Source organism: Aplidium turbinatum, chromosome 9 (assembly GCF_918807975.1).
Source record: "Aplidium turbinatum chromosome 9, kaAplTurb1.1, whole genome shotgun sequence".
NCBI lineage: Eukaryota > Metazoa > Chordata > Ascidiacea > Aplousobranchia > Polyclinidae > Aplidium > Aplidium turbinatum.
Window position 1 is genome coordinate 18,774,492 of NC_137480.1, and position 72,089 is coordinate 18,846,580.

Below are 72,089 nucleotides of genomic sequence, written 5' to 3' on the forward strand. Positions count from 1 at the left end.
CCTTGACATGGTCCTACAGCACAACCTGATCACCACTGTGGTCAACTATGCAGCATTGGCATATCAACTAACCTGAAGACCAATGGCTTACAAAAGTTGGTCACGAAAATTGTTCTGACAATTTGAATTCAAAGAAAGTGAGTACGCCTAAACCACATTTGCCTGTTTTGTGTTAGGCTTTGGTTGAAGGTTAATCAATGCTTGAATCTTACCAAACTTTAAGTGGTGTTCATTAGTTTTTTTTTGTATGTTTTTTTTTGCTTAAAGCTGCGAAGAAATGCTACTACTTACATGCTGTATATTGTAACACAAAAGCAAAAACGAACATATTCTATGATAAAAAACTTAGCTGTTGTGTTCGAAGTACAAAAAACAAACAAGTTTTGGCTTGTGCAGTGCTCCATTTTTTTGTTAAGAAAATGTTGTCAATTTTAGCTTACTATAGACGAGATATTTCTTGAATAAAATTTAATATATTTTCTTTTTCAATTATGCGTTGCTGCATTGCTTAGTAAGCAGCAAAACTTCAATCAGGAGGTTATCTTTTCAGATGTGTTGATAGGATGGCTCATCACAGAACGAGCTATTCTGCCTTTGATGGATTGCGTTTCATATTTGTGGCTTGAGCTTAGTTTCCGGTATGCAGAAACACTGCATACCTGAGAGTGTTAAATATGATCAATTGATCATACTTGACAACAGTTCAAAACCGAAATGTCATGGACATATTTAGGCTAACTCACGAAATATGACGTCACGTAGCATCCCATGATGACGAAGCGCATGCGCTGTATAAAAAATATATAAAAACATCAAAGTCCTTTGCAACCGCTTCAGCAACTTAGTATTTGTTTGTGTGGAATAAAAGTAAATATAAAACTTGATTGGAGGCTACAATGTGGGCATGGTAACACAAACAGCTTTTTGTCATCAGTAAGCTCATACGTGGTGGATGATACGTTCGGATATATTAACCGGAACGCCTAGTTTGTCTGTGTGCCAACCTTCAAAACACCTCATTGAGAGACTTTCCAAGACATGCAGTTATGTGTTCGCGATGGTTGAACCGACATACTTTTAAGGCCAGATAGAATGTTATAGGCCTAAGCTTGATAAATAAATCGTTCTAACGATTATTAGAATGCAACGAAAAGGTTAAATTGAAGAAATCTGAACTTTGTAGAAGACAGAGATTGTCCAGGTCTAAGCTGCAAGGTTTAGCAAAAACATTGATAATGCAATTTTATTTAAAACTTTTTCACTTCAATTACAAGCATGAAAAAGATTGCAATCAGACTGTGTTAATAACTAAGTTTTTTTTTATTTAGCTTGCCCATTTATTTTCCTGTGCCCTTTACTGTAGTATAAAGAGTGGCCTATCGTAATCTGAAATGACCAAACAGAATCGCCTAGCTTTAAAACTGCCATATAAAATGTAATAAAATTTCCATCAAAGTCAAGTTCTATTAGAAAAGAAAATTTCTTTGTAGCATAGGCTACAGGTCTGCAGTTGTGCTTCTTTTCTTACTCGAAAAAGTTTTTAGCTTGATTCTTCTTGTGGAACTCTCTTCTAGAAATGCATGAGAGATGCTCGCGTGCGCGTGAGCTATTTCTGGTTTGTGCAAACCACCATGTTTTACTTCCGAGACGTCATGCATTTTCATTTTGTTAAATACAAACGCAACTTTTATTCCAACATACAAAGAAGCAAACGTAAATACAATCATACAAATACAGTAATACAGCAATTTTAACGAGAGTTACTTGTCAATATGAAGCGAACGAATCATTTCATAACAAGCAAGCATTTTCTATTCACTCAAGCGCGTGTCGACAGCCAACAATTGCAAAGGGAAGCTAATTGATTCCTTCGACATACTTTACAAATATTCAACGTTAATTACAAAAGATATCAAAACATTCTGTAGGCGCATAAACATACTTTGAACGTAAAAACAATACTTTGCTTGTCAATTTTAAAAATTGATAATAATGTTTGAAACTTCACGCACATATCTCGTCAAGTGAAAAGTGTAATGTCTTAAAGTAAGAGAAAAGTTTTAATGTAATTTTACTGATGACTCACAAAATGTCCTTCGCCAACAATCCTTGCTACACAATAACTACAATGAAGTTTTGAAAGCATTTTGTTCATATAACTTTGTATCAGTTTTAAATTAGCAGAGCACTCTGGAAGTAGGTGACCTGTGCACCGCAGTAGAATTAAAGTGAAGATACGATTTTTTCACTGGGTAAATTTAATAGCTTTTTTATGAAAAAAAGTTCAACTTTTCAAGGCATATTTGTGTTTCCAAATTCTGGGCAATCTCTCGCGTTGAAGTTGGTTTTATCTGCTTGTTTCAGTATTTTGTTTTTCCTCGGCCAGCTATGTAGCACCGTGACAAGCAACTTTTTGCCATATTTACGGCCCATAACTAGGTAGAATGTTTTATTTCTTTTTCCTTTCTTGTCTTTTCTTTTTTTCTTGGATTTGGATTTGCTGGAAGGCTTTGAATCTAATGGAGGACAGGTGCATTTTCTTGTTCCACGGACAATTAATTTCATGCGTTTTAAATCCCTTTTGGATAGAGGGCCTGTTTTATATATGACACGGCGTTTCCGGTTTGCCACCAATTCACGAACTCCTTTACCTTTTTTAGTTTTCACTTTTTTTGCTTTAACTTTGAGAACTGCGAAAAACAAAGGTGTAAAATACTATTTTAAGAGCACTAAGTTTAAAGCAACAAAAATCAAAAACAAATTGCTACGCTGAATTGACATATTTTCAAAAGACAACATAATAATATCTACATACAATATTCAGTCATGGTAAAATCAAAGAAAAGGGAAGGCCTTACGATCTGATTGGAGAACATTTTCTTCAAACACAAGTTACGAAATCCTATGAGCAAGATTTGCATTAAATAAAAGCAACTTTCTCAAGAGTTCTCCTTAAGTTATAGGCTCCCAACTAAAAGCAATGAGGACACTACAGTTTCTCGATTCTTCTGTAGGAAACTTTTGAATCATCAAGAACCTCAATTACTACCCAGTATGGTAAGTTGATCTTTTGGGAGAAAGTATGCAGCGAGCATTAAGACAACTACAGCAGCATTGGACAATGACGCTTCTAACTTGCTTTAAAGCAGGGGTGCACACACCACTAAGGGGTGCGAGACCTGTTCCTAGGCGGTACGGGGATGCTGAATTATTAAGATTTGTTATAATACGACGTAAGAAGCAAATTTGTTTTTACCAGCTTTCAACAAAAATTTCGAACTGTAGGCAACTATTACTTTTCAGCCATTCCTAGGAGGGGGTGCGAGAACCGATTGGTAGGTTCAAGATGGTGCCGACAAGGCAAAAGGTTACGAACCACTGCTTGGAAGTGTGTTTTGATTAAACAAGAAAGGCGTGCGGTATTCTAAAATTCTCATGTAATTTGCAGTTAATGGTATGAATGTGTGTACAACAAGCGTAGACTTTACTTGTTGAATTTGCGTAAAGCTTTATTAATTTTGCTTTATGTGTGTGACCACGCAGACTAATACAAAAACTATAAACCGAATCGTATGCAGATTGCTAGCAAATGCATACTAGACTTTAAAAGTTGATCTCGTCTTTAAAAATAAACTTTCTTGATTTAAAATCTTGATCGCGCCTAAAACCTTTGTCTCAACAATAAATAGCATCTTTCCAACCGCCCGAGGCTTATCAGCATTTAAGCACTTTTAGGTCCAATAACAGCTTAATAAGACAGTTCATTATACAAAGGAAATGTTGAAAACCTTTTTTTTCGATTAGGTTTTACAATCAACTAGTAGCTTAAAGTTTACCCAACAGTAAAAATTCACACATCGGTGCTTGATGGTATGCTTGGTATCATCACAAACATGCCAAAGGCCATTTTAAGTGTTCAAATTCGACATTTTTCTTTGTGTGTTTAAGCGTAAAAAAGGAAATTAGCTTATTAAATAATTGGTGATGTTACTCCGACACAAAGGTTTTAAGTATCATTGTATCACATTGTCATCAGAATTCAAACTTTTTCTAATGTTTTTTTTTTCTGTGAACTTTTTACCATGCACTCAAAATATGGATTTCTTTACGTTTTTTTTCGAAGCGTGCGCCGCACTTGAGCTGCGGTGGATCACGATGCGCTTCATTACCGTACAAGGTTATCTCAACAAAGTAGTGAACTGTGATTTTCTGTCACCACTTGCCATACTTAGGCGTAAGTATAAAATTTCAGATCGAGTTTTTCGCCGCGATTCATACCTGAAGTGCTCCTTTTCCGGAAAGACAAAGAAATCTCAGCTAACCCACAAAGATTGACTTTCAACAGTTTAATGGATGACAACCGTGACACACGTCGTGTCAAAATGTCAAAAGCGACTTATGACTCCTTTGTCATGCTCCGGTTATTTAGAAGCCAATTAGCTCAAAAAAAGGGAATTTTAACATAACTTTATATACAAATAAACTCACTTTAAAGTCAAACCAAGCTGCGCACTGTATTCTAAAATATTCTATTTATCTTCTTTGCAATTACAGGTGTGTTTAGGTTAAATTAAGCTAAATCAAGCAAGGTGGGATTCTTGATATTCTTTGCTCAAACTAAGGAGAAAATAAACAGGGCACTCAAAAAGTTCGTAAAGCATAAAATATCTGACATTGTACCTCTGTTGAATCGACAGATTATGGTACTGGCAGGTCAAGGTCAACATGTTAATGTTCTCTCTTGAAACAAGAAACCTACGATTGTAAAATCTACTCACGATAGGTTAAAAGTTGTTTTTGGCTGCAAATATCTGCAAAACGACCTGAACATGAAGGCTGAGATATTTTAGATTGGCTACATGATCCGACTTGATTTTATACAAAAGCAACATGAAAAGGAACACAGATTGATAAAGAAATATAAGCCAACCGCCAAGACTAAAGACATAAGAGACCGGACAGGATTTGATTATAAAACTGAAATTAAAAATCTCACAACAGACAAATTTGCTACATTACTTTTAACCTTCGACGAAAGGAAAGCAGGAGGTGATGATGCGAGTTTTCATCATGGATATGACAACAAACCATAACATTGCAATGGAAATCAAAAAAATCTTGTTCCGTTTAGTCATTTTTGAATAGCTTACAGTAAAATAAGAGGACTGTTTTAAAGGGAATTCCTTGAAGAAATATCATCTAAATGTCACAGACTTGATTAACTGCGTTTCCTTTGTTCCAGTAGACACGTTTATTATAATTGCTATGTACAAAGGTCCGTTTTCCCATATCAATCAATTCTTTGGATTTCGCACATAGACAATAAATGGCCCAATTACTTAAGCAAGATAATCCTTTTCTCGATGGCTAACTGCCAGTCATTTCAGCATTCTTCTGTGGTGACCGCTTTGAACTCCGGAGCGAGCATGTCAACAGATGATACAACAAGTCATCCAGTGTACATGTTTCCTGTATCAGGTTTTAATCACTGCGCAAATTAGCACTTTATATGAAGGAAGTTTGGTTTGCTATTGAAAGTGGTATGCCAAAATACTTCATCAATAATTCAGTCAAAAATATTTGATTTAATTCTTAAGTTGTTATTTTTCCATCGTGTCATGGCATAAGACAGTCTTGAGTGAAAATGTAATTTTAATACTAATTTATTCATTTCTTACAAATTGCAACAAATTTGTGGCTTTTTAATAGATTGAAGATACAACATTTAAAATCAATATAATATTTTCCTAATAGAGCAAGTTTGTAAAGTTAATAGACACATGCAGTATAATTCAGATAATATGAAACCAAGGAAGTTTCCAGAAATATTTAATAACACTACCATTTAACGTTTTATAGGCAGAAAAAACTTTTTCTCTCTACATTGAGAAATTCCAAGTCGAAGAAACGGTAGTCTCCATCTTCCAGCAATCTAAGTAGTCAGACTTGGAATTTCTCAATGTAGAGAGAACAATTTTCTCTGCCTGTAAAACGTTAAATGGCAGTTTTATTAAATATGCAGTATAATAGGCTACTAATCTGGGCTGTAAGTACCGCACTGTGCAGTTTACGTTGTAAGACTGCTGGTATACTTTTCTCAGGTTAAAGCCCAACTCAAGTACTACAAATTTGTTTGGTTGAAATTCTTTAGGCGAGTAAGAATTGACATAAAAATAGCCGGACCCGGACATTTTTGATAACAACCATTTTTTTTCATAAAAAGGTAGGTTACCTGTTTGAGACTCCAAATCTAAAATTCGGCAAAATTCGGACATAAGGAAAGGCCTATTTGAGGGAAGCAATTATTGAACGGCGCGCCGTCTAGCGGAAGAAAAACATAAGTATTTTCCGTCGTGCTAATTCGCAAATTTCAAGTGAAACAAAGATGATTAACATAGTGTCTAGAATTACCCTTCAGCAGAATTAGCTATTTTACGTTGATTCAACGTCTGGCAACGTTGAATCGACGTAAAATAACATATTTTGTTTACTGAGTGCCTCATGTAACAGAAACTAGGCTGCAATGATAGTGCAGTGGTTGTAAAATTATGCAAAATACTAATTAACTAAGATTGATTTCGGAAAACGTAATTTCGTTTGTTTAAACGTATTTGAAGAACATGAAAACTACGAGCACATAAAATTTGGTAATGATTTATACCTTGAACTTTTTACAAAAAAAAGATTTCAGAAAATGCTCCGAACAAATGTTCTTGCATAATTAAGGAGTTGGATAACACCTATAACATCAGACCAGCCAAGTCATTAAATCAATAACTTCATTGCCAAAGCAACACAAAAGTGGTTATCTGAAGAAATAGGTTGTTACATAGGTAGCCATTCTTACTTCGATGCAACGTCGCCAAACGTTAAGTTTAGGTAAAATGGAGCAATTTTCTCAGCAGGTTGTCAACTTGATTTTATATTGACACGTGGCCGGAGCTATGGGACAGTAAGTTACATGACCAATTCTTCTGTTCTAACTTCTAATATGCGTGCAAGCAAGTAGTTTAAAACGTTGAGTTTTTGAGCCAATATGGAAAGCAATGTAAGTAAAATCTGCGAAATTTGTCAGAAAGTGGTTGTTTGTGAAAAAAATGGCAGAACGCTGGGTTCAAAAGCAGTATCAACACTAACCCAGTGGTCTGTTAAGTATCGTGATCAAATAAATGAGAATATTGGCGACCAACGGGAAATTGCAGTACATAATATTTGCTACAGAAATTATACGAATCGAAAGCTTTCGCTCGAAACCAAGCAGATGCACACAAACCGCAATCTACAGCTTCGCGATTAAGGAGAACTACATTCGACTATAAAACCCATTGTTTGATTTGCGGTGAAGAAATAGATTTTGAAAAACTCAAACAGAATCCAAAGCAATTTTTCTCGATAGGAAATGTGGAAATTGTTGACAAAAAAAAAAAAAAGAGAAGTTTGCTACAGGATACATTAATAGCGGAATGTGAAAAGAGAACAAATGACATTTCAATTCAAATTAAATCTAGGATACTTTGTGCAGGAGATAGACGAGCTGTAGAAGCTACATATCACAGAGATTGTCTTCAGCGATTTCTCAGTAGCTGTACTATAAAATCTGATCAGGTTGGTGGAAGCATGCTCAACTTCCGCAACTCAAAGATTTGTTGAAGGAAGAAGCATTCAAAAAACTCTGTTTGTGGATGAATGATATTAATCGAGTAGGTAGGCAATATACATTGCAAGAGCTACGCGATCATATGTCGACATTTTCATCTAGCGATGTTCAAACTTACAGTAGCAAACATCTAAAATGGCGTTTGCTGGAGCACTTTGATGAGCAACTGAGCATCACTGAGTAGCAAGCTGGAAGTGTTATAAAGAAAAAAATTAAAAAATTGATAAAGCTCAAACATCTTATCCTGTTCCTGAAGACATTAATCTGGAGTATCTTGCTTCCGAAATACCGAAGTCGCTTAAAGTCTTGAATGTCTGAAATAATGCCTCGATCGCGGAGTGAATCAGAAGAAGCTTCTACAAATCGGTGTCCCATGTATTTCTGCAGTCAGCAAGCAGGCTATTTTACATTTCCCCTCTTTTATTGTCAATTGGCATTTTATACATCAGGTCACAAGATCGCGTATTCTCTTGGATGTACTATCATCCCTTGGTTTTTGTGTAAGTTATGGTCAAGTAATAGCGTTTCAACGATCAGCTAGGCTACTGTAAGCCAAGCGAATAGTGATAATACGGATGAGACAATAGACTCTACAAGTCATCCCGGTTCTTTCTGTCAGTGGGTAGCAGATAACTTCGATTTTAACAAAGATACTCTGACAGGTCATGAATCATGATACAACGCATGTGATGGGCATTATAAACTGTCAAACACCAAAAACGGCAACTCGGCCACTAGTTATTGAAAAACGACACGTCAGTGCAACTGAACTACTGGAATTAGGTAATTTTGGCAATTTAGTCAAACCGTATACTGCTGCAAAGATGGGTAGCTTACTTGGAAAGGGTACGAATCAAGCAGCTGAATGCCTCTACTGTGTTATTTACGCACTATGAATTGCTTGACACTCTGTGGCTGTGTTCAAATATATTCAATTCTAAGCCAGTAAAATGGCAAGGGTTCATGGCCAATGTAGTTAAAGGTGAGTTTCAAGTTTCGTCAGTATCATTTAATCCTATGATACCGCTTAATCCCGCAACAGATGAAGCTGTTCACAGTACAATGATATTCCTTTAAGACCAAGCGAGGAAAATGAGCATATGTTGTGCACCACTAACGTTTGACCAACCCCTCTACTTTAGAGCATTCAAAATTAAACAGGACAATTTTCGCATTTTCAAAAATGTTTGCTTACGACTTGGTGGTTTTCATCAACTGATGTTTTTTCTCGGAGCAGCTTGCTTGCAGCAGCTTGCTCTCCGAGAAAATATGTGCCGAACGTTGCTATTTTGCCACGCGTTCTCTGGCTGCGATACAACATCCTGCTTTTACAGAATAGAAAAAGTAAAAGTTTTTAAAATCTTAAAAGGTCTGAACAAAGTGCAACGTAAATGTGCCGCCTTCGAAAACAAGGAAGCTTTGGAAGAAGACATTTCCAGAATTGAAAAAGAATTTGCCAAAAATTCTGTACAAGCAAGGGTTTTCCATGGATACTTTGAGTTTATTGCGCTACAATTACGCTTTTTCCCCAAATATATATCAGTTGAAAGAATGCCTCCAACAAGTAGAGCATGCTACTTTCACAGCCTTCGTGTGCATCATCAAGTGTCAACATGGCGTCATTTAAAAACTGTGCTGAATCCTACTTTCTATGGATACAAGGAAACAACTTCTGGTCTGGTCCCAATAATGACAGATAATGAATGTGCACCCAAAACCTTTCTGAAAGAAATTAGGTGCAATCGCAGGAGCGCTAAACGTTTATGCACATCTTGTGGTTGCTCCAAGAAAGGCTTTAAGTGCAGTATTCACTGTGCTTGTGAAGCTCAGTGTGAAAAGTCATCACTTTTAGAGTGTTAGATACCCAAGAGCTGTAACTGTAGAAGTATATTTACTTTAATAAAAATAGTTGTATCTCTAGAACGGGAACTCAAATTGTTACTGTGGTAGTTTTTGCAAGTAAAAGATTTTTTGCAATGAATGATTTGTTAATGAAAGTGAACGCATATATTGTCTTTTCTCTTGAAGCATTAATCGCTCAAATTGCTGATGTTCATCGTTTTATTAGCCTATTACACGTTGATTCTACATCTGCCAACGTTGTATCACCATTTATTTCAGTTGCTAATGTTGTTGAAGTGTCATATAGCCTACATTGAATTACAATTGAACATAGGCGATTATAATTGCGTGAAAATCATTAAACTGTAATAAATGACCAAATACGTCACAAACATGGGTGTCGGCATAAAAAAATGCAGGGATGGGGGAGAGGCGGGGGTTGCAAAGACACAATTTTTAAAGCCAAATTCGTCTTGTAAGCTGCAACATAGGTAAGAAAAGTTCTCAATTTAAAGTAACATTTGAGTGTTGAGGTGCGAGAATTGTGAAAAAAACTACTGTTAACGTCTGGTGTATGTGGTTGTTGAGCCTACGGCGGAAAATTTTTTAGAGAAATCAAAAAAATAAAATAGGGTTGGTTGAAAACCTGATGGGAAAGTATTTGCCTGGAAGGCGAATCCGATTTTGGAAAATTGCATTCTTGCAAGCAAATTACTTGTAAAATCATAATCCGGGTGAGGGTTTAGTGCTCCTTTACTGCGACACCTATGATCACAACCTTTTTATATAGTTTTAATACACTTATCTTTTTGTGATTGTTAATTACGTGAATATATGCGTCATATGTTGCATTTTATTTAGAGCAGATGTTTACAACCGCTAGATGGCGCGCTATGCAAATTTAAAATGCGGTTTGGGGCAGTTCCTTAGGTCCGATTTTTGCCGAATTTTAGAATCGTCGGTTTGCCTACCAGACAAGCCTCCTGTAACTAAAAAATGGTTGTTATCAAAAATGTCTGGGTCCAATGTCACTTCTTACTCGCCCACTTGGCGCACTGACAAGTATTGTTTCATGAATGGTGTTTAATTCTCTACAAGTCTATGGTGATTCATGTAAAGCGCTGCTGTGAAAAGCAGACATAGCTGACGTCCTGCTGAGACCAAGACAAATGTGCTTGTATTTTTCATCAAGCTGCTCAGACAGCAAACCAGTCGTGTGTTTTACATTTATTCAACGTCTGCAGACGTTGAATCAACGTAAAGACGACTGATTTGCTATCTGGGTGGTATGTGAACAAATAGAGGCGGGCTTGACGTAGTTAAATATAAACGCATTGCTTGATTAATAAGAAGAATTGTTGAAGCTACGATGAATGAAAAACAGTCTTCCTCCAAAGCTTAATTTCAATTTCAGCGGCTACAAACATTTTGAGAGCAAACATATTAAAAACGAAAAAAATGTTGCTGATACTGATATTTTAGTTCAAAATTGTTCGTTGAACATCTGATTCCAACAGGCGAAACTGCGGCACACTTTTATCATCTTACAGTTAATTTATCTTTACAACAAATATTTGTCTGCAATTAAGGCCCAGCTACATAGCCCAGGAAATACGCACATAACAAGATGTAAAAATGATATGAAAAATTCAAAATGTTTCTTTAGTTTTTTCGTCGGCTATAGTCTATGATGCCTTGTAAAAAGTTTAAAATTAGCATACTCTAGCAATACAGCTTCGTCTGAATTATGCAAATATAATACGTCATATGTTAATAAACAGCCATTGTTGACGAAGTTTTATCTTAAAATTATTTTAGTTAACGTTTTTGTTTAATTCTAGTAAGACAGAATCAAAACTATATATTTCATTCCCAGTGAAATAGTGCAGCAAGTACTTTTACTTTAATTCATTTTTACGTTCCATCCCTGAACAAACACAATATCTTGAGAAGCTATGTTTCACTTTATAATGTTTCTAAAAACAATTTGTAAAATACGATTACCGATATTTATGATAACAGTTCTGATATCTGTTGGTCTGAAGCGAACAGTTGTCTAAAGCTATGATTTTTTCTTGATTTGGCAGCTACGCTTGTTAATAGTCTAAATTAAGATTGCTATCGGATATTTATTCGCTTATCACCGTTTAAGCTAGTACAAAGATACCATTATCATGTAATATTTATGTACCATGATCTTAAAAACCCTTGCATCGTTTATTGATATCTTGAGATGCCCTTCCACACGAGACTTATCAATTCTTGGTCGCATGTGCAAAGTCCGGCTTATGTTGAGATAAGACCATATGAACAAGGGGCTTAAAGCAATTTCAATTCTTTGTGTATTACTGTATTTACATCCAATTTTTTTGCAAATTGGTTGTAGGTTGATTAATTGTTTGATTGGTGATTGAGAGATTGACTGCTTGTTTGTTTGATACAGAATAATGCAAAAGATCCCCATGTAAACACAGCAGCCCACTTGTCTTTTTCACATGTCTGCCCTGATCTCTTGACCTTTTCTTTATGAAATAACCGTAAAGAAGTCAAAACGATCATAGACTTACCGAATTCACTCGCACAGTAATTGTCATGTAATGTGTCTAACTGCAATTCTGTTCCACATGGAGCGCATATATTTTTGTCTGAAAAAAGATAAATTTTGAAATAAGAATTAAGATGAATATAAAGGCAACAATCCGACAAAGCCGAAGTTATTGCAGCAGCAAGTCTTCAAATCAAAAGCTATCTTATTCAACTATTTCGCATTCATTTGATTATATTTCAGTGTTGAACATTTGCCACATTGAAATACATGAATTGCAGTTCTCGCAAAAGAAGTTCTGCTCACATATCATGCATTGGTGCGTTGTCAGCCTGTCAATCAAAATTAAGGCAAGGCAAGTGGCGTTAGAAAGTACCAGATAGTTTATGAACAATTTCACGCAGCAACTTAAAAGCAGTACAAAGTTTATTTCAAAAATAAACTTTCTGAAGACAAGGAGGGTAACACGTTTTGACAAACACGGTTTTGGTTGAAAACAAACATGGTTTCTAGTATTTAACAAATGGATACATCATGACATGTTATATTTTCACCTAAATCATTTTATACTATAACATTACTACTATAGCCTATTATTGTTTAAACTCAAGAATAATGGATTCATTGTACTTTTGAGAGAAAATTTATGATTTTTAGCTTTTCGGTGCATGAAAAATGACCGAACTAAAATATAAATTACAGTATATTCGAAGATATTTTTGCCCAGGGCAGCCTGATTTTTGAAGATTATTTTTTGATTATCCCAGCAGCATTGCAACACGATTCAACGGAAAAACAGTAAAACAAAGCAACCTAGGTGGCCAGGAGATGCCAGTCTAAGCTATGTTAATTATATTGCATTACGTCATTAATTAAAAAGGCCTTTTGCAAGATTTGCAACTTCTCCTAGAATCACAACAGGTGTATGTATTTTCGTTAATTGTCATGTTATCTTGAGTCTCTTGATCATGGACATTTTTGTTTTAAACATTCGATGACAATTGATGATAATCTTTTTTAATCAAGAAAATAAACTTGCAATAAATCAGTTGATTCGCAGAACAAACATGTTTAGACATAGAAGAGCAAACAAGCAAACAGGATCAACTTACTGGAAGAAACACAGTAAAACTAGTGCTTTTAAATAATTACTGAAAAGCCGAAATTATGAAAACAGTCAACAATTAAAAAATGCTTCTCTTCGTGTATCGATTCATGGATGCGAAAAAAAAAGTTTAAAACCACCTATTTAGTTCAAAAACCTGTTTTGAGAAAGGGATGAGGCTATTAGGTTGAGCAAAGCTCGTGGATTTGGGCTTTGTTATTTAAGCCATACTTTGGCTTGGACTCCGCAGAGCCGCAGTTATTGTTGCTCTTGAGATTAATCAACTTATTGTTGACAATTAAATTTCTTTACTTGACGCATGTAACTTTCGGGCCTATTTCGAGCATCATAATTTATTGTGATAGCGGCAAACATTGATGGCATGCTTTTAACTCTCACAAAAGAGGACAATGCTTTACATTTAGGGGAGTCCGCCCTTTTCATCTGTCACTCCGTGGTGGTGTAAAGTTTGAATAACAATTTTGTAATGGTAGTGTGTGATTTTTGTAATATGTGGTTTTTGTAATTGTAATGTGTGATTTCTTGATTGCAATGTGTAATTTCATACGTACATCTTGAAACACTTTCTCAGTATGGTTGGGTACATCTTGCCATGAAAAAAAAGCTTCGCCCAAATATATTCATCAGCTATCAATAACCTTTAACATGACTTATCAATTATTGCAGCTACCATCGTCACTTTTTTATTGTTGAAGAAACCGTGTTGTTACACATACCCTACGTGTTGGCTGTGCAATGAACAAGCAGTGGTGCAATTATTGAAATATCTTTGGTGGAGCTTATCCTAATTTCAGAGTGCTCGATTGAGAACTCAAACGTTTGTGATTTCAAAGCTTTTGGTTTGGATTCGACAGTTGCAAACCGTGTTGCGACTATGTTGGGACTTTTATTCTATTGCATATATAGCCGAGTGGTTTGTTAACTTAGTAATGTTGTAGGCTATGTTTAATGTTCAGTAGGTCATAGCCATAAAAACGTCCGTAGGCATTTCTCTCCAGAGCAGCTTACTGTTTATAATCATGAGGAAAATCAAGGGTTACAATCGAAAGGGCAACACAACGCAATCGAAGGCGTGCCTTTAAGTGTCTTGCAAGACACAGTCACATTTTCTTGCGCGTGTCGATTGTCGAACCGGTCTTACCACTCGGCTATGCAGCCGACAGTGTTTTATAATACAAGAGTAGGCTACATAAAATTGGATAATGGAACTTCGTTAAGAACACCAGAAAAATTGATCCACGTTCGCTTACAAAGCTTTGCAATTAAACAATAATTTCTGCTATTTCTCATACAAAAGCCGATGATGCATCAATTACTGACGACCTATTGCAAGTAATCTTTCTGTAATGCTTCGGGCAGCTAAACAAATAAAATCAATTTATTTACAATTGCTGTCCTCTCCAATTACGTCATCCATGTGAATGGTGTTACAATAAAAAGAAACAAGTTAAATACAATTCAAGATTTTTTATTGAAAAAAATCTTTATAGTTGGTTACCAAGCGAACTACTAATCGTCAAACAAAACGAACGCATAATGTTCTCTACATGCGTTGTTTTTTTCCACCACGGCTCGTCTAAATAGCAGACCCAAAATTGTGATGCTTCCAGCCTTTGAAATAAACCATACATATCATTGGCAATATCTTCAACAAGGATAATGACAGCATAAGGATCAGGAAAATGTGATTTGGCAAACATAATTGCTGTAACTTCGTGGAATAAACATTGACAGCACACTTATGCTTCATTGCATGCAAAGCAGCACAAAACAACACGCAGCAATATCAACATACTTGTCGTAACAGTAGGTGCCGATGTACAACTTGACTGAAGCCCTACACAATCATCTACCAGAAAAAAAATATGTTAGTAAGTAAAAGGTTAGTTCTAAGAAGGAGAGTATTTCCTTTTCGTTTGGTACCCTACTATAAAGCGGTTAATTCTGCGAGAAATTATAATAGCCCACTGTAAGACATCCAAGTCAACAACTTAACATTATTTTTAAAACACAAACTCAAAGCACTTCGACGTAAAAATAATTGCTCACTAGTCGTATTCTGTAAATAGTAGCAGCACAATGTAACTGTCAGTAATCACTCGTCGTTGTCTATTTTATGAATATTTTCGATCAGATTATGGGATCGTCAAACAAGTAAAAATAAATTGTCCATAGTTTGTTTCATGCAGCAGTAGCAGCATAAAGAAGCCATTTAACGTTATTTCTGTGAGTTAATGGTTAACGTCAGAAAAGATTTGGATTATATCTAATCCTACATTTATGTTATCGTTCCTTTGTGCATATATTTGTGAGTAATTATTATAGTACTATCGTCAGCGCTATTATCCACATGAAAACGACAGATCTCATAATCACATATAAATGTCCTCGAAAGTTTAAAAAACACATGTTGTTACCCTAGTACCAGGTAAATATGAACCAAAATGATATGTCATTAACTTAAAATATCGCTTAGTCTTTATCAAGTTATCAATGTTTCTTTGTGAAGATTTTTTTAGATATAAAGTTATGAATACATCTCAAATCGCTTCCCGCCTTCATGTTGGATGTCTAGCACCGACAAAACATTAGATTTGGAATGACATAAAATTAACATGGGAGCAAAATGGAACGCATGGTCAATCTAATCGAAAAATGAAGAGCTCAAAGTGTAGATATTAAACTCATGTTCAGCTAACGTTTTATAAACTAAACTGTTTTCATCGTTTGTGTTATTGAAAACAATATAAAAATAAAATAAATCAAATATAGTTATTACTCTCAACCCGGCCTTGACAGCCTGTTTCACCCTAAAAGGAGGATCATCAGAAGGTCCTGAAAAATATGCAAAATCTCTATTGCTTTTGCATATTTTTCAGGACCTTCTGATGATCCTCCTTTTAGGGTGAAACAGGCTGTCAAGGGTTTAGAGAGTAATAAAGTAATAACCATATTTGATTTAATTCGCTCTGTTTGGCTTTCTGCTTGGCATTGAGATTTTTGTAGTATTAATAGTATTTATTGTTTAAAAATAAAAAAGATTTTTAATAACCCTGAAGATAAAACAATTTAATTTTGAAACGTTTGCTGAACATGAGTAGCCTATAGCATCTACGTTTGGAGTTAATCAGATCAACATAATCCTTAACTTCATAGATGTTTGTTAAAAAATTTAAAATATAATATTTCACAAAATAAAACCTAATTGCTTTCAACAATCTTTCTTTTTATTTCATGAGGTTGAAAACTCAAAAGTTAAGTTTACTTGCAATAAAAAAAATATAAAAAAAATTGTCGCTAATAAACATTATAACACTCAATAGCTTTTCATTCTTCGTTGTACCGTCAATTTAGAAATCAAACAACGACATCGATGATAGTGCTAAAATTTTTAATGAACCTTTTCTTTCAAAAACAATGACAAGCTGCTGTACAAGCGGGTTTTGATTCGTCATAGTGGTATTCAGTTAAAATCTCTATTGACATTACGTGAACGTGATTGGACGTTTAATCTTCAACAAAAACGATTCCTCCTGTTAATGAGGGTTCAGCATTGGTCTGGTGACGTTAAACCAACGTAGAAAAAACATCATTTGCTGGCTGACATATCAACTTTATGAGGTTACCTTTTGGCACGTGGTGTTTATTCAAAAATTTAAGCTTGCCAGAAGCACAAGAATTATTGTCTGGTTTACGAGGGCAAAGCCTTAAGATTTGACTCCACTGTTTGTTTTTGGTTAATCACTATTATGATTCACGACATTCGCAGTCTAAGACAAGGCTATCACAGCAAACACAACAGGCGACAACAAAGTTGGAAAAGTCTGTACCGATTCGATCAGTTTTAATTATATTTGGTTTCACAAGATGCCATTTATGTAAAGTTGTCCGCCCATTTCAAGAAAGTATCGAAATTAAACTTGAAAGTGTGACAGACTCTTCGCCAGTCTTACTGGTATGTATAGCCAATCAATACACACGCAATAGCTCTGTATATCAAGATACATAAAATTCAAAATGCTCAAATTCGTTTTTATGGTTATTCTATATCGTTTCTTGCATGGGACATAATGCTACAGAGGGGGATAGCTCTCTCTTTCATTAGTATGGGAAAGATTATGATGAACATTTAAGCGTTCATGAGACGTACAAAACGCACCTAACACCTTCAAAGAATAAAAGTTCTGGACAGTGCCTAGTCAGACTGGACAATCATTCCATAAAATTACAGATAGATATAGATTTAGTGGAGTATATAGTATACTGCTATCTTATAATTAATCTGTCGAGGTGCAAAACACTTTAACTAAACCTTTTGACATGTTGAAGGCCTAAGAAACATCAACAGCCACAGCCATCATCAACAACCATAATTAGCAAAGTAAAACAGTTAGGCTACAGTTTACTTTGTAAGCTGAAAAATATTTTCGATTATTATATTAAGTTATAGGTTGGTTGTACTGTGCTTATCCAACTTCTCAAAACGTAGATTATCACGATAATTTTCCAACAGTAATTACGTAGAACTACACCCCAATATCGTAGGCCTTCAAAAGGTGACAGATTAGCGGGGCATCCATGGCATTGAATAGTCTTTGCTTGATACTAAAGTTTCACCTTCGCACGTTGAAAACAAAACTACTTCGGGTAAAAAGTGATATCTCCAAATGATTTTTAGAATTCTACTGAGCATGGCTTGTGGAATACATTTAACTTTAAGATAATTCGCGCTATCTTTTCCACATGTATATATCATAAATAACTTCATATCAAGCATTCATAACTTGAGTATTTGAAGATATCTAGCGTTTAGCTGGGAAAAGTTCATTGACGTAGTAACCTACAGTACTTCGTACTGTAGGTCAAGGATATAGGTGATACCAACTAACAAAGTGGTCTTTATTTCTTTATACGCTGGCAGGATGCTGTAAAACTATACCCTTCATATACGAGGTTGTTGTAAGATTATAAAGAACTTACTTTTCATTGAGTAAATGCAAGATTTAAAGTTAAAACGATGCATGGTTTTAACGCAAAGTATGAGAAGCAAGGACAAGGCAACTTTCTGTAAAAGCACAGAAGTGGGATAGCTTTACTAGCAAAATCAAAACGTTGAATCAAACATTGCGCAACAGACTTTTCAATAAGGAAACTTCAATCATACTAATGAAGGTAAAAACACCTTTCAAAAACCCATAACAGTTAAATAATAAACACGTTTCCTGCCTGGCTAAGTTGTCATTATTACATCTCTTCAACATTCAGCAACGTAACCGCAATGTGAAAAGGTGTGAAAAGTAATTATGCAAAATGGTTATTTTGTTTGTTAAGCGCTTGTTATGTTTAAGAAAGCTCAGATCAACACCTAAAGTGCAGGTCTACTAGAGATTCTTCAAATCTTTGAAGTTATCGTGATTAATTTTACTAGTCAGATGTTTTAGAATATACCGCCACACTTTCAGCAGCGAATCCTCCTATGTATTTCTGGGTTTGTGTTTTTCATCAGGCAGCCGTTGATGTGTCTGAAAGTTGTTTTAACCATCGATGTTTGTAAGATTACATCAATCCGCTTGTGAACTACTGGTAGGCTCATATTGCAAACAAAGAAGAGTCCTAACGAATTTTCGTGACTACTCGAAACTGGCTCTGAGAGTAAATATTATTAAGTTGGTACGTAGCCTACACACTACTAATGGTTTAGACAAGAACAATAACATAAGAATGCTTTCACTACTTTTTGAAGAAGACAAAATATATCCGTCAATTAGCATTTCACACACATTCTTTCAAGTCAGGCTCAACTAAAACAAAATAAAAAATATGTGAAAACTTACTCATTTTGCGAGGTGTTGGAGTAGGTGTTGGGGAACCCGGCGTCAAAATGTTCACACATGGGTCTCTTTCTTTGTATTTACTGCAATTGAGCATGGCAGGCCAGTCAAAGTTGTGTAATTTCATGATTGGTGTGCAGGACCTTTCCACGGACTTGCAGAGCGATTTACACGGGGGAATAGGTCCGGTTACGGCCGATCCTTCTGGTAAACAAACTGGTGCAAATAGTGAGCACAAAAATTCTTGCAAATGTGGATGACAGTGTTGACTGAGCAATGGTACAAAGCTAGACGCTTGCTGCCGTACCTCGTCCAGTGATTCATGGTTCAATAGATTAGGCAAAATCATTCTGGGGTAGCCTACATTGCGGCACAGTTTAAGGTCAAGAGGAATTTCCACACAGACTCGTGGTTGACGAGTAAACGGTCTGTCGAAAGTTGCCTTTGCGTTGTCTTTCAATATTGCTACGATTACGAGCAGCATAGTTTCAGCCACTCGCTTCATGTTTGTCGTACTCCTAGAAACAAACAGCATCATATCGCTACAAAGCCCAAAACTCAGACGGTCTTTGAGTACTCAAGCAAGTATTCTTTTTTCCTGACTCCTGCAACACTTTCAACTTTCATGTGTCAGCTAGCATTTGTATCTTGGAAAATTTCTATGCCACTCTGCAATACAACGCATTCGTCAAATTCGTTCTTTAGCACTATTTGTTTTTCAAAAAACAAGCTGTTCAAAAATTGGTAGTTGCTCATGAAATATAAATAGAATTGCAGTCTGCGTATTCTTAATTTGAATAGCCTCTCTCTTAGTTTCCCAGTTACAGTACTTCTAACTCTCGTCACAGTGAGATGAGCCATAGTGAATAAGCCAATCTACTGTAAGTAACAAGCTAAATCGCTGGAAAAGAGATTTGTAAATTTAAAATCATTGAGTTTTAGCGAAGATTACTCACGTATGTCTGCGAAGATTAAAGAACAAATTAGTTTTTTAAATTTTTCGTTCTAGACGCGTGAAAAAAGTCGTTCGCTCGTGTGGAAAACATTTTTTTTTTGTAATCTTTTAAGTTGTTTCTCTTCTTTTTGTCTGCATACGTTAAATACCGACACAAACTGGTTTAGTTTTCAACGGCGAACTCACTGCTAGATCCAATTCAGAACACCATCGCACATTGCGGTTAAATTCGGCGCGTGAAAATTGACTTCACTCAAAGGCATTTCCGTTTCCGACTGATAACATTTTGAGAACGAATTATTGTTTTCCTTTGATTCTTCGGTTCTATTTAACATAATCCAGTTATCTCCTTAGATTTCAATCTCTTGATTCAACGCAAATTTCAAGGTCAACTGTACTTTGCACTACAGTACTGTTGAATTATTGCTAAGAATGTATTTTTGTATCCACATGTATTTTTGTAAAAAGTCGATTAAAGATCTTGTTTCATAAACCAAAATAGATGCCTGTTAGTAGGCTATTCCATATAAATCTTTTTTGTCAAAACATTAAGCATACATCTAATAGTCAGAAACATAACATTAAATGTATTGTTGCCAATACAAAAGTGTTCAATTCAATTCAAATTATTTTTCTTTTTGAGATTGCAGTAGAAATGTTATTGTGGAAACGATGTACGGTAACAAAACCAACAAAAAGAAAGGTGGCAAAAACTGTTGCTGAAATTCATTGGAAAACCAGGCATGAAATTATTCATGGACTTGTGAATACACGAATTTCATTTTCGACACTCACCGAAACGTTTCGGAGCATGATTGTAGGCTAACGCATGTCCATATAATTTGAGTTTTTCAGAAGAATTGCCAAAAAAGCAGTAGGCGTTCACTGTTTTGTCCAAAAACCTACGGTTTACCGTATTGAATGCTGTAATCGTAGATGATTGACATTTCTGACGATTTCATTATTTTATGAATTGTCGATATGAAATACTGCCGAACAAAAAATTAAGCATGTTTAAGAACGGAATTTAAAAAGATATGAAATATTCTGTTGGTAATTGCTCAATTAATCGTGCTGCCGTGTTTCAAAGAACTTGAAATGCGCCGTTGGGTCTAACCTTGAAAGTGACTTAAAAGAAACGACTAAAAAACTAAGCAATCAGATAAAAGAAGTGCTTAAATTGAACTGGAAAATCCCCAAATGCTAACGTGAAACCATCTAACTTATTCTGAACCTTTATTAGCTTTTTGTAAGTGTACAAATATGAAAGAATGTGACGTCACTCATTGAAGGGGGATCAATGAAAAAGTCTCATTGACAAATTTCTTTCTAGTTGGCTATAGGTAGAAACTAACCTAACTTAAACATATGAGTTACGTTTTCTTTATATGCAACGTTAGTTTTGCTTGAGATCGTGTTAACAGCACCTCAGAATATAATGAAAACAACAAAATTAAAAGAAAAACAGCAGAGTCTGATTCTTTAGCAATAGTAATGACATTATCGCAATGCTGGTAAGAGTTTCAAAAGTCATTGATTGAACTACTGCAGTACCTTGGTACTAGATAGGCAGCAGTCTGTGGGGAAAAAATAGTCCATAGCCTAAAAAAAAGGGAAAAAATTAGTTTGTAAAATGTTTTTTAACCGAACAAATTTTTTGTCGTTGAAAATCCGCTGGCTTGTTTGTATTGAATGTTTTTCTGTCCACATAATCAAAGTAGTCAACAGCCAGCCATAACTTTTGATGAAAGAAAAGTTAGACTAAAAGAATTGCAGAAAATCAAAACTATTTAGATGACTGTAGGCTACTAAATTGTTGCATAACCGCAAATCTAGGTAACCTCTGCAGTGTAGGATCACTAGATTCACTACCGTTGGCAGGGGATACTTTCGTTTTGGGTCAGGCATCTTTTTAGGGTTAAGAAAAACTGTTGAGAAGCCCGAATGTAAAAAACTGTTGCATTCTTATTTTTCGAAGATGTAGTAGCTCAGATGTTCGTCCTTAAAACTACAACTAACATCTCCTTGTCAAGACTTTGAGGTTGTGTTTTTACAGAGGTCCAAATATTGTGCCTGACTTGATTTGTCAACGGCTTAGAGCATTGGCAATCACGCTAATTGTCATCAAATAGCAAATCCAGTATTTCGCCAAAGCAAGCAAACGAACAAGTCAATCACCTTTGATAAAACACGTCTTCAAATTACGAACAAGTTTGAGTCAAATATTTCAAATAACTTTCAACTTAGTGGCTAATTAAAGCCTTAGGCAACCTGAGACACAGGCATGTTAACGCAGAAAAATCAATGTGCGGTTAAAAAAATCACACTTAAAAGTAGCCTACTGTATAATTTGCACCTGATGGCAAAACTCAAAATTTTAATTGCTAGATTCACACTAAGTTATCTTCGCAAAAGATATGCGATCTACAAGGTTAATTAAAACTTTGAATATGATTTTTTTGACGATTTGGAACTTTAGATCTACAACTAAAAACTAGCAATAAACCATCTTGTTTGTTGTTAATTTTACTTTCAATTTCATCAGATGAACGTAGCAACTAGTGCTAGAAACGATAATTGTCCTGATGAACACCCAAACTTTTCAGTATTCAGTAAAAACTACTTACGCCATGACCTAATAATAGCTCAAATGAATGATTTACTGAAAGATAAAACAATGACATATGCTAACTCAAAACCAGGGACGGATCTAGCAAGAAGATTAGGGGCGATTTCAACATAACAAAGTGATGTGAACAGTAATCCGACCTTTTAAAATGCAGATACACCGTGAATAAAGTTACTTTTCTGTGTTGTGGGAGGAGTTGTCTCAATTGCCCTTCCTCGATCCCCCATTACAAAAAACAAACCCATGCATAGTCTTAATGTGACTTGAATCTTTTTCACCTTTTGCGTAAGTTCTATAAAATAAGATTGCTTTCAATCGTTTTCAGAATCTGGTAGAATGTATCACAACTAACTACTTCGTCTCTCCTAATCCTAATTTAAATTTAAACCTAAAATTCTATCATGGTTCTACCAAGGCCTAACTTCTTTGTGTGACTGTATACCTACAGTGGGCCTACTGATACTAAAAATCAAATTTTCGTATTGGATATTCGACGGGCTTCGTGATAATCTGTCAAAGCCAATGACAAACGCAGGACTTGCCCAAGCTTGTCGAACTAGTAAACTTGTGAATTGTGATATCAGACTTGACTTCCAGTGAGTAATATAAATAGTTTGGCCTACACCCAGATAACAAATTTCAGGGTTGTATGTTAATCAAATACGTTAAACACAGTTCGTTGATGAAAAAGATAGAAATTGTCCTTATGTGAATGAAACCTAGCAGGCTATCGTTCCCTCAGCACACCATATTTGTCAAACTCAACCAAGTTTGCTTAGATTGTAAAGAAAGAGCAATGAGAAAACTCCTCAAGTTTTTGTTAGATAAAACTGCTCAAAACTTTTATTCACTTTATGTTTTAAAGCACAGGGCAAGCCAGATTTTCTAGATTGATTGATTATTATTTTTCCAAAAAGTCAATCTTTGATATCTTATCCATCAGTAGCCCACCGGCAAAAGCATAAAATTGTTTCTATTCTATCAACCATTATGTTTAATGTTACAATTTATAGCTTTGTCGCTTGGCCTACCGCATTTAGAAACTGTTTAGAAGTTTTCAATTCTTGTCAAGCTATATCGTTATATCAATGTTTTCTTGATAAAAATAGTGTATTTTTGTTGTTTTATGCAACCAGCCTGCAGTGGATTATGATCGATGTCCTTTGCAAAGTGTAATTTTTTTACTTTGTTGCGCCTGGATCTAACCACTAGTCTACCATGCGCAGAAGCCACGGACCATTTTAACTCGGACGATATTGAACGTCATATCAGAGGAAATTATTATTAGCTACTTGAAAACATTACAGTACTGCACTACTGCAATCATAGAAAACTTTCCATGGCGAAGTCAGAGTTTAGCCTACTTATGGTTTTCGTCAGCTTAATACTAACTTTAAAAGCCCCGAGCATTAACGTTATTAACGTAGCGGTGGAATGGCGCAGTGGATAAGACTCTCGTTTTCCAATCATGCAATCCTGGTTCGACTCTTAATGCTAACTTTGAAAAACACCGCTCACCTCTACCCAGGGTGTAATAAATTGGGTGGGCGTAGTTGCTGACGGAAAGGCGGCCGAGAGAAAGGAACTGGCCACCCTACTTTCGTTTGTGTTGATGGCTTAGTATAATGAGAACCTTGTCTTCTCATACCCCGATACTTGGATCAAGTATGGGACTCACCTTTACCTTTTATTAACGTTTATTAGCAACTATTCCGCAATAGCATGTAGTTAATCTCCATTGCATTTTAGTTTAACTATCAAAAACATAAAAAGTGGAACATAGATTTATCGAATTTCCTTCAACTTCAGTATTCCTACGTCATCACTAAAGGACACAACTTACAGGGGGTATGAGGCGAAACGCCCCCTTTGTCAAGTTAAGTGTAAAAGCTGGGGCCGTTTTTTTATGTTTTTTTTTGGTCCTAACTGCACTATTGCATTGAAAATGTATCCTGGGAACCCATATGTCATCTTCTGCCCTCCTGACGTCCATTGCTGTGATTACTTTTTGTTTGCTTTGCTCTTCCTTGATTGTAGCAGTGAACAGTTGCTGTTTTTGTGTGTTTTTTTTGTTGTTGTTTTTTTGTCATAACTTACCAGTTTTGTAAGACAAAATATGTTTTAATGTTTACATAAAACCGCAAGATCTCGCTTCATTATCGCGGCTGCAAACATTTTTTACATCGGCTTATCTATAATTTAAAGGTAATTTGCTGATGCTTGACATTTGTCACATTAAGAACACGGGAGGCAGTTGACTCGATGACTGATTTACTCTTTCACTGCTTCCTGTCTGTTGTAGAACCTAGTTTATTATGGTGCTATTTTTTTCGTATTAATTATACTTGTATCGTACTATTCCCACAATAAACGAAATAAGAATTTCTTTCCTTACTTCTAACCACTCTAAACATTTATTTGTACCGGCGCTGTTGGACAGCGCGAGGTTTTTTCCTCACTTTCAGCCTACCAGTTTTCCATTTTCTCAGCAGCCGATTGTCGTAAGAATTGACAGCAACATTTCTACCTTCTGTTCCTCTCCACCTTTAGCACGCAACTATAAAAGTTCATCACGTCTCACGATAATATAACTATCGATTACCCTAAGACGCCATGAATACAAACAACTTGGAGACATAAATCAAGCTAAAATTTTGTTGAATCTGTGACGTCAGACAATAGAAATAATTCAAAACCAAGAAATCGTTCGGTTTTCTTTGACTCATTTGTTTTTTTACCCTGGGTCCTAGCTAGACAATCAAATCTCTATACTTGCAGTTTTAACGCCAAATCCAGACAGGGGTGTTTGCATTATCATACAACTAAGGGCAATAAAAAGCGTGCTGTTTGCTTTTAGCATTTGTAAACAATCCTTCACATGGGTGCAGGTTCGGAGTTAATGGTGCGTTTAAATCTCTTGTTTGTTTATTTATTTAACCTTAGATACCGTCATGGATTAGAAGGTTTCTGTGCTTTTCTCTTTCTGAGCAGTTGCTTTTTTGTGTTCGCAGTCTGTAGTCTACAAAGTGTTTGAGAACCAGTCATGCATCTCGGAAAAGCTAATCTCTGTACAGGTTGAAAGGAGAAATCTCATGGCTGGGTTAGGATAGAAAAGTTTCTACTCACTTCAAATTTACCAAAATATTCTTGACGAAACAAGCATACTTCTGTCATTATTTTCACTATGTAGTAGGGCGGTTTGAAACAAACCTTTTTTGAAAGTAGGTCCACAATAATTTGTTTCGTGTTGATGCAATTTTTAGTCTAGGTATCGTTTTGTTTTATTTAAATAAAACCAATTTTGTTTTTTTATGAATTACTATCAAAACAATTTTCTATTATCCAGGAATATGAATGAATTTAGAAAATGAGAAAATTGAAGTGAAGGAAATATTTCTTTTTTTTAAAAAAAGCAAAACGCTTCGTCTTGACTTGTATCAAATTGGCCCATAAAATTAATTGTTTAAATTTATTGCTTGAACTTTATAGAAATGAAGAAGTTCTCAATGTAATTCTCAACATATTTGTTTTTGAATCGTTTTCTGCTGCTTTTGACCGAGAATGCTTTTCAATAAACTAGGGCTTTTTAAAAAATATTTTAGTATAAATTTAAATAAGTCATATCGATAACATGTGACGAAGAAGAGCAAATAAATGTCTTGCAACGTATTACAAAAATCAAAATTAGGTTCAACGTCCAACCATGGTGAATGATTCACAACTTATACTGGTAAAAAAATCAGTCAACATTAATTTATGAAATTCAAAAAAAATGAACAAAATGGTTAGGTTTTGGCTTAACATAAAATAAAAAATCTGGCAACTCTAAATAATAACAAAAATACGATTAGGCTAAGCAAAAAAATTAACAAGCTTCATTTATAGCACAGCCAGACATGACATTATCCTATTAGAAAATAGACCTACAATAATTTAAAAAAACGATTTGAAATAGCCTACCCTTTTTTTCAAGAAAACCTTCTCGGCTGGAGGCTACTTCATTGACTCTATCTGAGATCCCAATTAAAAAAAAACTCACACACTTTGCTTATAAAAGTTACAGTTTACTGCCTTTTTTCTTTTGGGCTTTTTTTTGTTTTTGAAAATATGGATATAAGTTTTAGGTTTTACCTATTTTCAGTTACTTTTTGTGTTTGCTTTCAGTCTGATAACTTTACTGTTGTCATAAAACTGTCAAACAAGAATATTTTAGCATGTCTTTTAACTTAGTTCGAGTATCGTGCCACAGCAGACGGCAAGTGTAAATTAGACTTGCAGTCACTTGCTTCAAACCGTAAAAAGTTGCTAAAATGTAAGGAAGTTCAAAAATTATTTTCTGTAACACCAGTTGTTTTTACAGTTCTTTGTTTTATGTTGGAAGCAAAAAGTTGGTTTTATAATTTCCTCGTTCAAATTGCATTTCTGATCGGCAGACATTGCATCAATATGAAGAAATGAATTTTGCCAGCTGAGTAAATATGGCAAAGAAGATAGCAAACAGTGCATGAGCCTTTCAATACCCTTGCTACAAGCCATTGTTTTCAATCATTTGAAAGGTTTATCCTTCTCAACTATGTGTTGAAGTTGTCAGAATAAGTAAACAACCTTCAAGGCTAGAAAGACATACAGCAAATCAGACGTTTTTTTACGTTGAATCAATGTAAAAAACGACCGATTTGCTGCCTAGGAAGGCAGTCAAAATGTTTTCTGGTGAGTCACCAGCTGATTGTCAAGAGATCAATTCACAGATTCGTTGAAGCAAGGCACAAAACCAAAGTTTAGTTCTAAAACAAAGCCCTTCTTATAAGGGAAGTTGGTTTAGGCATCATTCGCAAATGACTTATGCGAAAAACATGTTTTGATATTGCACGTTGCTTTGAAGATATACTTGTATGGCTTAGTAGTACAGAGCAAGAACCAGCAAGCTTGACCTTAGGTCAGTGTTCAAATGAGATTCCGTAGAAGAGTGCTCCGCAGAACAATAGAAAGAGTCCTTTAAGTTACAGGGCAATAATTATTTCTGAACAAGCTTTTTTACGCACTAATAATTATCTTTTTGCTAGGGATGGTAATTTTGCTCATATAATATCCCATTTACACGAAGTCAAAATCGGTGTTAATGACATTGCTATTTACCACCTAATCTAAATAGATCAGGGCTTCCCGATTCGTTTATCACCCCGCACCCCATGGGATTGATGAAGCCAATCTCGCACCCCCTGTTTTGAAGCGGAGTGTTTCTGAGAAATAATTCAAAATATGTACGAAGACCACGCAGAAAAGCAGCTCACCGTCCTTTATATGGCTAATAAATAGGAAAAAGGACAGCCTTCAACAACACGATCACACAAAATCAGCAGGTAGCCAGGAATTTTGAGAGGGGTTTTTTTGAAGACCGGGGGGCGAAGCCCGACGGCGTGTTCGTGTAAGACGGCACCCAGCGGCGGGGGGGCTGGGGGGACTCCCCCAGAAAATTTTGAAAACGTACTTTGAATTTGGTGCATTCTGAAAGCATTTTAAACAAAAACGTGGGTATGAATTTTCTGTAAAATGGTGCTATCAGGTGGCATAGCAAAAGGATAAGATCATGTTTTCTTCGGCATTTTTCGGAAATAAAGCTAAGTCTCTATGTTTTCATATTGCTAATTCCTGGCTGAGATGTTTGAATGTTTGGTATTGCCAAAACTCGCTCTTTTAATGCAGTTTTGTTTAAAATTAGGCAATTTTCTTTTAGACTCAAAGCATCAATTTCAAGCATAAAGAGACTGGAATCATCATTTTCAATGTCGTGACGCCACACGCGTGCCAAAAGGGGGGGTTGTAACCCCTCTTGGCTACGCCACAGCACAAAATGCAAAATCAGATAAATAATGAAATAAGACAAACTGAGAACACAATGACGTTAATCAAGATCTATGACCTTTCTCCTGCCTTTACGAAATTATCCGTTCAACCAGTAGCTGACACTTTCCTTTTCGTAAGTCAATCCACAGTCTATAAATAACGTGAAAAACTTCGTTCTCGCTTAAAATGCGTTCTTTCCCAATGTGTATGATAAGAAATTGCCAACAATGAGCAAATTGCTGACACAATATTATTGCATTATCCCTCCACCAATCACGTGACGTTCGGACCACAGCCTTTTTGTTACTTGTCGGGTTGTATTTTCTTGTTGTTGTTGTGCATTGTGCCCTATAGGCCAACATTGAATGCTCTAAGAGATAAGCACCACCTCCATCGTTAAAAAAAATTCATCTCTATATAGCCTACGGTAGGCTATAGCTCTTTTTCCTCGGTGGATTCTCGCACCCCTAGAAACAGCTACTCGCACCCCCTGGGGGTGCGAGCACCCCCAATCGGGAAGCCCTGAAATAGATGCATTACTTTCAGACCAGTGAGTGCAATTTGCGGCATCCAGCAACAAAGTCAACACTTATGTCGGCTACATTAAAACAAACCCAGCCAACAAAGCTTATGGATGCTAAACCGCAACAGCTCCTTTGTCGCAGCTGCAGTAAAAAAAAAAACGAAATCCAATGTAGCCTACATTATGACGCAAAGGTTAATGAAGCAAAACATCTGCATATAATGTTTTTGTTTCTTTGCAGAGCTGTTTTAAACAAAAATATTTTTGAAAGAAAATTTTTTGTGTTTAGATGCAAATTTCCTTTGTCTTAGATTACTTGTGAAATTTAAGTGGGCCTAAATTTGTTCCGCCTTGCGCCTGAAATGCACGAAAATCTTAGAACGCAAGACAAATTAAAATACTTGGCCTTCTGCCATGCTCTTTGAAGGTTTGTCAATAATTATGGGAGTTCGAAATAAAATATTAAGACATGAACTAAGGTTGCATGGCTTTTTTTCGAACGAAATTTCTCATTGAGGAAATTCTTTTCGATCAAGTAAATTCATATCAAACACCTTCAGCGTACCACCACTGGGACTGAACTAAGATCTTCCACGTATCAAATAGGCAGCAGGATAACATTATTCAATTGCAACGGATATTTTATTTTTGATATATATACTTTTATTATGTTTATTGTACAGGCATAATACTACTACTCGTTGTCGTCGTCGTGTGAGCCTCTGGGGCGGAGGGTCTATCCCTTTACCACTCCAGATTCACGAAATCGAAAATCGTGAATACTTCCGCTGATTCTTCAATAGACGCGCATCCAAGAGGTACGACTGCGGGTTTCATCCCAACAAAAGGACATGCATAACGTTGGGCACAAGAATGGGTTTCCTGCTTTTACGTCGATTTTATCTAAATCTTCAAGCTTCAGACGTAAATTTCAATAGGGCAAAAAAGTTCAGTCTATTAATGGATTAAACCTTTAAAGGTTTCGTAGAGACAAAATTTTAAAGAGCAATTCCTTAGCTAAAAACAAACTAGGCCAACCAGTTTATATCTATGTTTTTCAAAATTCTATGAAAATATCAAAAGAAATACGGTACCGGTACCCTACGTATGTTACTTATATACATAAAGTATGCTTGTTATCACTGTGCAACGTTTAAGCAAGTTATAGCATGCAAGTAACGCCAGCATAAACACATAAAGCATCGTTAGCCTATTTCAGAAACAGTTTCTGAAAACAAAAAATTAGCAAAAGCAAGAGAAAAAAGAAAAAGTGTATTATTTCGAATAGTGTTCAAGGTATGAGGAAAGGTTTAAGTTACTTTATACTTTGAATAACATAAAACTTTCAAACAATTTAGCACTGGCGGAAGCAAACAAAATATTTGAGACAAATTGAATTACGAGGAGATTTCAAGCTGTGCCAAAATAAGCATAAAGCCTGCCAGTCAAGATAATAAAGATTTCTACAGTTTGGTGACATATTTCCATTGTTACGGTTGAGTACGTTGCTTTGACGTATTGTTTCAGCATTCACATTACGTCAAAACAATACAATAGTTTGAAACGTCCTCGAAATTTCGGTTTGTTTCGAGTATTTTCTCTGTCTCAGCTGCTTCAGCTTGTGCTAAATCATGTGAAATTTTAATGTTATTCAACGTATAAAGTAACCGATGTCGGATCTCTTTTCCACTACTCAAAATAATGTATTTTTCTATTTTTTTCTTGCTTTTAGCAGCATTACATGAAATAAGTTTAAAATTTAGTTTGTACTGTCATTGCTCTGATGATGAGCATTGTCATAGTGCGTAAAACGTCAGTGAAGCAATAGATCAACTTGTATGCTTCTGTTGTCACTTTCACAATCATTAGATGAATCAGAAAAGATCTTCCATTTTCTAAAAACCAACCAGGAATAATATTCTTTGCGACTACAGCTGAGGTTAATAGAGTAAACGTACTTAAGCAAGAATACTGCAACTGGAAAATACGGTACAAAACATGAAATAAATCATTTATAAATATAATGGGCTACTGTACATTTACAAATATACAATTTAGAAATTGTAATCAACAGGCTATGCCAGCAGAAAATAAAATTTCTTGGAAATTGTATTCTCTTGCTCTTCAAAAATCTTAGCTCCTGTTAGGCCATGGGAAAGAAAACTGGGAAGGGTAATGTTTCTGACAGGTGATTTAAAAAATGTAAGTTAGTTAGATTACACAGGCTATGCTATAGTAAGCAGGTTAGTGTGCGCTGAAAACATAATCTCGCGACAGCACATCTTCATAAATCGTGGCACCAGCAGATGCATTGTTAACTTTTTCCGTTTTCCTCTAATTTTTCTTTCTCCAAACCGTTATCTGATGTAACTGTACAACTTTTATCAGTGTCCGTGACTTGACTACTTCATCATGTGAGGAACATTTCACTCCATGGTATTTTTCTTTCACAGAAATGTTTGTTTTTGTAGATTCATTACTTGAGCTAAACGTGCTCTAAGCGCCGACTAGCGGGCAAAATGGCTCTATTGGATCAACTGTATATATCAATTTTTCTTTTTTTTTGTTTTTTTATTAAATTTAGTTGTGGCAAAACTAAACATGTTATTCTTAACACTAAAGCATTATTACTAAAAACGCAAAACAGAACAAAATGGAAAGAGTTTATTAGAGATGTCACAGCTGCTCAAGCATGATCAATCTGTTGAAGAAGGAAGTGGCAAAACAGCAACTTTCTGATTTTGCATCAAAGTTTTGCTTGGTTCGTCAAACAATGCAACGTTGCTATTTCATTGTAAGATTCACTGTCTCATTGTGCATCTTCTCTAGCACGTGCTTCTGCAGCAGAGTCCAAGACTAGATTAAATGTCATGATTAAAGTCTGCTTTTTCTTCTTTTTTCTTTGACACCGGGTTATCTTGTGACTTATTTGCTAAAACTTTTGAACTGCCGTTTCCATTTTCAGATTCCTTTATCTCTTCCGCTGTTTTAATGTTTCCTTCGGATCCATTCTCCTCTTTGCTTGATAGGCTTTCTGGCAAAAAGTGACCACCAATATTTTGTTTTTCTGTAAACAATGGAGATGGCTGCTCCTCAACTTCCATCTTGTTCTTTACATCAGTGTCTGGAGATGGAAGATTACTTGATGATGGAGGCGCAGTATTTAGAAAACTTTTCATCAGAGAAAGGTTTGGTGCTGCTCGCTTTTCATTTCCTGAAACCTTTGTTGGTGACTGTTTTCTTTCATCAACATCCAATTGAAGCTTCTTTGATTGCATCAACTCGGCTTTGCTGGTATGAGTAGATGAGGATTCACACGCATTTCCAGCGTTCATACTGAAATGTTGCACTGAATTTCTTTTTTTCAAGCCTAGCAACACAATTAATGTTATCAATCTCATCTAAAATTAGAGAATAATGACAATAATCTTCGACAACTTTCATATTTTTAACACGTCATAGATTTGTTAAATTGGTAAGAATATATCATGGCCTCAAGCTAAAACTTCTTACGAATTCATTAATGTTTGTAACACGAAATAAAAATACCATAAATAAATTTTAGCTTTGAAGCAAATTTGTTACCATACCTTCGTATTTTGCATTTTCCATGTCCTCTTTTGTTGTTTCCACTTCTGGACAGGAAAGAGTACATTTTCTTTTCATTTTTTTTTCTTTGATTCTGTCAATCTTCTCGGCAAACTCACCTCCTGCATTTCCAGAAGTAGACCGCGTTGCAGAGTGAAATGTTGCTTCGCGTTTCAACACGGCGCTTCTCTTTTTCTCCAGCAAAGGTAACCATGGAACATCTTCGGTTTCCTTTTTCTGAGAGTCGGATCCGACTGTTGTGGGGCGCAATTTTGCTTGCTGAGCACAGATAGCGCTTTGACTGAACAGCGAATCGCTTCTCATATTGTTATAAACAATTTCCTCTTCTTGAGATATAGAGGACATAGTTTCTATAGAATCACTTTTTTGTTGTATAGACTGAGATTTAGCGTTGAAAAACGTCGATTTATTTTGTGAAATCTCAAATCGTTTTTCAAACATCACAGGAACTCCAAACTTTTGTGCCTGAAGAAAAAACATCAAAATGTTTGCGACCGCTAACCTTCACAAGGACATTTGTGCAAATATTGGAAAGAATATAGATTCAGAGCACAGACACTCATTAATTTTTCAAAAATATACAAAAAAACCTCAATTTTTTACAAAAAATATTGACAGAAAACTTTCGGTAGCCCAACTAGTTTGGCGCAGAGTTGCTTTCGTTGTCGCTGACACAAACACAAAGCCTATAGGCCACAAACATGATACTGTGGTACTTAGTTTTGAATCTTTGTAGTGTCTATAAACAGACATATCCTAACTGAGCAACAACACAACATTTAATATTATAAAAACAAAATAACAAACGTTTTCGGCTATGCATGTAGCCTTTATCAACTCTTTAAAAGAAAAATAGATTTACCTTGTACAAGAAATACTAGAGAAACATAAAGTATAACAACAAAAATATGCTTTAATCTAACCATTTAAGGAACTGCTTTATCTTGCTCACATACCTTACCCATACATGACCCGTTCTGCTGCACAATCTTTCAGCTACCGTTTCGTAACCTTTGCAAGCAAGATAAAGCAGTTTTTCAAACGTTTAGATTGGATGATATTTTTGTTGTTATACTGTAAGTTTCTCCAGTATTTCGTATAGCCTACAATAGTGCAATTTAACATTATTTTTGTTTTAAGGCTTGATAAAGGCTGTATGCAATACATAGCCGAAAACGTTTGCCATTTTGTTTTTATTTTTAAAATGTTTTGTGCTGTTGCTCAGTTATGTCTGTTCATGGTCAAAAAAGTAACCTCTCTACCCAAATTTGTAATATCTGATTCAGAAATGCAGCACATGGGTCAATTTTGCAATAGAACCAATCACCGTCATAGTTTCTATAGGAGGCTACTACCTTTTCAATCGGAGAAGAAGGCGGAGTCCTCTCGTCCAATAACTCCGGTTGTGGTCCAGATGAATTTTCAACAAATATCAGCCCATTCTGGTACATGACATATAGTATATTATAGATATATAATATAATTATTGATAATCCTTTATAATTCGCTCTGCTTGGCTTTTTGTTTAATATATTATCATCTAGTTTAAATTTGTAGGCCTACTGGTATAGATACCGGTATAAGCAGGCAGTAGTTGACAAACAGGAATCCATACCTTTCATGAAAAAGAAAATATAAAAATGGAATCTCCATTTTAAATGTAGCCCAGTTTATTTTAAAAAAAATAGTGTTTGTGTCAGCAATATCACTATGAGACTCTTTGTGGGTAGCCTATACGTTGTGGTTGGAACCTACGCTTTCCTGGCTTGAAAACTCTCAGAACGCAGTTTTTTTAAGATGGCAATATACAGTATGACCCATGTACTGTTGGCCTTCAGCCAATCCATAATCATGATACGCATAAAATATTGTTATTAAAAAATACCTGCAAATTATTCTCAAAATCATCACAACTTTCGTCTTCAGAAATGTCGTCTGTTTTTGAACGCTGGAAGAAGATAATGAACTTTTGAAGCTTTGATTCATTCGTTATGAAGCTTTGTGATGTTTTTAACAGGGCACGTAGCTCCCAACCAAATTGACCATATGCTAAAGCTTGCTTTGCAACTTTGGGCTGAATATTCTGAAGAGTTTCATAACAAGGTAAGTCATATGCCAAAGCAGAGGAGTTGTTGAATATTAAGTTTTTTAGCTGAATTTAAAGCTTAAGAATTCTTAGTGTTTATAAGTAGCAGGCTATTTGGGCCTTCGGAAATTACGCTTTTCGGGAACGAATTTTTCTCGAAGAAGTCTAATTCGAAACGAAACGGAATCAATAATAGGATTTGTATCGAAAGAAAGTAGGCCTATTTCAAAGTTTGGAAATATTTTCTTGAAATGTTTTGTGCTTTAGCTTCGAGCTGATTAGTTGTGAGGAAAATTAAAAACTAGCTGAGCATGATGAATCGATAATAAAATAACACAAACGAAGAGCTACAAAATGCTCTCATTTGGATGATACGCTATTAGAAAACCATTAAATCTTCACAAACAAAGTAGGTCTACAATACTACTTCGTAAGGTAATTTTTTAGCATTTTCTGTGTTGTAAGTTAGTATTCTTGACTGTACGTTGCGTTTTGAACGCATAATGCAACAAACCAAAAGTGCTTAAATTTTGAAATGAGGTTCTTCACTTTTTAAGCATATTTCGCATCAAACACGAGCACTTCCGCTTTGAAAAAAAAATGTCAGAAATAGGCCCACAGGTAAATTTGGTTTGAGCTGCCGTTTAAGAGTCAAGGCGATTTTGTCCATAAATCTGACATTGAAATACGGGCAAATTAAACTTCTACATGTTTCGTACTTCCATTGGAGTCCACACTTCCCGGACCATCCCCTCGTAATCTTCATGAAAGTCAACATTGGTCGCAGTAGTGTTGCTTAAAGCTAGGCCATCAGAACTATGCTTTCTTCCCAATTTTTTCTCATAGAAACACAATATGAACCTTGAAGAGAACTTTGCTTTTAAATTCTTTGATGTAGCATTGGTTGAATTTTCTGCAAGCAAAAATCAGGGTTGATCCAATTGTATGGTTTAGCCTACATGTAGCCTAGCCTACACTTAGTGCCTTCTGAAATATACAACTATTTCTCTGATACACAGTGGGCTACCTGCCAAGGGTGGATTTTGCTTTCTGACAACAAGTAGCCTACACTTCCTTGCTTGTTTTAGTGTTTTATGTAAAATAAAAGATTTATCAACTAGGAATACAGCAGTCTCTGTCTTTCTGGTTATAGGTTAAAAAATGCAGAGTCAAAATCAGATGATTTATCGCATCGGAAGTCCGTGCCACGTTTGGTCCATTAAAATTGCAGAATTAGAATTATGGAAAGTTACCTGCAGTTACAAAGCCTACAAGCCTTGCTTCTTTTTTGAATAAATCAAGCCAGTCTTCAATTAATGGCATGTTGGCAGTTCCGGACTTTTTTTGTTTGTCTTGCTTGACATTCTTTTTGGGTTTTTTTCCTGAAATGTTTGAGCACATCACATAGGCTAGGCTACTGTAGAATGAAGATGCTATATTTACTCAATTCATCTTCATACTACAGTAAAAGTGCGTCATGGGGCGAGGGAGAAGGTCTAGTCTAGAGAGTGAAGTATAAATAAGTTGATTTTGTAATGAGTGGGTGAACCTGAAGAAGAAAGTTATGTGGGAAAGAGAAAAGTTGGTGCACTCTCGAGAGGCTAAGAACAACTTATGTTCAGAGACGTAGTTAAAGGCGAGAGCAGGCCATTCTCCGACTAAACTAGATTTAAAAATTAAACTACTAACCAGAGATGGCTGTTGCTTATGCTTTGCTGCATAAAAAAGAATTATATTTGTTCTTGAAATCAACCTCCTAAAATGTACATGATAGTTCAAGCTACATGCTTCACACAAGTCTACAAGGACAAAAACAGCTTTCGCTTTTGGAAACGAAATATATTTTAATCGCTGTTTTGTCGTCATATGAATGAATGTTTTCACATCTTCTTTTTAATTTCAACACCAAATCTAGCCAAACTGGAGACTAAAAAAACAATAATTGGCCGTATGCCAGAGCTAAACCAGGATTTCATCCAGTAATAATACACTAAAATCACTGCAGGCCCATTTAATATCCCTTGTACAGTAGGTTTACCTGCCGGTTTTGTACAAAAACATGTAACTGAATACTCAAAACTGGAAAAATCATGTTCTTCGCGCTTGTGCAAAAATATCATCTTCAAATTGAGCTTTTTCGAAGAGTTTTCAAACTTATTTCGACTATTTTTTCCATTTTTGTAGTCACTGGAAGTGATAACATTCTGTGTTTCAGTAGTGACTGATAACAACCGTCCACCTTTCGAAGCTTCTGCCGTAATCTGTAAAACAAAACATTACCTAAGTATTAAACTACAAAAGTGGCCTGGTTCTTGCCACGTTAAGTAAAATCATCTTCACAAAACAAAACAAAAATGATATCACTTATCTCAATTATTTTAATTAAGTCTAACATAAAAGACAGACAAAAACATGTGAAAATATCTCACCATTTCTCTGATTTTTTGCAAGTTCTCTTCGCTCGTTAAGCAGCCAGTAACATCTCCTTTGAACTCTTTGAGAATGAAGCAGTTCTCATCGTCCTTTGTCATCTTTTTTCTTCGGCGTTTGCGTTTGTGCTCCATATCCGCGCTACAGGTCAATTCTATGTTTAATTCTAGGCTGGGTATCACCAACGAATTTCAAAATGAGAGACAATCTTACCAATTGAAGACAAATCAGGTAATAGTGTGGTCACATGGTAAATAACATGGTATATATTTAAAACCATACTGCCGCTAAATGTTTTAGTAGTCATAACTAGAGAGACAAATAGGCTACAAAGCACACTATACTGCAAAAACTATATTGTAGGTTACTGTTATTAAAATTTAATAATAATAACAGTATATTTAATATACGATCTTTTATACAGCCCATATGGAAGTAGGCTACTTCGGAATGAACATAGTAGGCTAGTTTAAAAACTACGTCATTTGCAAGCCCTCCTATTTCTAAAAAGTCCAATGCGTGACTGGCAGCAACAATAACATGTCAAGCCTGCCATCGGTGATGATGGAGAATTACAATGATTTTGTCTATTGCGACGCTTTTCCTCTTGATTAGTGGTAGGCTACTCGTTTTCTCGTACTTGGAGACGGCCTCATACACAGTGAGTCTCCACGAATCTCTATCTTCAGCAAGGTTTATCCAATGTCGAGTGTCTAAGCTATATAATTTCAGTGATTTTTTAGAGTGTCTTTGAAGCGCTTTCTGGGGGCACCAACATTGCGGTGGCCTGCAAAAATCTCTCCCAATAAAGCAATCTTGGGGAGTTTGTGATTGTCCACCCTGGAAACACAGCCGACCCAACGTAGTTGTCTTTTAAAAGGAGATAATTCAATGCTAGAGATAGGTGTCTGTTGAAGGACTTCAGTGTCTGGGACATGTTTGGTCCAGTGAATGCTCGGAATAAATACGAGGCTACGCTGGTGAAAACGTTCCAGGAGTCGTAGGCTACATGCTGGTGATAGGTCTATAGCACCCAGCATTCTGATCCATAGAGATGTTGAACCGAATGCCTCATATAATGCCTCATGTACCATGATCTTTGTTCTCTTTTGTAAGTTCTGATTGTTCCAAACTCGTCTGTGAAGCTTGTCAAAGGCAGAGTTTATTTTTGCCAACCTGCACTATTTCTTTGTCAATCTTGACATCTGAAGTCTGAACATATGGTGTATCTTCAGTATGGAAACTGCTGCCCTACATTAAGCTCCGATTGGCCAACAAAGATATGAAGACGGAAGAACACTTTCTCAGGTACAGACTGATGTAACACTCGTGTTTTTTTTTTAGGTTAATCACTAACTCGAAAATTTTGGCAGCTTCTACAAAACAAGAAGTTACGCGTTGAAGTGCTTCCTCTGTGTGGGAAAGCAAGGCTGCATCATCAGCGAAAAGCAGTTCATGAATTAGTTGTGCTTGTGTTTTTGAACGTGCTCTATGTGCCGAAGGTCGAATAGAGAGTCATCAGTACGGTAGCGCATATAGATACCATCCTCGTCAGAAAGATTTTCAAAAACTTCTTAGAACATTGCAGTTAAAAATATGCTAAAGAGTGTTGGTGCTAAACTGCTAAAATACAACGCTGTTTAATATTATTTGATTTGTTAAAACGTACAGATCGATCATGGCGATGTTGAACTTGGCAATGTTGGTTTGTGTGAAGCTGGATGATCATGTCGAGAAAGTTAGGAGGTTACAAGATATTCCAGGGTCCATTTCTACTCACTGTGTCGAAAGCTTTGGTGAAGTAGACAAATGTGATGAAGAGGCCGTTGTTTCGTTTCCTACATTTCTCTTGTAACTGACTGAGAACAACTACCATGTATGTTCAAGATAAGCTTTACATTTATAGCAAAACAAAACCACATTAACTTACTTTTCTTTCGGCCTAGAGAAGATAAAGGCATGAGACGCATTCTTTTCAATATCGGCTTTTGATGTGGATCCATTAGATGGTGATTGGCCCGAATGCTTAATAATATCATCAACAAAAATATTATCATCAAACCAACATTGTGTCTAAAAGCAGATATGCGACACCTTTAAAGTGATCATGATGATCAACTTACAATCAAAAGTACATGGAACATTTTTACCGTGATCCACGACCAGTAAAAAGCTTGTTCTGCGCGAATAAATAAATAATAATAAAACAACTGGTCTACTGAAATATTTTTTAATCTCCACAATCTAAACAGGCGAATAAATTGTTAGGCTACGATGCCTTATCACAATGGTTAGTTGGTGGTTGCATTGCCGTGTGGTGAGAGCCCTGGAACGACGTTCGATAGGGCGCCGGTTCGACACCGCTGAAGAGCATGCGGCTGTGTCTTTAGCAAGACAGTTAAAGGCATGCCTGAAGGTGGTCACAAAGATTGGCTTCCTTGCCTTCCCGTCCACTTAACTTAATCTATATCTTCAATCACCTGACGTAAGCATGGACACGACAAACAAAAACAGTTGACAGCAACACTCGTTCTTTTAATTGTGGCTCAGTCGCTTCAATGTTTCTCAACCAAAAATGGGTGGTAAAGAAGACATGCTTTTGTGTTCAATTGAACCCACTTCCGTAACCCCTACTTTTAAACATTTAAGAATCGCATTAGGCCTACGGCATAGCCTAATCCGTTTTCAGGCCTAGTTAAAGTGGCTCAACATGAGTGTGGCTCAACTTCCACATTATGCAAGTTTTATTTTGAATTTCCACGAAGAAACACAAGCATCTGAAAGTGTTCATCTGACATTTTGCTGCGTTTTGGTTTCAATATGTCTTTGCCCATTAAAAACATTCTTTCAACTGCAGCGCTGGAAGGTATTGGCGTGTTGTAGCGAAAAAAAAGACATTAAAAAGTATGCGTTGACGCTATGCGCTAAAAAAACGCGAAAACTTTACGGCGTAGCCTCAAGCGACAACTATCCAAAAAAATGTGGCCGTAAGCGTTAGCGTAAACAAAAAGTCTACGCCGCAAGTCTACGGCGTAGAATTTGCGGCGTATACGTACATCTCTGTGCTTAAACTTTGTACTTTTGTTTAGTTTTTTATTTGTTATTTCCAGGCTTAGCTTACATCAGGCAGGTTTGTTAAAGATTGAGATGGAGTGGGTGGACAAACTGGACATACAAGGGAGCCAATTATCATGCCTATCTTAGCAGAAGTGTCTTGTGATAAACACAGTCGCATACTCTTCAGCGGTGTCGAACTGACGCCCTTTCAAGCTCACCGCTTGGCTGAGAAGCCAACAGACGATATGGAAAAAAGTAAAAATGTATAGTTGACTTAGATTTTGTAATTATTGCAGAGTACCGGTAATACGTAGCCTACATACAATGAAAAGCATTTTATTTTTAGCCCGTCATTTAACGTGGTGTTGTGTAACCATCTATTGCGTTATCAATAAGACAGAGTTGTTCTGTTAAAAATAACGGTAGTCTCGTCTTTCATTTGTGACGTAGTCTATTGACACGAAGGTTATAGTAGAGGATGCTGCTTTCTCTTAGGGTAGGCTACGTTGTTCACAATAAACTTTTTTTTACAGTAGGCTGTGCTATCATCGATTAGACCTGTAGGCCTATGAATAAATGCTTTAAGAGCTATCTCCCTCAAACTGTATGTGAATCAATTTGAGAATCGACTAAAAAATACAACTCACATGATTTGCTTGTGTTGGCATGTCCATTAGGCTACATCATGCAAGCAGGCCTAACCATTTTACATCAGCCTAGCCATCTTGCTTGTCATTTCTGGCGTATTAGGTTGTAAAGCAGGCTAAGGCCTGTGTATGATTCCAGAAGAATCAAAGAGTCTCATTGATAAAAAAAAACATTTGTTGCAAAAACTAATATAAAATGAGAAGGAGACAGTGACTAAAAAAGTTCCTATTTTTGTCGCAAAATATTGTAGCCTACCAATCGTAAAATTTGTGGCTTGTGAAATTCCACAAATTTAGCTACAGGTAGCCTATATTTTGTAGCCTTGCTTCAAATACTAATGACTGCACGACTATTTCATCAACTAAACAAATCTATTTTAAGTTAAAAGTTAACAAATTTTTTTACACATGATTAAAACAAGTTTAAGATTTCAAAGAGATTGTAATGTATAAGCAGAGATGGGCAAGATCACCAGAATTAGTGATCTTGAAGATCAAGATCAAGATCACCAAGAATAGGTGATCTTGAAGATCAAGATCAAAATCACCAAACTATGTGATCTTGAAGATCAAAATCGTGATCTTGAAGATCAAGATCACTTTTTGTGTACTTGAAAAAAATGAAGTTTTTGATCAATGATGTTGCAAAAAATAATTACTACAGTAGAATTCGCCAATAACGGCTTCGTTTATAACGTCAATTCGCCTATTACGTCACACTTTGCTCGGTCCCGGCAGAATTCCTATCTTTTACGTACATTGTAGTTCGGCTACAACAGCATCGCCTATAACGTCAATTCGCATGTAACAGCACCCTTTATTGGTCCCCAGACGTCTTTTGTTCGTTTATAACGTCACTTTAAGCCATCACCTTCACCACGAACGGTCAGTCTTTTAATCCAGTTAGCGCTGCTGCTTGCAAAACTGCGTCTCTTAGCATTCGAAGAAAAAAAAAGACTTCAAGTTGATGTTTTAGAGGCGATGAGGCTTCTCAGTCGTCAGTCGTACAAGAGGAGGCCGATGGTGATGGCAACAATCCTGTAGAAGCCGTTTCATCCCCAGTAGAAGCCCTGAAGTCGATCAGACAACTAGACCGATACTTCCGAAGTCACGACGATAGCGAGCAAATCCTACATTATTTAGCAAAAGCTGAACGCTATGTGGTAGAGAAATCCGTGTCAAAACCGAAACGGCTGAAGATCAATGCCTTGTTTGCTAATAAACAATGAACTTCTCTACTACTGTATGTAACGAGCTGTATTGCGCAAATTTCCTGTACCTTTCGCTGTATGTTATTTTTTTTAAGCAATTTCTTTGTTTACTGTATTTTCTGCGTGACTTTTGTCAGTTTGGTGGTACACAGTAAACCTGACTGGATTATACACCTCTTTCTTTAATCAAAAGACAGTTTTGGAATAGCTTGCGGTAGTTCGTCTATAACGTCAATTCGGCTATAACGTCAGTTTTTGCAATCCCCTAGAGGTGCCGTTATAGGCGAATTCTACTGTATAAGCAACCTTGGTAAAGGTATATAGTTGGTATTGCTAACTTTTACTTTTAACTACTCGATCGCTGGCCTAAGAATTGTAATAAGTTAGTGACTGTTGCTATTAGGCCTATCAATTGTTGACGTAGTTTGCTTAGAATCGCCACGTCACACCCAAGGCCGAGGTTAATTACAGCAGTACTAAAAAAGTCGTAAAATTTGCAATTAGTTTTATACTTTTTATTTATAATAAATAAATGAAAATAAACTTTGAACTGCATCATATTTTACCAAATTTTTGTCTGATTTATGTGGGAGTTTTTATACGTGTTACTAAGTAGTTTTAACTTTTACTGTATTATGTTAAAGTTTATTGCACCATTTACCCATATGGCAACGTTGATACTGCTGTCTGCTATCAAAAAAGTTCAGAGGTTTGCGGTCAGACAAACCGCTCCATACTCAGACCCTAAACAAGTCTTGGTCTGGTTGATTTGCTGCAATAAACCACTTTGCATGACTAAAATCGGCTAGATTCTAAATTTTTTAACACCGCCATTCTAGACTTTTGAAACATCTAAAACTCGGTCAAAGAAAGCAAACATTTCTTTAAATTCACGCATGGAAATTTTGAACAAAGTTAAATCATATTTCTTATACGTCAACATAAAGTAGTACACGGAAGTTGACTTCTTTATTATGACCAACACAGAAAACTTTTTCAATTTTGAAATGGCAACACTGACCAGATCAGATGGAGACTTTAAATCGTCTTTTGTTGGACACATGTCACATTAACAGTGACTTAATGTTAGTAGTTGCCACTAACTACTTTGTACAGTACGAGTTCTAAAAAAATGCTTCTATCTAGTAAGTAAACTTCAATTTTAAAGTGATCTTGATCTTATTGTTCTTCAAGATCAAGATCACACAATAAAAAGTGATCTTAGATTAAGATCAAGATCACCAAAAAAAAAGTGATCTTCAAGATCAAGATCACGCCCATCTCTGTGTATAAGGTAATCTAAATCTTATTTTGAAATATTGCCCAAATAATTCTATTGTTGTCTGAACTAAAAGTTTTAATCAACCACCAAAAAACTATGGTAGGCTATATTCTAATACTCACTTCAACTTGGCAGGAACTTTGGGAAAATGAAGTGTTTTTGCTTTCTTTGCTTATTGGCACCGCCAAAGCAAGTTGAAAATGTTTCGCGTGAGCTTCGGCAAGCACTGTGAAGAAGGACTGGCTACTCTTTTGGGAAACGGTAGAATGAGCGTCCCTTGGACTTTCATCGTGCTTGTCTAATTTAGATCAAATATTCAAAATGAGATAAAAATATATTAAAAATATGCGAATATAATAATATAAAAATAGATTCTATTTGAATAAGAACCTTCTGATGATCTCCCCTTTAGGATGAAACAGGCTGTAGAGGTTTTAGAAATATAGCAATTATATTTGATGTACCGGTACTAAGGAATTGCTTAAGATTAGGTACGGTAACTTAGAAAGAAAGCACTAAAGCCTATGAAAAAAAGGGTTTAAAAACTAGATTATTATTATGCTGAGGCTTGGCCAGGCATGAAGGAACCTAGTGGGTCTGGGCCCACCTACTTTATTTTTGGGTGGGCCTGGCCCACCCGTATTTGAAAGCCAAGTTTCTTTGAAAAGGTAGCAAAAATGGCAAATCACAGAGGGAGTTCCAAAAAAAGGTCTTCACTCATTTGATACACAGTAGTTTGATTATCTTTGATAGCTCAATGATGAAATCCAATCTTCAAACTTTTCTGTTGAGCCCACTATTGAAAGGCAGTACGCGTGGGTGTAGTTGCCTGTGATTGGTGGAGCAATCTATCAATCAATATAATTATTCTCTATGGTTAAAATAATAATATCATTACATATGCACGTATTGTATAATGCTGCAGATTATTACTCCCAGGTGGCATTATAACTGTAGGCCTATATGTATTGTTGCTTTTTTAGTTGTGTATACATCGCCATATTTTGTCTACAGCGCTATACAGCAGTTTAACAATTTTGTAATTTTTTGGCCAAATCGTGCCCAAAAATGGAAAACAATCATGAAAACAGAATGTATAAACGATTTCAAGTATCAGGAATGCAACAATGTTATGGGGGGTCTGGAGGGCGAAGCCCCCCAGAAGTTGGATTGACTTTAACTGCTGCGCCTCTGGGCCCACCTACTTCTAAAATGGTTCCTCCATGCCTGGGCTTGGCAATTACAGGGGATCCATTACAAAAGTAATTTATCACTGGTTTACGTAAGATTTTCTTGAAGGGGCCACTCTTAAATGTATTTCACTAACGCCCATTTGCTCAATGTAGCCAGCATAGAATAATGCCACGACAATAATTTAAACACAAAACTTAAACACCTAACTTTGCTGCACTGCACAATTGGAAAAAAATAACCATAGGCCGACTAGGCCCAATTTGGAAAAGTCATTAGGCCCAATTTAAAAAGTGGCCACGCTGGGCCCGGTTTAAAAAATCCAATTTGATATGGCTAACGTATTGGCAAATACCTCAACAGCATAGCAAATCCGGCCGTGGTAGCCTACGAATAAAAATAACAGCAGTAAGTTTCTTATAGCCTAGATCAGTGTTTTTCAATCAGGATTCCGCGGAACCCTAAGCTTCCGCCAGTAAGTCTAGGGGTTCCGCAAGTTTACATTCAAATCCAAGAGTCTATTTTATTGTTATATGCATATTGTTTAAATATAATCAAATATTGATTAGGTTTACCACTATTAATACATTTGCTACACTTTAACACGTTCGCTGCGATCCCGAATTTTCGTTGTTTTCTTGTGGTGCGATTACGTTTAACTTTTTGCTTTCGCGCCAAATTTCGTCGACATTACAACACAACTGTAAATTTCGTCGATTGTACATAAATAAATCTGAACATGAGTATTTTAATTTAATTTTATTAATCAAACGATGTTTTTTGCATAAGGCAATTAAATTATTGAACAGGAGTTCCTCGAGCTTTTGGAATGTTTCATTGGGTTCCGTTCCTCCAAAAAGGTTGAAAACCACTGGCCTATAGATGAATTAATTGTGATCGTGAGTCATGGTTTTAGCTATTGTTTAGTGAGATCTAAGAGTTTTTTGACTGTTGCTATCCAAAAGTCTATCAAAGCATTATAGTTCAAGTTTTATCGCATAATGAAATATGAAGATCTGGTGGTAGCCTATGGCCCGATGCTCCCTGCTGCTGCGTATGCCACTACTCATTACCGGAAAGAAGTGTTAAATATTTTTTGAATTCCTCACTAATTGCAGGTTTTAAAGCTCGAAATGGGTTATAGGCCTAAGCCGTCTAGCGAGCTTTATCAAGGAACATTCCATATTAGCTGATGTAGCTTACGATAATGTAACTTACGTCTTAAACCTTTTTTACCTGCCATAAAAAATGTTTTGCTTACCTAATACCAGACCATTTTTAAGGTCAACATAATGGGTTACGTATTCCTTTGCTCTCCCTTGAAGGGTCATCACGTTTTCTTCTGGCAATCCACAACGTGTAACGTCATCAGCTGCGACCTCCTCAACATTTTTTGAGACTTTCTGACCCATTTTGATTTTATCAAAGGTTCAATTAGGCTCAGATGATTTGACCTTGCGCCGGAAGTAGAAAGTCAGACGAGAAAAAGAGCAACACACAGATATGGAGTTGAGCTCATAGATTAACAGTTTTGCGTTTACTAAACTACGGTAGGCTACTGTAGCCCACTCAAAGAAAACAAGTAACTTAACGTCTCTTGCTCGTTTCTGCAATTCGAATTTATATTAGTAGGCCTCAAGCAACCACATTGTCTGATATGTAAATATAGTTACATAGGCCCTATGTTCGTATTTGTGGTGGCCTACCTAAGAGCCTATACGGTACTTGAATTGTAGATGCCTGTTCTAAAAACTAGTTTAGCTTTTAAACTAAAAACGGCTACTTTTATTTACCACTGCGCGCACAGCATATCGTCTCTAAAGGTGTAGCCTAGTGTTTTTCTGCGCTGCAGCCTAGATAACAGTCGAAAAAACTAAGCTATTACGTACATTAGCACTCGTAGAGTCTTACAGCAAGTTTAGTGGAATTGACAACTCTTTTCAAGAAATTTGGTAACAAAAGATTTTATAGCCTACAATGTTTGTGTGTTGCTCGAGAAGATTGACAAAAGTAAAATAAGATTGCCCCTGTATGAACATTCATATTCAAAACTCGTTTTAGTTGGTAACAGTCTGTCTCCAAAATAGTCTTTTTTTATTCGATTTTGTGACTGATGTCTTCTGAATAGTTTTGTCTTTTTTGCAATGACCAGGCATGTTAATTTCTTAGCCACCAAAATCTTTAGCATCAAACCATCATATTTACCGTTGAAAAACCTAATGAGCCTTTTTTATAATATGTTGAGATACAAACAAAGTAGCCAATCATTCGTTTAACAACACGTGAATCCAGAGCAGTGATTCTCAACGTTTTTCAGCACGGGGCCTAACTCAAAACTAAATTTGTAAAGGGCCGCAAAAAATGCAATTTAATGTGAAACTTGATGTTGGCTTTGACTTTCAATAAGTTTCCCAAAACGAGGGGTAGGCTAATAGCCTATTGAAAGATGCAGTAGACCTTCTCAAAGATGGTTAAAAGAATAGTTCCTCCATCGGTTGTAGTATTTGGATTTAGTGCTAACCATTTTGCTGAAAAGTGTTTCAAATATGTTGATTGATTGGTTTATTTTGTTGTGCAATATCATAACAGCAAAATCATTAAATGATGCAGCACGCTTAACGAACACAATTGAAACAAAGAAAAATAACAAATGTAGCCTACACTGCATCGTTGAAGTAAATTAAATCACAACGGGAAGCTGCGAAGTGACCATGACGGTCTTCGAGTCAAGCAGCCATCCTCAGCCAAGTCGATGATAAATATTTAGTAAATATTACACTAAAATATCTACACTAGCAACCAGTGGCGTAGCCAAGGGGGGGTTTTGGGGGTTACAACCCCCCCTTTGGCACGCGTGTGACGTCACGATATTGAGAATGATGCTTTCAGTCTAAAAAAAATTGCCTAATTTTAAACAAAACTGCATTAAAAGAGCGAGTTTTGCCAATACCAAACATTCAAACATCTCAGCCAGGAATTAGCAACAAGAAAACATAGAGACTTAGCTTTATTTCCGCAAAATTCCGAAGAAAACATGATCTTATCCTTTTGCTATGCCACCGGACAGCACCATTTTACAGGAATATTCATACCCACATTTTTGTTGAAAATGCTCTCAGAATGCACCAAATTCAAAGTAATTTTTCAAAATTTTCTGGGGGAGGCCCCCCAGACCCCCCGCCGCTGGGTCGTCAAAACCCCCCCCCCATTGAAAATTCCTGGCTATGCTACTGCTAGCAACAAAGAGTCAAGACAGAAACAAACTTGCATCTATGATATGTCAAAATTACAAGTTCCAATATTAGGTGTTGATAGTCAACGATTAAAAGCTTAAAGAGTATCGCTACACATTAGTAAATTACACTGCAATCAACTTTAATATTCTGCAATTAGATAATTTTTGTAAAGTTTTTTAAATGAGTCAAAAGATTATTTTTTAATATCTAGTGGGACTGAGTTCCATATTTTTACTCCACTACAGGCTACTTGATGCTTCGTTGAAGTTTTGTAGTAGCATACAGAGGAACAAAGTAATTATCATTTTTGATTGAACATCTAGTTGAGCGATTATGAACGTTTGATGTTTTTTTGAAGTAATTCGAAAAAGTACAGGGTAAAGAATTATGGTTATATTTAAACATCAATTTAGCAATTTCTAGTTTGTAAATGTCTTTTATTTTTAGAACTTTTACCTGCTTGAAGTATTTGTAACGTGTTCTGACCACAACCCTCCAGCAACTATTTTTATTGCTTTGTTTTGCAACTTTTGTAGTTTCTCGATATATGCTTTGTATGTAGAGCCCCAAAAGGCTATTCCATTCATAATATGTGGGTGTATGAGCGAATAATATAACTGCAGTCGAGCATTGAAAGAAAGAAAGTGTTTAAGTTTCGACAAAATACCAACAGATCTAGCAAGTTTAGATCTAAGAGCATCAATGTGAGTTTCGAATGAGAGCTGTTTATCAATTATTATTCCAAGATACTTAGCGTGGTCGACGGTTTCTAGCTCAACAGCTCTATAGAAAACATGAAATTCATCAAATTTGTTGTAGCCTTTTTTAGGAGGAATTAGGGGAAGTCGGGGAAAGTTGTGCAACGGGGCAAGTTGTGCAACGGGGCAAGTTGTGCAAGTCCCCGTTTGAAAGGAAATAAAGAGCGCAATGAATCTTTAACGCCATTATTATATTTTACCTATAATGCCTTTAAAGCACGTGAATCGCAGTTATCAGTTTTTTGGGCAGGTTAGGTTTAATCAATGATATAAGGTGCTTAGGTCTTAGGATCTAAATTCGGATGCAAACGAAACTTTGATTTTTTGGATGCACAGTAGAACTAGTCAAACTTTAGCAGTAGGGGTCAGTAGACATATGATGTAACTTAGTTGTATTTTCACAGGTAAAATTTTTTCGTACATTAGTTAGTTTTCTTGAAATTTTTTGTTCTTTAAAAAAAGTGTGAATGGGGCAAGTTGTGCAATTGATGACGGGGCAAGTTGTGCAACTGTTCCTGTAAACCGTCTTTGCTAATTTACAAATGTTGTAGCCTATTAGCCATTTTTACATAGTTTCAAAGTCTGGAGATAGTGAATGAATGTAAAAATAGCTGATTTGTTAAATTAAATTAAAAAAGAGGGGGGTTTGCGACACTTTTTAACCTTGAATGGGCGTAAAGTCCACAAGGGATCCACGTAAAGCAGATACTTAGAGCATCTAAATATAATGAAAAAAATATTTGAATCAATTTTAAGATATTAACGTCTACCCTTTAAAGTAGGCTACGTGTTAATTTGAAGAGAAGGAGACATTATTTATGGTCTCTGTTAAAGAAGGACCTTTAGTGCAAACTAGCACACGTTAAAATTATTTGGATTTGAACCAGTCAATTCATAGAACTCACGACGTGATACATCTTCTTTTCCACCATAGCCTACTATACTTCCAAGTTTGATCAACTAATGAATTGACAGATTTAGAAGTCTTCCTAGTATTATTTACTTGTTTCTGTTTTTTGCTTTAGCCATCGTAAAGTAACACACTGTTCACTTCAGACTCTGTTATTTATAATGAATACAAAGGACACAGCTTGATTAAACGAGGGCGAAGCATGAAAGCAAAAAAATTAATTGAATCGTCACAAACAAAATAATGAAGAATCATGTTGGCCACGCAATGGAATAAAATTCCCCTTTGTTAAATTGTCTGTACTTTTGCTGGTTGTAATATGTTGCTCAACTTGCCCCTAGTGTTGCTCAACTTACCCCATGGTGCTACACAGCTTGCCCCATGGTGCTGCACAACTTGCCCCGAAAAAATAATCCGGGGCAAGTTGTGCAATCGTTACTTACACTTGAATACAGTGCAAAATAATAAATAAAACCAACCAGTTTTTGTCTTAAAACGTGGATTAGTAGCATGTTTTTGAAATGCAATACTTGAGTCTTCGAAAAAGTTGGTGAAATAAAAAAAAATTAGATTTAAAAAAAAACTGCTCAACTTTCCCCGCCTTCCCCTACTAATAGATTGGATTTAGAGGCATTAACGGTCAATTTGTTGGCATTAATCCAACCTTCTACAGCAGCTAATTCAGCATTAAGTTTGGTTTGCAATAAATTTAAGTTATCAGCTTTAACTATGAGACATGTTTCGTCCGCAAACAACCTTGGCATTGTCGACATGCTGTTTGGTAGGTCATTTATGTAAATTAAAAACAAGAGTGGACATAGAGTTGAACCTTGAGGAACACCATATTGGATAGATTCCTGTGTGGAAGTATCTTGATCAATCGCAACATATTGTCTACGGCCATTCAAGTAAGACGAGAGAAGATCTGTATAAATGGATAATTAATCAATGCTGCAAGTGGAGGGGCAACAATACTATTGTAGAAACAGGTCGAAGAAAATCCGGGGAAATGTTATCACAGGCAAAAGCTTTGTTTATATTTAAAGCATGCAGCTCATTGATAACTTCGTTAATAATATTGGCTGGTTCCAGGTAGATCGAGATATGGACACGGTTCCTTAAGTAACTGAGATAACCGTTCTCTACCCCAGGTTCAACACTTTCAGCTAACTTTTTACCAATTTTACAAAAAAAGTTGTTAAAATTATTATTGGTAACAAGCTTTGGCTGGGATATTTGCACTCCGTCAACATTAACACTATCGATAACTTGTGTTGACTTGTTTTTGTTGGGTAACAGTGAATTTATGATTTTCCAATTTTGTCTGGCATCGCTCTTGTTATGTCGAACCGAGGCATTTTTCAGTGCATTTGCTATCGTTAGGATACTTTCTCTCTAGAACTCAACTTTAAAAATTAGGCAGGCTAGTGGATCACATTGGAATGCTTGTGTTAGCTTCACGTCTGACTGCAAATCTAGCAGCTCCAGCTGAAAGTCATTTGGGGGCGATGGCTGCTTCTACTGCCATACAGGTGTTGCAAATACTTTCATCAGAGGTAAGAATTGCTACCGTTAATGGGACTTTCATATTCAGCAATCATGTCGCTATAAGCACTAAAGCGGTAAAGCCTATAGTGTACTTTGGAATGATTCGTTGACTTTGTGGTGCTGTGGTGGTGCTCTTGCTGTGGTGGAGCACTCTGTGGTGCTCTTGTTTAACCAACAAACGACAGTGAACATGAGCACTTCTCTGTAGTTAGCATCAATAGCCTATCTGTCAGAAATTGCTTAAACTTGTGACCATCAAGCGCATTTGCGTCATCAGAAGAACACTCATCTGTTGCAACTGAACAAAGCTTTAACGGGTCTAAACGTGCTTCTAGAAGGCATCACCACCGGCAACTTACGACGAAGGAGACTGAAACGCTTGAAAAATGGCGTCCCACAGGGATAGGTACTACACCCACATAACCTGCCAACCACGCATACGCGGACGACCTGGCAACTCTTCACTCCACAAAGTTGTAAGAAAGTCTAAAAAACACCGGGACATAAAAGGACTCTCAGCTTATCTCCAAATGAGCCAGGACATAAAAACCCTCTCAGCTTATCTCCAAAAATGGCGACTGAAACTGAGCGGAAAAAAAACTTTAGCACCAGCTTTCCCTCTACACATCTAGGAAGCTGATCGTGAACTAAATGTCCTGAACAATGGAAAATCACTGATATTCTGCTCCGAACCAAAATACCTCGGGGTGACATTAAACAGATCGTTCACGTGCCGCCACCATTTAGTTTCACAGGCCAAGAAACTCTCGTCGCGCGCTGCACTGCTCAAGCGCTTGGCAGGCAGGCAGCAGGAGAGCGAGAACTGACATTGCGTAAAGCAGCCCTTTCCCTTGTCTACTCCTCAGCAGAGTACTGTGCAAATGTTTGGTGCCGCAGTGCTCACTACCACAACATCGCCACTGCCATCAACAGCGCTCCTGTGACTGGTTGCTTGCGCTCCACACCATTAGGACAATCTTCTCATTCTTGCTGGAATCCAACCCGCTGAGCTCCGTCGCGAAGAAGCCACTCTGTCGACGGACATTGGAGCCCACCATCTTCTCCATTCCAAGATCTCTGCTCCCCCAAGGGAGCACTTCCATCGACTAAAATCAAGACACCCATTAGTGCCAGACGCTCAACTTCTGATCAATGATGCTGATGGACAAAACATCTTCGCAGTTAATTGAGCCAACCATAAATCGAACTCTCAGTGGAAGTCAAACACCACCAGACTCCATTCGTCCATCCCCGATGCCAACAACCTGACATCCGTCCCACCGACCTGACACTACAAAGACAGGAGTGGAAGCGCCTCAACTGTCTCCGTACGGGCGTCAGACTTTTCCGCTCCACCATGCACCAAGGGGGAATGGCTTCTTTCTCTTCTAGTGAATGTGGTGCTAAAGAGCAAACCGCAAATTACATGATCAACGATTGTATCATATTGAAGCTACCCAACGGAGTGGAAGGTCTGCGTGGATTGGATGATGAGGCAAAGACTGGCTGCTCTATAGTAGCATTCCAACTTAGTCCGGGAACATCGCGAATCTGAGGTGGTAAAACGATAGACCCTTGGCCCCAGAGGCTCACACGACGAACGCTACCCTACTGCCTGCCAATGACCAACGTAGCTTTTTTATCACAATATTCCGTAAGTTTGTTTGATTTCGAATCCATTTTGTAGTTTTTTGTCTCCCCATGTTAAACTCATCATTATCCGTTGAAGTGCTGTTTACATTCATCTTAGTTTAAAACATATATGCTGCATCAGTGGCGGATTCAGAACGTAATTTATGGGTGGGCCTAGGAAATATCTTGGTGGGCCTTCACCAATAATGCCACGGCGGGCTAGCATACAAAAATTTAGTGCTACCGGAGCTTCTACACAAGGCGGAGTCTCCTTTAATAGGTTTCGAGTTAAAAAAGTTGATTATGTCATCATAATCTGAACTGTCAATGAGTTGTCTTTCAAAAGACAAAAGTGTCAAGTTGTTAATGCGTCCAGTCAGTATGATTGAAAAAACAAACAGCATGGATGATCTCAAGCGCGTTTGGTTCCTGTTCGTTGCAGATAAAAGTCTCTCAAAGCTGCAGGACGTGGAAGGCAGTGCTATGATGGCCCTTAAAACACTGTTCACGTTCGGGAAAATTTCAGCAGAGCAGCTGTCCAGTAGGCCTACTTCCATTAATGTAGGAAAGTTTTCCCGATCCATTTTCCGTCTGATGTGTTGAATGAATACAGCATGGTCAGCATCTGCGATCTCAATGCCATACAGTGCACACAGACCATTTAGAATGTTTTTTTCGCCAAAAGTGGCAGATCCAGGTGCGAAAGAGGCCGCTGCTCTCATTAATCCATACGTGTCGTCCATAAAGCGGCAGTTTAACTCCGTTATCTGCCTGTCAAGAATACAGTTCCACAGCGCTCTTAAATTCTCATTGCTCTTGGCAGCCGACGTTTTTCCCAGCGTTGTGGTGACAGTAGACTTGTGAAACTTCGAAGGCAGCTTGCGTTCACGAGAAGCAACCACGTCCCAGTTACCCAGCAAACATTGATTGCTGGGCCAGCGTCGGCTATATGCTGGGTATGTTGGCACAAGGCTGGCAATTTTGTCCAACATTTTGCCAACATTGCCAACATTACGCCAACAATTTCAATACTTCTTATTATGCGTTCAAAAAGGTCTTAAAGATTTTGTTTCAGGTTTATTTGTTTTAAACTGTAAAAATACTAACACAAACCTCTTTTCATGTGGTATTGCTTCAAAACACAGTTGTGTGATTGGCTGACATCGGTCAGAAGCATTGCCAGCGTTGTGCCAATTCATAACAATTTCGGTGTTTTCTTTAAAATTATGCAAATGTATACCATCATTTTGCTACAATTTTACATTTTAATAATAGGCTATCAATGCTGTTATTATTTTCTGATACCGTACAAGTATACTATGAATACTTAAGACCAGCGTTGGTCAGAAGGGTAGCCAACAGTTTGCCAACAAAGTAGTTTCATTTTAGTTTGTTTATGCCAAACTGAGCAGAGGTCTAGAAAAAGGCTGGAGCAACAAAACGCGAACGCGATAACGTGCTTGATACCCAAACAGTTTAAACTTTCCATTAGCCCTACACGTTTCCACAAAATAAACAATTGCAACGTCGGCTATATGCTGGATGTGAGGGCACAAGATTGGCAATTATGTCCAACATGTTGCCAACAATACGCCATCAATTTCAATAACTTATTTCTTATTATGCGTTCAAAAAGGTCTCAAAGATTTTATTTCAAGTTTATTTGTTTTAATCTTTAAAATTACTAACACAAACCTCTTTTCATGTGGTATTGCTTCAAAACACAGTTGTGTGATTGGCTAACATCGGTCAGAAGCATTGCCAGCGTTGTGCCAATTCATAACAATTTCGGTGTTTTCTTTAAAATTATGCAAATGTATACCATGATTTTGCTACAATTTTACATTTTAATAATAGGCTATCAATGCTGTTATTATTTTCTGATACCGTACAAGTATACTATGAATATTTAAGACCAGCGTTGGTCAGAAGTGTAGCCAACAGTTTGCCAAGTTTGTTTATGCCAAACGGAGCAGAGGTCTAGAAAAAGGTAGGAGCAACAGAAACGCGAACGTGATTCCGTGCTTGATACTGAAACAGTTTAAGTTTCCATTTGCCCTACACGTTTCCACAAAATAAACAATTGCAATGTCGGCTATATGCTGGATGTGAGGGCACAAGATTGGCAATTATGTCCAACATGTTGCCAACAATACGCCATCAATTTCAATAACTTATTTCTTATCATGCGTTCAAAAAGGTCTCAAAGATTTTATTTCAGGTTTATTTGTTTTAATCTTTGAAATTACTAACACAAACCTCTTTTCATGTGGTATTGCTTCAAAACACAGTTGTGTGGTTGGCTAACATCGGTCAGAAGCATTGCCAGCGTTGTGCCAATTCATAACAATTTCGGTGTTTTCTTTAAAATTATGCAAATGTATACCATGATTTTGCTACAATTTTACATTTTTATAATAGGCTATCAATGCTGTTATTATTTTTTGATACCGTACAAGTATACTATGAATATTTAAGACCAGCGTTGGTCAGAAGTGTAGCCAACAGTTTGCCAAGTTTGTTTATGCCAAACGGAGCAGAGGTCTAGAAAAAGGTAGGAGCAACAAAACGCGAACGCGATAACGTGCTTGATACCGAAACAGTTTAAGTTTCCATTCGCCCTACGCGTTTCTACAAAATAAACAATTGCAACGTTGGCTACTTTATTTCAGCTTCACTGGATTTATTCTTTGAAAATATTAATAGCCAACAATAAAATGACTCTTTAACTAAATGACTCATGTTGTTTAGTGGAAAAACACAGTTTCTTTCGCATACCGTATTCTTGTACCAACAACGCCATGATAAAAATCGTTTGTTCATATTCAATTGCTTCAGATAATTTAGTGCAATAAATGTCTTGTGATTCAGAGAACACTTCCAGAAAGTTTAGGCTTTGGCGCCTCCAATAGCCAACTAGCATAATCCGTTCTTTTTACATTGATTCAACGTCTGCAGACGTTGGTAAGGTAACTAACAAGCGATAAACTTAAAAACGTGGTTGCTAATTCAAGTTGCCAGGTCTTCATTTTTTTCTTATGTTAGGCAAAAGCTTTTTTAATTTTCAAGTTTAACTATACTAAAATGTTTTGTAATATTTTTGAAAACATTTTTTCAGGACTAACCTCAAAATTTGCGTGCAGTTCAAGAAAATTTAAAACAACTTGTAAGCTTAATCGAATTCACTTGTTGATGTTTAGTAGCGCTCGACACAGCAGCATGATTGTGGTGATCATGTAATCATCGAGTTGCGGCTGCACTGCCGCCGCGCTGCTGACCTGTCTGCAGACGCTGAATCAATGTAAAAAAAAATCGATTGATGCAGTATCACTTGTTGATTTTGTTCTGAGAGCAGTCTCGCTCACTGTCTGATTTTGACCACGTGGGTGAGATTCTCGTGTCGCCAACAAAGGGGCGTCTTTACTTTAAATGTAGCAAAGCTTGCACAATAGGCCAGCTTCAGGAGCAGTCATGTTGCGTCGAAATCTCTCCTCAATTTCTTGAAGCGAGATTTCACAAAACGATCGCTACTTTTACTTTCAACGATCCGGCGAATCGTTTTTTCTCCTCTCGCGGTGCATAAAACAATACTGCAGGCACAATAATTGTTGTGAAAACTCCATTATGACGTCACTACTTAAATTTTGACTGGGCAATATGACGCGTTGAAGTGAAAGAGGCAACAAAGCTTTAGAATGCGGCGATGTGTTATATCAACGTGAGGAGATGCAATTTAGCAGAAGAACTTGTTTTTTTTATGAAGGAAGACAAAGGCCATGACGTAATCCTTTGCTAAAGGGATTATGACGTCACTCGATTCACTTCGACTGTTCAAGCATGGCGGTTGTGCTCAATACACAATTACGTGAGCAGGCTTGCCAGATTGGCTTTTTTACGGCCAAATTTCACAAATTTGGCCTTTTTTGAAGTCGTTTGGCCACAAAATTTGGGTTTGGCTTTTTGGCTTTATTTTGGCTTTTTTTTCATGTTGGTTTGGGCGCAAATTATTTGTTTGGCTTTTTTTACATTTACTGTATTTTGTAAGATTGAAACAACAATGGCAACACTTGTCTTTTATTCTTTCACTGTGGGTTGTGGAATTGCTATTTGTTTTTGTTCATGCGCATGTGCACTGTGCAGAAACTGCAGGAGTGCAGGGGCAGACTGACAGCGTGTGCAAGGATGAAGGCTTGCTCTTTTGGCGATGCTTGTTAATTTTTATAAAGTGACCATTTTGACAGGCTATTATTTAAAGTACCGTATTAATTATTATCTGTTCAAAAGTAGGCTATTGTAGCTGTTGATAATGTCAAAACGAAAGTGGAAGGCAATGTATGATAGCAGCAGGAAATATCTACCTGAATGGGAAAAGGAGTTTGCTTGGCTTAAAAAAGATGAACGCACAGGCAGGGCCGTAGCCAGACCGCAGAGCAAGGGGGCCAACTTTTTTTTAGGGGGGCCGAAAAAGCTCTGCAACGGGAAAGATGGGCAAAATCATTATAATTGTAGCTGTTGCTCGAGAATGTTGGGATTTTGCCAGGGGGGCGAATTTTTTTTCAGGGGGGGCAAGGCCCCCCTGGCCCCCGGCTGTCTACGGGCCTGCGCACAGGTGATGCTTTTTGCAAGTTATGCCAAGCAACCATTGTCCCAAAGAAAAGTAATTTTAATAACCATGAAAAGACAACGAAGCATAAACGTAAACTTCCAGTACAAGGTCAAAATTCTTTATTATTTGATACGCTTGCAGCTAGGCTACTGCACTTGATTCTGAAAAAGCAAAAAGAAAGAAGATTGAGCTGAAACTAGCATTGTCTGTCGCATGCCACAGCTCTATTAATGCAATTGATCATTTCCAAGATATAATTGTTGCAAATGCAAAGGGTAGCATACTGCAACAGCTAAAATCATAACTAATTACCAGCTCCTGTTGATTTTTTTTAATGAATTACAAACTGTTAGAACGCAACGTGAGATTACCTATCAAACTTAGTTTTTACAAGTGACTTGTTTGGCTGGTTTTTGGCTTTTTTTAGTTTAATGTTTGGCTTTTTTTTACAGTTTTATTGGCCTTTTTTGGCTTTTTTTTTATGAAGGTTTGGCTTTTTTTTCAATTTAAAATCTGGCAACCCTGACGTGGAGAGCCGAAAGCACAATGCTTATGTGAACAGCGCTAAGAGGAATTTTCGCTTCTTGCATCGAAAATATAAAAAATCGAATTCAATTGAGATAGGCCTATTACGCCGAAAGAAGTTTTAGAAATGATCAAAATGAAACTATAGGAATGACTTACGACAATGTTTATGAAAACCTGGTAAGTGAATGTCTTTTATTCATTGAACCTGAAATAATTGTGTAAAGTCGTTTTTGTCACTAGGCTACGTTTACACAATTTAAAGAAAGTTATAAAACTCAATTTAGAGAAAGTTATAAAACTCAATGACCAATGGAAAACTTTCATATGAAATATTCTCGTGACAAATTTAGTGCCAGTGCTTCTAGATGAGTGCTAAGAAGATATCAGCAAAGTAGCAGAGCTTGTGATGTCCCACAACATGTGTAGGGTTCTGCTCAATCTTTGATTTTGCTGCTCCGGCAGTGTTTGCCTGACTGCTTGAATGTGTTTGTATTTTTATGTCGTGTGGATAGGTCTGTGATGGTTGTAGAGTATTTGCAAATGTAGCTTTCATTGCCGTCAACTGAATAATAATAACATGTTTTATTTTGCGCCCATTTCGACAACATAGCCTACAGTAGCCTACACTGCGACCTACATACGCAACAAAACAGACGACTGGAATCCAAAAATAAACTTTAAACGTTGGCTGTCATTTGTAACAGTCGAAAATGTCTGTAACAAGTGCTGAAGCTTTTTAATATGATGGATGAAACCCCTGTCATTACATTCGATTTACATTTTGCAGGTAGCAAATTTGGTGCTGGTTTAGCATCGGCCGCCTTGGTCAGTGACGTCATTAAAATGTGTGACGTCATGCAAAAAAACGCAACTACTTTTAAAAAGGGTGCAAAAACGCGGAACAGAAGTAAAAGCGGAAAGGCTATTGATTTTTTAATATTTGTAGTGAATAGTGCCTCCTAGCTTTCTCATTTCTGCTCGGACTTTAACAATTTTCCTATCGTTGGAAAGCATAATGCCTCATCTACCCGAATGGATTAATTGTCAGTCTAAAGTAGGCATTACATTTATGTAGCGCTAACTTAAACTTTACTATTTTGTACCAATTCTTAGCAATTCATTTTTTACAATAAAAATACCAAACCAACACAAATTAAAAGATTATGTCTTGGTTTATTCATATGTTAACTTTCACATTTATATCTAATCCACAAAACGAGCAATCGTTGTTCAAACGTAACCGCTCGACGAAGCTTTTTTCCAATGCATTTTTCAAGGCGATTCGATCGTGGTTCAGTAGCCTATAAGCCGCCCACTGTTTGCAGTGATCGATGAATACTGCCTCCACCAAATGTGTTGTAGCTTTCTCATTTCTGCTCGGACTTTAACAGTTTTACTATCGTTGGAAAGCACGATACTGCATCTATCCGATTAAATTGGTTGCAAGTTTAAAGTATGCATTACATTGACCTAGCGCTAACTTAAACTTTACTATTTTGTACCAATTCTTAGCAATTCATTTTTTACAATAAAAGTACCAAACCAACACAAATTAAAAGAGTATGTCTTGGTTTATTCATATGTTAACTTTCACATTTATATCTAATCAACAAAACGAGCAATCGTTGTTCAAACGTAACCGCTCGACGAAGCTTTTTTCCAATGCATTTTTCAAATCGATTCGATCGTGGTTCAGTATGAGCCGCCCACAGTTTGCTGTGATCGATGAATACTGCCTCCACTAAATATGCTGTAGCTTTCTCATTTCTGCTCGGATTCTAACAATTTTACTATCGTTGGATGGTATTATGCTTCATCTACCCGAATGGATTAATTGCCAATCCAAAGTAGGCATTATATGTATGTAGCGTTAACTTAAACTTTACTATTTTGTACCAACTCTCCGCAATTCATTTTTTACAATAAAAATACCAAACCAACACAAATTAAAAGAGTATGTCTTGGTTTATTCATATGTTAACTTTCACATTTATATCTAATCCACAAAACGAGCAATCGTTGTTCAAACGTAACCGCTCGACGAAGCTTTTTTCCAATGCATTTTTCAAATCGATTCGATCGTGGTTCAGTATGAGCCGCCCACAGTTTGCTGTGATCGATGAATACTGCCTCCACCAAATATGCTGTAGCTTTCTCATTTCTGCTCGGACTTTAACAGTTTTACCATCGTTGGAAAGCACGATACTGCATCTATCCGAATTAATTGGTTGCAAGTTTAAAGTAGGCATTATATTGATCTAGCGCTAACTTAAACTTTACTATTTTGTACCAATTCTAAGCAATTCAATTTTTTACAATAAAAATACCAAACCAACACAAATTAAAAGAGTATGTCTTGGTTTATTCATATGTTAACTTTCACATTTATATCTAATCCACAAAACGAGCAATCGTTGTTCAAACGTAACCGCTCGACGAAGCTTCTTTCCAATTCATTTTTCAAGGCGATTCGATTGTGGTTCAATATAAGCCGCCCACAGTTTGCTGTGATCGATGAATACTGCCTCCACCAAATATGCTGTAGCTTTCTTATTTCTGCTCGGATTTTAATAATTTTACTATCGTTGGATGGCATTATGCTTCATCTACCCGAATGGATTAATTGCCAGTCTAAAGTAGGCATTATAATTATGTAGCGTTAACTTAAACTTTACTATTTTGTACCAATTCTCAGCAATTCAATTTTTACAATAAAAATACCAAACCAACACAAATTAAAAGAGTATGTCTTGTTTTATTAACCTATCAACTTTCACGTTTATATGTTATCTACAAAACGAGAAATCGTTGTTCAAACGTAACCGCTCGACGAAGCTTTTTTCCAATGCATTTTTCAAGGCGATTCGATCGTGGTTCAGTATGAGCCGCCCACAGTTTGCTGTGATCGATGAATACTGCCTCCACCAAATATGCTGTAGCTTTCTCATTTCTGCTCGGATTCTAACAATTTTACTATCGTTGGATGGTATTATGCTTCATCTACCTGAATGGATTAATTGCCAATCCAAAGTAGGCATTATAATTATGTAGCGTTAACTTAAACTTTACTATTTTGTACCAATTCTTAGCAATTCATTTTTTACAATAAAAGTACCAAACCAACACAAATTAAAAGAGTATGTCTTGGTTTATTCATATGTTAACTTTCACATTTATACCTAATCCACAAAACGAGCAATCGTTTTTCAAACGTAACCGCTCGACGAAGCTTTTTTCCAATGCATTTTTCAAATCGATTCGATCGTGGTTCAGTATGAGCCGCCCACAGTTTGCTGTGATCGATGAATACTGCCTCCACCAAATATGCTGTAGCTTTCTCATTTCTGCTCGGATTCTAACAATTTTACTATCGTTGGATGGTATTATGCTTCATCTACCTGAATGGATTAATTGCCAATCCAAAGTAGGCATTATATGTATGTAGCGTTAACTTAAAGTTTACTATTTTGTACCAACTCTCCGCAATTCATTTTTTACAATAAAAATACCAAACCAACACAAATTAAAAGAGTATGTCTTGGTTTAATCATATGTTAACTTTCACATTTATATCTAATCCACAAAACGAGCAATCGTTTTTCAAACGTAACCGCTCGACGAAGCTTTTTTCCAATGCATTTTTCAAATCGATTCGATCGTGGTTCAGTATGAGCCGCCCACGGTTTGCTGTGATCGATGAATACTGCCTCCACCAAATATGCTGTAGCTTTCTTATTTTTGCTCGGATTTTAATAATTTTACTATCGTTGGATGGCATTATGCTTCATCTACCCGAATGGATTAATTGCCAGTCTAAAGTAGGCATTACATTTATGTAGCGTTAACTTAAACTTTACTATTTTGTACCAATTCTTAGCAATTCATTTTTTACAATAAAAGTACCAAACCAACACAAATTAAAAGAGTATGTCTTGGTTTATTCATATGTTAACTTTCACATTTATATCTAATCAACAAAACGAGCAATCGTTGTTCAAACGTAACCGCTCGACGAAGCTTTTTTCCAATTCATTTTTCAAGGCGATTCGATTGTGGTTCAATATAAGCCGCCCACAGTTTGCTGTGATCGATGAATACTGCCTCCACCAAATATGCTGTAGCTTTCTTATTTCTGCTCGGATTTTAATAATTTTACTATCGTTGGATGGCATTATGCTTCATCTACCCGAATGGATTAATTGCCAGTCTAAAGTAGGCATTACATTTATGTAGCGTTAACTTAAACTTTACTATTTTGTACCAATTCTTAGCAATTCATTTTTTACAATAAAAGTACCAAACCAACACAAATTAAAAGAGTATGTCTTGGTTTATTCATATGTTAACTTTCACATTTATACCTAATCCACAAAACGAGCAATCGTTTTTCAAACGTAACCGCTCGACGAAGCTTTTTTCCAATGCATTTTTCAAATCGATTCGATCGTGGTTCAGTATGAGCCGCCCACAGTTTGCTGTGATCGATGAATACTGCCTCCACCAAATATGCTGTAGCTTTCTCATTTCTGCTCGGATTCTAACAATTTTACTATCGTTGGATGGTATTATGCTTCATCTACCCGAATGGATTAATTGCCAATCCAAAGTAGGCATTATATTTATGTAGCGTTAACTTAAAGTTTACTATTTTGTACCAACTCTCCGCAATTCATTTTTTACAATAAAAATACCAAACCAACACAAATTAAAAGAGTATGTCTTGGTTTATTCATATGTTAACTTTCACATTTATATCTAATCCACAAAACGAGCAATCGTTTTTCAAACGTAACCGCTCGACGAAGCTTTTTTCCAATGCATTTTTCAAATCGATTCGATCGTGGTTCAGTATGAGCCGCCCACGGTTTGCTGTGATCGATGAATACTGCCTCCACCAAATATGCTGTAGCTTTCTTATTTTTGCTCGGATTTTAATAATTTTACTATCGTTGGATGGCATTATGCTTCATCTACCCGAATGGATTAATTGCCAGTCTAAAGTAGGCATTACATTTATGTAGCGTTAACTTAAACTTTACTATTTTGTACCAATTCTTAGCAATTCATTTTTTACAATAAAAGTACCAAACCAACACAAATTAAAAGAGTATGTCTTGGTTTATTCATATGTTAACTTTCACATTTATATCTAATCAACAAAACGAGCAATCGTTGTTCAAACGTAACCGCTCGACGAAGCTTTTTTCCAATTCATTTTTCAAGGCGATTCGATTGTGGTTCAATATAAGCCGCCCACAGTTTGCTGTGATCGATGAATACTGCCTCCACCAAATATGCTGTAGCTTTCTTATTTCTGCTCGGATTTTAATAATTTTACTATCGTTGGATGGCATTATGCTTCATCTACCCGAATGGATTAATTGCCAGTCTAAAGTAGGCATTACATTTATGTAGCGTTAACTTAAACTTTACTATTTTGTACCAATTCTTAGCAATTCATTTTTTACAATAAAAGTACCAAACCAACACAAATTAAAAGAGTATGTCTTGGTTTATTCATATGTTAACTTTCACATTTATACCTAATCCACAAAACGAGCAATCGTTTTTCAAACGTAACCGCTCGACGAAGCTTTTTTCCAATGCATTTTTCAAATCGATTCGATCGTGGTTCAGTATGAGCCGCCCACAGTTTGCTGTGATCGATGAATACTGCCTCCACCAAATATGCTGTAGCTTTCTCATTTCTGCTCGGATTCTAACAATTTTACTATCGTTGGATGGCATTATGCTTCATCTACCCGAATGGATTAATTGCCAATCTAAAGTATGCATTATATTCATGTAGCATTAACTTAAACTTTACTATTTTGTACCAATTCTCAGCAATTTATTTTTTACAATAGAAATACCAAACCAACACAAATTAAAAGAGTATGTCTTGGTTTATTAACCTAACAACTTTCACGTTTATATTATATCTAAAAAACGAGAAATCGTTGTTCAAACGTAGCCGCTCGACGAAGCTTTTTTGACAATTTTACCATCGTTGAAAAGCACGATACTGCATCTACCCGAATCAATTGGTTGCATGTCCAAGGTATACAGTAGCCTACATTTATCTAACGCTAATTTAAACTTTACTATTAAAACATCAATTACTCCAAAAGTGATAGGCCTATGACATTTGGACAACACCATGAACTCCAAACAGACTTAAGCTATGATATCCATAAGCAGACAATAGGCAAAAAGTGTTTACTAATTCCCTTTAATTGAATCTTGCTTGAACATTTTTAATTATTCCAGACATGTTGGATGAATGTGCTTGGCCTACGCAGTTTTTGAAGTCAAGATTCAATTGGTCAAGCAAAAATAGTAGGCTACACATTTAGCCAAACGCAGCAGCACCACTTTTCAAGATTGAACAATAGAAACCCTTTAATGATGCAGAAATCAGTAGTCTTAACAGCATCAAATTTTACGTCTTGAAGCAGTTTAACATCGCCTATCTTAATACGAGAAGTAGAATGGGGTGACTTTGGTCCAGTTATGAGACACCGCTTACTTTAATTTTACAATGGTTCTGGGAGAAAACTTTAGTTTACCCATATTGAGGGCTATCAAGAGCCCTTACATGTTACCAAGTTTGAAGTCATTTGGTCCATGCGTAGAGTTTAAAAAAAAAAAAAAACTATAAGTGGTTTTCACTCCAGTGTTTTAAAAAAACTATAAGCAGTAATCTTTTTTCAAGACATGCTCATTGCCAACCCCAAAAAGGGGTGTCACTGGCCTCTTTCAGAGTTTTTAAAATACTTTGGTTTGGTATTTTTATTGTAAAAAATGAATTGCGGAGAATTGGTACAAAATAGTAAAGTTTAAGTTAACGCTACATACATATAATGCCTACTTTGGATTGGCAATTAATCCATTCGGGTAGATGAAGCATAATACCATCCAACGATAGTAAAATTGTTAGAATCCGAGCAGAAATGAGAAAGCTACAGCATATTTGGTGGAGGCAGTATTCATCGATCACATGAAACTGTGGGCGGCTTATACTGAACCTCGATCGAATCGCCTTGAAAAATGCATTGGAAAAAAGCTTCGTCGAGCGGTTACGTTTGAAAAACGATTGCTCGTTTTGTGGATTAGATATAAATGTGAAAGTTAACATATGAATAAACCAAGACATACTCTTTTAATTTGTGTTGGTTTGGTATTTTTATTGTAAAAAATGAATTGCGGAGAGTTGGTACAAAATAGTAAAGTTTAAGTTAACGCTACATAAATATAATGCCTACTTTGGATTGGCAATTAATCCATTCGGGTAGATGAAGCATAATACCATCCAACGATAGTAAAATTGTTAGAATCCGAGCAGAAATGAGAAAGCTACAGCATATTTGGTGGAGGCAGTATTCATCGATCACATGAAACTGTGGGCGGCTTATACTGAACCTCGATCGAATCGCCTTGAAAAATGCATTGGAAAAAAGCTTCGTCGAGCGGTTACGTTTGAACAACGATTGCTCGTTTTGTGTATTAGATATAAATGTGAAAGTTAACATATGAATAAACCAAGACATACTCTTTTAATTTGTGTTGGTTTGGTATTTTTATTGTAAAAAATGAATTGCTGAGAATTGGTACAAAATAGTAAAGTTTAAGTTAGCGCTACATAAATGTAATGCCTACTTTAGATTGGCAATTAATCCATTCGAGTAGATGAAGCATAATGCCATCCAACGATAGTAAAATTGTTAGAATCCGAGCAGAAATGAGAAAGCTACAGCATATTTGGTGGAGGCAGTATTCATCGATCACAGCAAACTGTGGGCGGCTTATACTGAACCACGATCGAATCGCCTTGAAAAATGCATTGGAAAAAAGCTTCGTCGAGCGGTTACGTTTGAACAACGATTTCTCGTTTTGTAGATAACATATAAACGTGAAAGTTGATAGGTTAATAAAACAAGACATACTCTTTTAATTTGTGTTGGTTTGGTATTTTTATTGTAAAAATTGAATTGCTGAGAATTGGTACAAAATAGTAAAGTTTAAGTTAACGCTACATAATTATAGTGCCTACTTTAGATGGGCAATTAATCCATTCGGGTAGATGAAGCATAATGCCATGCAACGATAGTAAAATTGTTAAAATCCGAGCAGAAATGAGAAAGCTACAGGATATTTGGTGGAGGCACTATTCACCGATCGCGTCAAACTGTGGGCGGCTTGTAATGAACACTCGAAACTGATCGCTTTGTGTTTGCATTGTTTTGGTAAAAAGCTTCGTCGAGCGGTTACGTTTGAACAACGATTGCTCGTTTTGTGGATTAGATATAAATGTGAAAGTTAACATATGAATAAACCAAGACATACTCTTTTAATTTGTGTTGGTTTGGTATTTTTATTGTAAAAAATGAATTGCTGAGAATTGGTACAAAATAGTAAAGTTTAAGTTAGCGCTAGGTCAATGTAATGCCTATTTTAGACTGGCAATTAATCCATTCGAGTAGATGAATCATAATGCCATCCAACGATAGTAAAATTGTTAGAATCCAAGCAGAAATGAGAAAGCTACAGCATATTTGGTGGAGGCAGTATTCATCGATCACAGCAAACTGTGGGCGGCTTATACTGAACCACGGTTGCTCGTTTTGTAGATAACATATAAACGTGAAAGTTGTTACGTTAATAAAGCAAGTATTTTTATTGTAAAAATTCAATTGCTGAGAATTGGTACAAAATAGTAACAGTTTAAGTTAGCGCTAGATCAATAATAATGCCTACAAATATTTAAAAATCAATAGGCTTTCCGCTTTTACTTCTATTCCGCGTTTTTGCACCCTTCCTACAAGTAGTTGCGTTTTTTTGCATGACGTCACAGATTTTTGTGACGTCACTAAACAAGGCGGCCGATCCTAAACCAGCACCGCAAATTTAAGTCAAGCTGTTGGCAAAAATGCAAGCGATTGTATCAGTGGACTTATTACCAACTATTATTATCGAACACAACACAGTTCAAAGCATGTCGAGAAAAAAGAAAAGAAAAACGTCGTGAAGTCTAAGCACTCGTTTGATTGTTTAAAAAAGAATCTGAAAAAGATTGTTCTTGGTGAGTACGGATAAATGTTTTTACTACGACTAAATGATTATGTCATAACTATGCCATTTTGTTCTTTTGATTAATGTATGATGTAATTGTGAAGAGTATTGAGTAATGCATGAAAATGTTTTAGTGGTGTATTCGCATTGATGTGAAGAACGAACATGGTGGTTAGTAGGCTATGTCGGCATTTATATACTGATTTAACACTTCTTTTTTTACTTTCATGATTAGACATGGTGATGGCGCACGACAAAGCTGCTGCCGTGCAGCAAATTGATGAAGAGTTTCAGAGTGATTTCGAAATTGGAAGGACAGGCAAGGTGGCTGAAAACAGCAAAAACTAACTTTTGGTGAGCTTGTTATATGTTTGAAAGACAACAGCGCATGTGTTGCTTTAGTTGTTGAATAACTACTGTACACGCAATTAGAATGTATTGGAACTTGATTATTGCTCTGCGTGGCGCAGAATCGAATGATAAGTTTTTTGTCACGCACGTTGGAGAGAGGGATATTACATTGATATTGCAGATTGTCAATTAACTTCGTAGTATCCTGAACGACAACTGATCAAAATCCTACACAGTGGCGTAGCCAGAAAAATGTTTTGGGGGGGCCAAATATTTGATGAATTGAAGAGAACAACAAAGTGTTTGATTTAAAGCCATCGCCACTTGATGTGCAGTGGCGTATCCTGGTGGGTTGAAGCAATAAAACTGGTAGCGGGGTTAGAGCGTGCCGAAGGCACGCGTATTTTAAGGGGGTCCGGGGGCATGCTCCCCCGGAAAATTTTGGAAAAATTACACTCAAATAATGGATTATAGCACTTTTTGAAAACACTTTTAGGGTAATATTTGTATGAAATTTATTAGCAGATAAACAGCTATTAACTTATTAAAGATAGCTCTTACACACGAACTGGCAAAAACTGCGGCTAAATTAGAGAACACCAAAAACACAGCTAAACAAAAACTCAATAACTACAGAAAAGCCCAACAGAGTAAGCCATTCTGAAATTGCTTCCACAAATTAGTTCAAAGAAATGTAAATCGCGTAAATTTTGGGCGATTTACGATTTGGAAAATTTATTGGTGTCTTTCTGTGTGTCTAAAACAAGTCCTTGGGGGTGTTAATAGCCAGATATCTTGGAAAACGATATAAATTTCTACAAACTTTATTGCATTTTCAACAAAGGGCTCAACTTCGGAATCCAAAGTTTGAAAATTTGGGGGGGCATGGCCCCTTTTGCCCCCCTGGCTACGCCTATGATTCCTACACTGTTGCCAAACAGCCCTCTTGATTTAAATATTTTTGTTTCATTCGCAGGAATTCACAATGATAAAGATACACAAGAAAAAGCTGCTGATGTGCAATGAATCTCCATCTATCAATACGATTTGATGTGGCTTGTTTCTAATAAATGTGAAAATATACGAAGCTCGGCTGTTACTTTGCTTTGTCACAAAGGGAGAAGTGTTGCTTATAAATCCGTGTTGCTGCTGTTCTTTCGCCCAAGGATTAGCTAGGTTCAACAATAAACTTTTGGTGATGAGCGAGGTTTAAGTACAGAGACGTTTGGCAAATGTAGATGCCAATGCTGTTCAGATGTTTTATGCACCAGCTTGCTTCGCATGGCCAACCTTGGTCAAAGCGCGGGCATCACAATAGTCAATAGATCAGATGAAGCAGCATCATGGTGCATAAAAGTCAACCAGAATTTAGGCGCCAGATGAAGCAAAATGGTGCACAAGCCATCTTGCCAACGTTGGCCAGATACAGATGCCAACGTTGGCAAGATGAAGCAAAATGGTGCATAAAACATTTTGCCAACGTTGGCAAGATACAGAAGCCAACGTTGGCTAGATGCAGAAGTCGACGTTGGCTAGATGCAGACGCCAACGGTGGCAAGATGCATACGCCAACGCTGGCCAGATGCATCCAAATGGTGCATAAAACATTTTGCCAACGTTGGTAAGATGCAGAAGCCAATGTTGGCTAGATGCACAAGCCAACGTTGACAAGATGCAGAAGCCAGCGTTGGCAAGATGCAGACGCCAAAGCTGGCCAGATGCATCCAAATGGTGCATAAAACATTTTGCCACCGTTGGCAAGATGCAGAAGCCAATGTTGGCAAGATGCAGACGCCAACGCTGGCCAGATGCATCCAAATGGTGCATAAAACATCTTGCCAATGTTGGCGTCTGCATCTTGCCAATGTTGCCCCAACAATCAATGTTTACTGGGTAGTTATCTCATGTTTTACCATCAGTTCTTCTGTCAGTTTGAGCACGTAACCAAAGTCACCCTTCGAATCCTCGCGAAAAATTGCATTATGTAGCTTTCAGTGTGAAATAGTGATGCCACAGACAATTCAGTATCATTTGGTTGTTCTAGTGTTAAACATTAATTTTTTTTTTTCATGAACCTGATTTTGGGTGGGCCCACTGTCAATCTGGGTGGGCCTATACCAATCAGGCCCACCCGGTAGATCCGCCCCTGTGCTGCATTCAAATAAATACAGTAGAACTCGGTTAATCCGGATGAAACTGGAAGTACAAATGATTTGTAATCTTTTTCTTGAGAAACGGCTTCGGATTATTTAATCCGGATCTTCGCCTATTCCGGACAAAAGTTGCGCTTTCTCTATCGCTTTATCCGGATTTTCCCGACAGTTTTGCCATTTTATGCTAAAACGTAAAGTGGCTTATTGCGAGAAATTTCTTATCTATTGTTCCGTTAATGTGACGCAATAAATTATTGCGGATTTCTTCTTTTCATGAACAGTAATCCCTTCTAACGCAAAATTCGTGCGCAAATGCTCAAACTCGTACTGTAACTTGAAAAGATGTCGGTGGAATTTTCGGCGGTATGTCGGTGATGTTTTTCCAATAGAAGACTTTGTTTGATTTTTTGTAAGTTTTCCAAAGAAACTCGTCTTCTGTAACTGTTTTCAAAAGTTTTGAGTGATGATGATGTAATGAAATGTAATAAATGATGATGATGATGAAAGCAAAAAGTTTTGAGTGACTACAGATTATTCCGACACGCATGTCTGAAGATATAACTTTTGCCAGTGTGTTCTTGCGTTAGACGCAGAGTCTACAAATACATTCGTTTTACATGCATACTGCATTTCAAAAGAATTCTATCGCTAATATGGTGATCGCGCGTCTCGGAATTGGCAGATGACCACACTAATGCGTTCAATTTCTTTTTTACCGATACCCTTCTATCTAGGTAACGTCAGGCTTGATAGAACCGTCATCGGTTAATCCGGATCAGGGATATCTATAACTACGGGATTGGAAACTATGTGGAACTCAAAACCATTTTATACACCAGTAGGGTCACTTTTCTTTGGGCGCTGCCTTGATAAATAATCAAATAAATTGACCTCAAAGGGCAGCAAGTAGTAGGCTAAACGAACAACCAAAAGTGTAACAATCAATTCACCTCTAAATTGTAAGGTCTATGCTTGCCTGGTTTGTTTATTTGTTTGTATTCCATTAGTGCAGTCATGTTGTATTTTGTTTGCTGTTTAAAAAATTTCCAGAATGAGTATTGATTTAAGTTCTGATGACATCGTAAACGGATTGGTTTCATACTGGATTGGTCTGCGAACAGGTTGATGATAGAACAGCATATTTCACTGATTGCTAAACACTCCTCATTTACTTCTGATCCGATTTGCAGTACGCAAAATGCTAAAGAACAACAGTAGGCGGTTTTTAGACTCGTTGCATTCATTCATTTTTTGGATTCATTGTTTTTTTTCTAGCAGCGTAAATGTACTTTCATAATCAATTAAGTTTTAATGTGAGTGCACATTTTGTATTATTATTGTAAAATCGAATTTTGTATATCTTTTAGTGGGTAATTTATTTTGTTAATCTTTCTGTAGTCGTAGTAATGTAATGACCCTACTGATGTATAGCACTGGATAGAGTTTCCAATCCCGTAGTTATAGATATCCCTGATCCGGATGGAATCGCCGGTCAAATCGAATCCGGATTAACCGAGTTCTACTGTTACCTTTCACATTTCTGAAGATATTGAAAGCTTTTTTAAAAGACTTACGTTCACGGATAGGTAATGGTGAAGCTACGCGTCATATTTATTGTGTGTCACGCAGAGATCCCTCGTGTCACGGCGCGTACATGAAATTGAAGCAGTTCTGGTCACCTCAGAAACACAGCATAGCCTTCATAGATATCTGTCCGGTTGGTAGTTCCGTAATGCTGTGTCATATTTCCAGGCTCCTTTACCCAATGGAAGCAGTTTATAAATGGGACTGTGGTTCAAAACCTCTACTTTTATTTACAAGCAACTTATACGAAACTGCCAGAATAAAGTTCTCGAAACTTTTTCGGTGCGAAGATAAATATCATTGCGTCATCTATAAGCTCTCAGTTCTTTTTTACATTGGCAACGTCAGTAGGTCCATGCCCTGGGCTGTCCTTGTTGCGCAAACACGTTACTTTTATTCAGTCGCTGTTTGTCTCGTCAAGTAATCGTTATAATCCGAGCATGTCAAACTCAATGTATCTCTGATCAATATCTGGATGGTTTTGACATATTTCTAACCTCTCAAAAGACAAGCCAATGTCTGTTTCAAAGCATTATATGGCAGTGGGCTACTTAAACTATATCAGTCTCGTTGCATAACGGTTAAATAAAAATGCAACTTACTTAAATATTACTGTGTCTGACTGACCTAGTTTATGATAAAAATGACTGGAGCCTAATGATCGTCCATTTAATCCGGTTTGCTAAAGACTGAATTAACAAGACAATCTTTACATTAAATGCAACCCAACCAGATGTCATAGGAAATACAGTACAAACAAAAGCAGCCAATGATCCAGATGACGTAAAGGTGACAACCCAGCACCAACTTTTTAAGTTTGCCAACAATCGGGTTGATTAGAAAAATGGAAATTAATTATATGTGACATGTCACAATAGTTACCAAACAATACGGACGCCTCTATGCAAAAAGAAAAAATTCGCCTTTGTGTCGGTCAATTCGTGTGCAAGGCTACGAAACACAATAGTCAAGATCCAAGATAAAACATGTAGGCAAATCTTGATCCGTATAAAACAGATAAAAAGTACAAAAAGACTACTTTGGCCTTCCTCGTTTGGATGACACGTTTTCAAAAAGGCGCCAAACAAAAATTCTTAAAACAATCGCAAGCAGCGTCGCTTTGAACCCGACATTGGATCAAACGTGTCTACGATTGTGAGTGGTCAAGTAGTCACAGCTATGTCCAGAAGAATGAATAAAATAAACGATAAATAAATTATTTGCTATGTTGATCCTTGGGCTTGTG

At 36.6% G+C, this 72,089-nt stretch overlaps 2 protein-coding genes across 3 annotated transcripts in view; both read right to left on the reverse strand.

Annotated features, from left to right (window-relative positions):
• Positions 1-1,633: 1,633 nt before the first annotated feature.
• LOC145777582 (secreted frizzled-related protein 1-like) lies at positions 1,634-19,666 on the reverse strand. Of its 2 annotated transcripts, XM_082588998.1 has the most exons (4): positions 19,005-19,666; positions 14,966-15,019; positions 12,067-12,144; positions 1,634-2,690 (listed from the first exon to the last, which is right to left on the reverse strand). In XM_082588998.1, the coding sequence occupies exons 1-4, from the start codon at positions 19,537-19,539 to the stop codon at positions 2,293-2,295; spliced, it is 1,065 nt and encodes a 354-aa protein (XP_082445124.1). In that variant the 5' UTR covers positions 19,540-19,666; the 3' UTR covers positions 1,634-2,292. The 2 variants fall into 2 exon arrangements, with proteins under 2 accessions (XP_082445124.1, XP_082445125.1); XM_082588999.1 differs by lacking the exon at positions 14,966-15,019.
• A 51,838-nt stretch (positions 19,667-71,504) lies between these two features.
• Positions 71,505-72,089, reverse strand: part of LOC145777598 (protein LSM12 homolog B-like) — a 3,060-nt gene continuing 2,475 nt past the window's right edge. Inside the window, exon 5 of the mRNA XM_082589022.1 lies at positions 71,505-72,089. This exon is cut by the window's right edge and continues 34 nt beyond it. Coding sequence (XP_082445148.1) covers positions 72,067-72,089 — 23 coding nt within the window. The 3' untranslated portion in view covers positions 71,505-72,066.

Bases quoted from the DNA above. Each gene is read 5' to 3' on its own strand.
- LOC145777582 (XM_082588998.1), bottom strand. From the start codon at position 19,539: ATGATGCTGTTTGTTTCTAGGAGTACGACAAACATGAAGCGAGTGGCT. The intron at 15,020-19,004 runs GTAAGTTTTCAC...TTTTTCTGGTAG, and splicing joins TCCAACACCTCGCAAAATGA to ATGATTGTGTAGGGCTTCAG. The intron at 12,145-14,965 runs GTATGTTGATAT...ATCTTTTTTCAG, and splicing joins GGCACCTACTGTTACGACAA to ACAAAAATATATGCGCTCCA.